This window comes from Pteropus medius, unplaced genomic scaffold, assembly GCF_902729225.1.
Source record: "Pteropus medius unplaced genomic scaffold, Ma_sr-lr_union100, whole genome shotgun sequence".
Taxonomy (NCBI): domain Eukaryota; kingdom Metazoa; phylum Chordata; class Mammalia; order Chiroptera; family Pteropodidae; genus Pteropus; species Pteropus medius.
In genome coordinates, this window is record NW_024342471.1 from 6,917,074 (window position 1) to 6,978,021 (window position 60,948).

General features: G+C 45.4%; 2 protein-coding genes and 1 non-coding gene across 13 annotated transcripts in view; 1 reads left to right on the forward strand and 2 right to left on the reverse strand.

The window, feature by feature from the left end:
- Nucleotides 1-6,992, reverse strand: part of COMMD7 (COMM domain containing 7) — a 22,169-nt gene extending 15,177 nt beyond the window's left edge. The window contains exons 1-3 of one of the 2 annotated variants that reach the window (XM_039864062.1): nucleotides 6,833-6,992; nucleotides 955-1,008; nucleotides 753-855 (exon numbers count right to left, since the gene is read on the reverse strand). In XM_039864062.1, the coding sequence (XP_039719996.1) occupies nucleotides 753-855; nucleotides 955-1,008; nucleotides 6,833-6,916 (241 nt within the window). In that variant the 5' untranslated portion in view covers nucleotides 6,917-6,992. The remainder of the gene's footprint in view (nucleotides 1-752; nucleotides 856-954; nucleotides 1,009-6,832) is intronic. The other variant, XM_039864063.1, reaches the window with a different exon arrangement.
- A 15,538-nt stretch (nucleotides 6,993-22,530) lies between these two features.
- DNMT3B (DNA methyltransferase 3 beta) lies at nucleotides 22,531-60,592 on the forward strand. Of its 10 annotated transcripts, none has more exons than XM_039864068.1 (23): nucleotides 22,535-22,871; nucleotides 24,683-24,755; nucleotides 36,000-36,162; nucleotides 37,107-37,168; nucleotides 38,721-38,828; nucleotides 39,755-39,880; nucleotides 40,573-40,782; nucleotides 41,763-41,921; nucleotides 43,910-44,017; nucleotides 44,952-45,096; nucleotides 46,839-46,967; nucleotides 47,128-47,172; nucleotides 48,380-48,459; nucleotides 48,795-48,907; nucleotides 49,441-49,624; nucleotides 50,265-50,349; nucleotides 51,366-51,511; nucleotides 51,878-51,968; nucleotides 52,295-52,443; nucleotides 53,299-53,384; nucleotides 56,096-56,165; nucleotides 56,929-57,047; nucleotides 59,007-60,592. In XM_039864068.1, exons 3-23 carry the CDS (start codon nucleotides 36,006-36,008, stop codon nucleotides 59,146-59,148), a joined length of 2,514 nt encoding a protein of 837 aa, XP_039720002.1. In that variant the 5' UTR covers nucleotides 22,535-22,871; nucleotides 24,683-24,755; nucleotides 36,000-36,005; the 3' UTR covers nucleotides 59,149-60,592. The 10 variants fall into 10 exon arrangements, with proteins under 10 accessions (XP_039720005.1, XP_039720002.1, XP_039720000.1 ...); XM_039864066.1 differs by lacking the exon at nucleotides 24,683-24,755 and adding an exon at nucleotides 28,148-29,192; XM_039864067.1 differs by lacking the exons at nucleotides 22,535-22,871; nucleotides 24,683-24,755 and adding exons at nucleotides 28,148-29,192; nucleotides 29,615-29,738.
- On the reverse strand, nucleotides 51,662-51,780 carry LOC120604235 (5S ribosomal RNA). Its single transcript, XR_005653271.1, has one exon. It is a non-coding gene; the product is annotated as a 5S ribosomal RNA (ribosomal RNA).
- Nucleotides 60,593-60,948: the final 356 nt, after the last annotated feature.

The window sequence follows — 60,948 nt, forward strand, 5'->3', positions numbered from 1 at the left end:
ACTGGGACTCACAATGAGGTCCATCTAACTCAGAACTGTGAATTCTTGACCGCCAGGATGTTCCCCAGAAAAAATGGACAATAGCTCCTTAGACCAATCACCAGCTGCAGCGTAATTTGACTGTTTCTGATTTTTCTCTATCATAAACAGTGCTGTGATGGACAGCTAAACCTTTGTGATCACCTACCCCCCGGCTAGAAACTTCCTGACTACTCTAGGCACTCTGCTTCTGGAACGTCTGTGGCAAAAGACCTACCTATCTTTTTAATTTTCAATCCATTCCCATATTTTTCTAAAATACAATGAAAATTAATTCCTAGAAATAAGAAATGAAAAAACACAGATAAAATACCAGCCCCAAATGGTTAAAAAAAGTTTATGTTATATATATTTTACCACATTAAAAAAAAATACAAGCCCCAATTAAAAAATGATTAGATTCAAGAGACTTTGTCAAATTGCTACAAAAATTTCTAAACGCTTACTCTCAATTTCTGTGCTTATTGCGTAGAGGACCAGATAGCAGTTTGGGGACTGAAGCCAGGATGCAGGCTGTACTTTGAACTGTACCTCTATTATACCACACCAGGGTTATCTGTTTACCTGGTTCCCTACCTAGACTGAGACCCGCCCATGTCTGGTTCACTACTGAATGCTCTGGCTCAGTGCCCAAAGCACGCTTGTCGACTCTGTGGACTGAAGGAATGTTCAAGTAATGTCTCTGACCTCAGCTGCTGAGAGAGGCTACTCACCATTTGGAACCAGAAGGAGGCTTTTTACGATGCTTCTGAGGGGGCCAAGGCTGATCTGATTGGTGGTGGCAAATTCAGAGAGCTGAGCCAGGAACCTTTCTACCTGCAGAGAGAGAACAGCACAAACCAGGCCTTCACTTTCTAAGCATCTCAGGACTACAGACCCACACTCAGGAACTCTACTTATCATAAAATACTTTACCTCTTTTGGCTCAGTTAGGAAGTGAAAAAGCACTTCTGTCAGGGCTGAGAACTGCTGTGAATAGAACACAGAACATCAGTAAAATCGTATTCCTGGTCAGTGTTCCCACATCCCATCCAACTATAGACCCTTAAGAGAGGAAAAAAAAAAAAACAAAACACCAGTGTTGATACTTGTTTCGATCATCTTAAAGTTAAAAATAGTCACAATACCCACCACCAGTGTCAATATATCTATGTCACTATATTGTCTGAAAAACTTGTATATTTTATTTGGATGCTTGGGAGATACACATGTGCACACATACATCTCAAGAGTCCAAATATACACGAGGAAATACATACACGGCCTGAAAGGGAAATTCACTGGAACACTGGAATATTAATAGCAGTTACTTCTTTTGTTTATACTTCCACGTATCATTCAAACATAAGCCAATCCAAATATGTAATTTCTCCCACCCCCACACGTAAATGGTAACATACCATATAAACTTTTTCTCTACCTAGCTTTTTAAAAGCAGCTACTTTTGTGTGGTGAGATTTTGGGTGATTTTTAATTTCTTCTGTTTTGTCTGTCCATATTTTGTTTTTTTTCACCCATAATAAACATGTGTGTATATACTTTATTGTTTTATTACAATATTTAATATATAATAAAATGGTAATGTTTAACACTTTATTATATATTGTCTTAGAACAGCCTCTTATTCTTTTGTACATGTAAATCTTCTCTTTATTGGTATTGTAAAGGACTGGATGTTTGTGTCCCCCAAAATTCCAGTGTTGAATTTATTACTGTATTTGGAGACAGAGCCTATGAGGAGGTAACAAGGGTTAAATGAGGTCAAAGGTGGGACCCTAATCCCAAATGGCTGATGCTCTTGGAAGAGGAAGAGACAACAGAGCTCTCTCTGTGTGAGACACATGTCGTGTGAGGATGCATGAGAAAGCAGCTATCTGCAAGCCAGGAAGAGAGGTCTCACCAGGAACTAAATCTGTTGGCACCTTGATCTTGGATTTACCAGCCTCCAGAACTGTGAGAAATAAATTTCTGTTGTTAAAGCCACCTAATCTATGGTGTTTTGTTATGGTGGCCCAAGCAGATTGAGACATTACTTTCCCTTGTTTCCTCCCAATGGACAGTGTGGGGCACAGTGGGGAAAGTTAAGACGCAAGAGTTTAAAAGACCTAGATGTGAATCGGTGTTTTTTGCTACTGACAACTCAAGTGACCTTGGAGAAGTCATTTAGCCTCTCTGTGTCTTAGTCCCCATAGGGAAAACAAAAGTAATAATACATAGCATCCAGAATATACTAAAGGTAGCATACGCAAAGCCTCTAGGCTAGAGGCAAATGTTAGCAATTATCATGGCCATAATTAGTCACTATACCATTTGATCCACCTTCCTGAAGCAATACATTAAAAAAAGATTACATGCAGATACTTTAGCTCAAAGTCTCCAAAGTTGTACATGTGACATGATTGCCAAATGCACCTGCCCCTTTTGCTATGTCCCACTAAACTCCACACAAACTCCTGGCACGGCTCTGTATTATTTTATTCAAAAATGTATTGTTTTAAAATTAGTCTTCGAACATATAAAAAATATGTGCAAGGTTTTGAAAAGATCCAACTAGCATAAAAGATTATAAAATGTCTCTTTTCCCCTGCCCCTACCTCAGTCCTACTCCCCAGTTATTGCTAACACCTCTCTTGCTTTCCCATTATTTTATACTGAACCCACTCTCTGCACCTTGCCTTTTTAAACTCAAGTGAGCAGATATAAGTCTACCCAGCTCTTTTCACAACTGCATGACATTCTATTATATAGTTAGCATAATTTAGCTTCCTGGAGATGGCCATTAGTGTGTGTGTGTGTTTTGTTGGTGTTGCTATAAACAATCCTGCAATGAATATCTTCCCATATATTTCTTTGTGACATATGTCTATAAGATAAATTCTTAAAATGCATCCTAGGTCAAAAGATATATGCATTTTGAATTCTGAAAAAATGTTGACAAACTGACTTATAAAGAAGTTGTACAGATTTACACTCCTACCAGCCAATGGCATAGAAGTGTCTGCTTTCTCAAAACTTTAATATTCCCAGAAAACATTTTAACCAAGGCTGATCCAGGGGTGGCCTTTCTGCAGTATTTATGATAGCGGGTATTAACCTTACCTAACTGTTGATTCTATAGAGTAAAAACAAGAACATTCAGGACTGGCTTGAGAATGTATCTTCAAACTATTTGTTAGTTTTTCATTAATAATAACATTATTATTATTATTATTATTATATTATTTTGCTGGAAATCGGTGGAACTGTCAAATCTTTGGCCAACTGCATTTCCTATGCCACCCAGCACCTTCTAAAAAATAGGACGGCTGAGGAGCTTTCCAACTGCTTTTCCATTTCCAGGCCCCAGCCTAACATTCAGCCTAACAGTCCTTGTGAGGTCTCATCCCCCACCTCGCCTCTTTAGAGGGGCCCGAAGCTAATCTGGTCCTTAGGCTGCTACACACCCACATCCCTATCTCCACTCCAAACCCTCCTACTCCTTCAAAGCCCAGGCCAAGATACCAGACACTCCCAACAAAAAAGGGACCTACCCAGATTCTTCTGAAGCTCCCTTTTGGAACCTCACCTGGGGGCACTTAGAATTTTCAATCTTGATAAGGAACAGGAACAGGAACAAGTTTTAGCAGAGAAGGTTCCTTGTATGGCTTTGTATGGTCACAGCAACTTAATTATTATAAGGAAACAGTTTCAATTGAATAAATCTTCCCTGAACACTTTCTCCCATTCTTTGCCTTTGTACCAGCACAGATGTCTCCCCCTGGAAAGCTCACCAGCCTCTATTTGAAAAATCAAAATCTTAACTATTCTTACCAGTAAACATGAAAAGATGCTCAAGGTCACATTCTAGAGAAATGCAAATCAGTAAAACAAGGAGATACCAGGTTTTTTTGGTTGTTTTTTCATTTATCGGATCTTTAAAAATAAAAGTCTGATGACAGGAGTGCTGGTGGAAGTAGAAAAAAACAGAAATGCTCACTGCTGATGAGAGGATAGACTAGGGCAACATTTCTGGAGGGCAATTTAGCAATCTGCATCTAATTTTTAAATGATCATATCCCTTGACCTAGTAATTTCACTGCAAGTATACCCTTCAGACATGTTCAAAAAAATAAACTCAGACACATTTACACAAAGCAGTTAGCTGACAGCATTGTTCACAAAAACAAAAAAAACTGAAAGCAATATAAGTGTCTATTAATAGGAGACTGGTTAAATAAATTATGGTAGATCCATTTCAAGGAATGTCATGCAATCCCTTTTATGTACAAAAATTTTTTTATGAGATATCTAAGTATGATGGCAGATACAGACTTTTTTTCCTATAGATACACAAGAAACTATTAAAATGATTTCTGGGGACAAGAGAAAAGAGTTTTAATTTTATACCTTTGAATATTGTTTGAATTGTCTAACGTGTGTATGTTGCTTTCATTTATAGCTAAGTGTAGGCCATGTTTTTCTTTACATTTTTCTGAATTTCTTCTCATAATCATTCTAAAAGTGATTATTTTATAAATCCACCCATTTCCAAGGTTCCACATGACCTAGGACATCAGAGAGCACATTCAGATACACTTAGTACTGTATTTCATATCCATTTTCTGACCTGCCCTAGTGAGTCACAACTTCCCCAGCACAACAGGCCATGTCCATTAGTCTTTGTAAACATCACTGGGTTCGGTGGCTAGTTGGTGTATAGTTGGCATTCAGATAAATATCCACTGAATGAGCAATAAATGGTGATGCCTATGTTAATACAATGATTCTTTTTTTCTCATTGGGGCCTAGGCCTCAGATCTCAAAATAAATTCAGCTAATAGTGGGTACCAAGAGAAGTTTGATCACACAGCAATAGGGGAGAAAATAGCCCAAAGGATTCTGGTAAGTTGCTTACCAGGAAAAAGCTTTCTGTATTAAAAACAAAGGTAGAGGTTTAGACTATGTTTCAAGTTAGAAAATGAGTCAAGCTCTGACCTTAAAGGAAGTGGTTTATATTTTCTATGACTTCCAAGTTGGAGGTAACCTTAAGGATTAACCTACAATCCAGTAGTTTAAAGCTTTTTTTTTTTAATTATAGTAAGCACACAATATTATATTAGTTTTGGTGTATGTTTAAAGATTTTTACAGTAGTCTTCCTTATTCCCTAAATGGAAGTCTTCCAGAAAATGCTGACACAAACAAGTAAAAACTAAGCTACCTGGTTCGGAAGATCATCTACAAAGCTCCGTTCTAGTGTGTTTAATTCCGCAGGATATGAATGAAGTCAGACATCCGGTCTTGAATTCCTGGCTCCACTAATTCTGGGCTGTCTGACTTTAAACAGGTCTACTTATTTCTCTCAATCATTTTTCTTACCTGTAAAATGGGAATAAATAACGCCTAACATTTAGCGGTTATACATAAAGCACTTAAAATAGTGCCTGACACATGGTACATGCTCAATAAATGATAGTTATTTTTATTTAACCACTCTGTAATTCAGTATCCTCACCTGCAAAATGAGGATAACAATACCGACCTTGTAGGGTGGTCACAAGGGCTCAAAGAGTTAACACACATAAAAGCACTTAGAACTGTGCTGTCCAGTATAGTGGCCACTAGCTAGCTACTTGTAACCACTGAGCACTTGAAAAGGGCTAATTTGAGATATGCTATAAATGTAAAATACATACCAGAATCAGAACTTAGTACCAAAAGTAAAATATCCCAATGATATTTTTATATGAATTATAAATTGAAATAATATTTTGACATAGTGGATTAAAGAAAAAATATTAACTTCTTTTGTTTTGATTTTTAAATGTGGCTGCTAGGAAAATGTAAAGTTAGACATGTGATTTGCAATTTATTTCTACTGGACACAGCAGCCTGAAAACCTGACTGGCATTATAAGTACTGTCACCATTACTTTATGAGAAAACAGTTAAGTTGTGGGAGATCTGAGATGAAAGAAAAAGCCACACTCTCTTGGGAAGTTACAATCAGCAACAGAAATGCACCTTTGCAGTGGTGCTGAGAAGTGTCACTTTAAGCTATTTATTTTGGCTGTCTTGGTGGCATGAAAGAGACATCCCAACCAGCGCAGGAGCAGGAAGCCTCCAAGGTTGACTGGCTAGCACCAGTGGCCTGCGAAGGAACAAACCGGCTTTGCCAGCTTCACTACCAACAAGGCCGGGCCTTACACAGTGTAGGGAATATATGGTTTCTTTCTTTGGGGACTATCAGGTATCTATTTCCCTTAACTGGGAAGCGGTTTATGTATAATCGCAAAATCAAGGCCGGGCCCTGCACAGTGTAGGGAATATATGGTTTCTTTCTTTGGGGACTACCAGGTATTTCCCTTAACTGGGAAGGCGAGAAGAGAATGTCATCACCAGCGTCCTCTTTGAACCCCCAAACTCAGGCTTCCAATGCCCTTTTACTTCAGTTCCCCAAACTCACTTGAGGGTCATCAAGACGCCCCTCAGTTTCTCTTCTGGGACCCCTCAAACTCTGCTCGTTCCCAGAAGTCCCCCAGTCCCACCTCTGGGTCCACCAAACGCCTCTAAGACCCCTCAGCTTGCCCTTAGGCCTCCCGACACCCCTTGCCTCCCCAAACTCATTTCAGACCCCAATTCCTCTCAGCTCCTCCCAGAATCCTCCTAAAGCCATAACGCACCCCGAATGTTGTTCGGTCTGGTCTCTCCGGGCGGCCCTCGGCCTTACTCCCAGGCTCCGCCTCAGCCCTCCCGGCACCACCTCGGGCCCTGCCCCGCAGTCCCCGAGTACCCAGCACCTGACCACCGGGCCCACCTGCGCGCCCAGCTGGTTCAGCTGCTGCATGTCGCCACCCACAGCCTCGGGCACCGGGTCCTGCATGCAGTGCAGGCGGCCCATGGCGTCCTCCTGGCTCCTCGGGCCCCGCAGCTCCCACTGCCTCCCCGAGCTTCCTCCTCAGCCGCCGTCCGCCTCCCCGCGCTTCCGCAGCCGCACTTTCGCCACGGGCCGGCCTCGGCCGCCTCCGCCGCGGCGCTCCTCCCCCGGCCGGCCCGAGTGCGGGGCGGGGCGCCCTCGCCGAGCCGCGGACGCGCGCGGACTGTGGGCGTGGGGGCGGGGCGCCCTCATGGACACACCGGGGTCCCCCGCCGCAGGGCGGGGCGAGCTGGGGGAGCCGAGGACGCACGCGGCCTCTGCGCCCAGTGGAGGTCCCTAGGGAGCCCAGCAAACTCTGGATTCCCGATAGGTTCTCCCTCTGGGTGACTCCGGGGCGCAGCTTGGCCTTTCGGAGCTTCAGTTTCACTATCTTTAAAATGATCCCCGGGGTGGCTAATCTTAAAACGTTTAGAACATAGCCTGGCACACAGTAAGTCCTCAGTCAATGGCTAGCTGCTACCATTATCACCGTTATTACGCATTCAGCACGTATTTATTGCATGCCTACTAGATACCAGGCCTTGGGGATAGAGAAATGAACAACCAAGGCGAGTGTCCCTGGGAGGGCTTACATCACAGCAGAGTAGTAGGTCTCAAACTTGGGCTTACATCAGCACCTCTCCGGGGGCTAGCTTCAAAGCCATTGCTGGACCCCACCCACAGAGTATCATTAGAAAGGCTTGGGGTGGGGCCTGATAATTTGCATTTCCAACAACTTCTCAGGGACCACGCTTTGCGAACCTCTGGAGTGGAGGAAACCGACCCAAGGAAATGCAAGGACTGTGATAATGCCAGGGAAGGCAGTGGTCAGGAGGGTGAGGGGAAATGATTGGGACAGTGATAGTCACTGCAGTCCCTGAAACACTTTAACCTATATGCTCTCTTCCAAAGGACCCCTTGAATTCTCCAGGTTATTACCCTGATTGATGCCCATTGGACAGAAGAGAAATCAGAAGCATGCTCCCTGCAATCTGACCCCCAAGCCCAAGGGGGCTTCACTTACCCCTGTGCCAGACTGAGGGTATGAAGGGGGTGCCTCAAAACCTGGGGTGGGGGAGTGTGGGGAGGGCTGGCTGGCTTTCTCCACCCGGCTTTTTTCTCTACCCTTACCTAAAAATCCCTTGTGGAAGGCTATGGATAAAATGTCTTATACCCAGAGGCCAAGCTCCTCCCCTTTAGTCATTATTTCATTCATGCATTTATTAAACGGATAATATTGAGTGCCTACTGTAGGGCAAATGCCATGACAGACATTGGGACACCATCATGATAAAACCAGATACATTGCCTGTCCTGGTGGTAGTGAGTGTAGTCAGGAAGGCAGACACGCATGTTAAATTCACGTGTGTGTGAAATTAACCGATGCCAAGAAGTACAAAGTGCTTTGAGAATGTGTACAGGGCACTTGTCCCAGTCCAAGGTACCTGGAAGGGAGTAAACCTTCTGGTTACTGACAGAGACTGAACTCAGACCCTCTGACTCACGGTCCAGGAATTTTTATTTTAAAATATTTTTAATCTTTTTAAAAAGATCCCTGTTAGGGAATTATATTTATTCATATCTTTAAGTGTTAAGTCAAATTTGTTGAGGTATAATTTATATACAATGAAATGTGCCCATATCAAGTGTTTCTTTAAATTATTTTAACTGTTTTTTAACATCCTTGAGGAAACCACTGGACTTCCTTTATTTCTGCTCCTACAGTGACGGATGCTGAGGCACTTAATAAATATTTGTGGAATTTAATTAGCCTATGTGACAGAAATAAGAGAAAAGGAAAGAAATACACTTGAAAGTACAGCTTAACACTGCAGTGAGACAGTAATTGTATCGTCTTCTAGTCTTTTCCACATGACAGGTCATTGGGGTTTCTGTGATTTGTTGTGTTTTTACATATTCAGGGCTATCCCAAGATATTAAACTCTGATCCTCAAAGTGGGGTCCTCGGACCAGGAGCAAGGACATTACCTGGGAGCTTATTACAAATGTGGACTCTCAGGCCTACCCTAGACCTGCTGATTCTGCATTTTTAACAAGAGCTCCAGGTGATTCCTGGACACATTCGAGTTTGAAATACAAATAATAACCATTTTTAAATACCTGCCATGTATTGGGCTTTATTTTAAGCACCCAAATACACACTGTGTATAATGTTTATGCTTTGCATTGCCTTCCTATTGTTGCTCATATTATTTCTATTTTAAAGTTTATCGTATTGCATTATTGCTGTCTTTTACATATTTGTCTCCCCCATTTACTAATTATGTTGTCTTGTGCAAATTATTAACCTTTCTGTGTCTTCATTTCTTTTTTCAATTGTAAAAATAGAGACAATAGTAGAACCTACTTGAAAAGATGAAATGAGATAATGCTTGTAAAACACTTAGCACAGCGACTGGCCCATGGTAAGTGCTCAATAAACTCTTATTATTATTCCAAATTTTCAATCTTATAAACAGAACATGGCAAAAAGCATCCCTGTACATAATTCTTTTTTCAGATGTGATTATTTCTTTGGGAAAAAAATCCTAGACTGGTCAAGAGATATGTTTAGAGTTCCTAGGTTCAAAATATCACAAAGATGGACAAACTTTTGAGGTGGAGAGAAGCTGGACCATGGCTGACCTCTGAGAACAACCAGAAATAAGCATTTAGCCTGGATAGGAACCAGGCAGATCGTACTTGCTCTCCAATGACCCACATCCCCAAGGAGAATTCCAAGTCCTCTAAAAGAAGTCCTCAAAATCTCAGACAACGCCATTCTTGGCTTCAATTATAAGTACTACAAAAACAGCATCATAAAATGCAGCAAAATATTCTACTGAACGAGAATATAATAATGCCCATCTCTAATCCCCCGGTGTTTTATGTAGGCCTTACAAATGTTCAGTTTTACTAAGAACTTGACAATTATCAAAGACAATGGACAAAAATTGTCTTTCCGACGTTCTTCACAATCCACTCGGATGAAGGAAGGAGCAGTGATTACTGTTAATGTGATAAGTTTGTAGCAGGAAATGCAGACTTGGGGCCAGGCCTCCCTTCTAGAGAACCCCCGCCCCCAGCAGCTCCCATTTCAGCTCTAATGAGGGACCTGGCTCCCTTCATTCACTTTAAAATGTCCCTGTGGAAAGCAAAGGAGGCCCTCCTCCCCCCAACCCCTGCAAGTGAAAGGAGTTCATTAAGTCCTTTCTCAGGCATGAGGGTTCCCGCTGGGAATTTCACCAAGGGGCCAGGTTCTCCCTAGGAGAAAGGTTGACCCTTCATGCTCTGAAATGCCAAAGAACATTTTTTTAAAAATTAAACTTTTTATTTTGAGATAGTTGTAGATTCACGTACAATTATATACAGAGAGAACCGTGTACTCTTTCCTCTGTTTCTCTCGATGTGCAGATCCCATCTTGCGAAGCTATAGTACAGTCTCACAACCAAGAGATTGACATCGAAGCAGTCTAGATACAGAAGGAAACTCAAGGTCCTCTTTTGCCAAAAACTGGAAAAAAAATTCTATGGACATTTTCATGTTTCTATTTATTATCCTAACCATACCTTCAATGTTCGCTCCTTTAGTATAAAAGCATATAACAAAAATCTAAAATTACGGTTGGCCCAAATTCTTCAAAACACCTATATTATGAAAGTCGTCAACAAAAGAAGGCTGGGGAAATTTCTCCAGATTAAAATAAACTAAAAAAAAAAAAAAAAAAATTAACTAAATGCAATGTGTGATCCTGGATGGAGGTAAACAGTTGCTATAAAAGATTTTGGCGCAACAATGTGAATATACTTTATTGAACTGTACACTTAGAAATGATTATTAATATGGTAAATTTTATGTTACATGTTTTTTTTTACCACAATTTAAAAAAAGACATTAACGGAACAATTGATGAAATCTGAACATGACTATTGATGAGACAAGAATATTGTATCAATGTTTAATTCCTGAATTTGATAATTGTACTTGGTTATGTAAGAGAATGTCTTTGTTATTAAGAAATACGTGCTGAAAGTATTTAAGGTAGAGAGGGAGAAAGTGGTTCAAGAAAAGAATGGGGAGTATTGCAAATATGGCACATGTTAACAAGTTGGTGACTCTGGGTAAAGAGTATACAAGTATCCTTTATCTTATTCTTGCAACTCTTTTGTAAATTTGGATTTTTTTGTAAAACTTTTAAAGAGGTTTAAAGAAAAAGTTAAATGATCTTTGTTCCCATCCTGTCATAAGGGAAATGATTTTCTATTTTAACTAATATAACTTTGAGTACTCGCTCTGGGAAAGGTGCTGGCCATTTACATGCATTTTCTCCCTTAATCCTCTCAGTAATCCCACCAGGAGGTCTTAATTCTTATCCTTGTTTTTTTGTAGGAAGGGAGATGGGGCTTGGAAAGGCGCTACCCAAGGTCCTTGGTGGTTAGGAGCAGGACTGAATGCACCTCCCAAATGTGCTCTCAGGATCACTCTGGAATGGCCTATTAGACCTCTTTTCTTTCTCCATGTTGTTGTTGTTGATTATTATTATTATTATTATTTTTTGAACCATAGACTCATACATACACTGTTTACACTATTTACAGCATCTTGCCTTTTCACTTAGCAGTCTGTCTTGGAGCTTTCTCCCTTTTGGCGCTTACAGACTTGCCAGTTCTTTTAACAGGGCCATAGTGTTACATTGTATGTATGAGTCCTATCCAATTTAACCAGGCTCCTATTGATGCACACTTAGGGTTTTCACTATTACAAACAAGGCTAGAGAGAACTTTCCTACATATACAGATTATCTTATGAATGAAGAATGGGTCTTAGAATGGAGTTGTTAGGTCACTACCTTTTATTTGGGAGTTGCGAAATTGCCCGGGAGGATTTGAAGTCAGCCTTGCGGTACTTTTGTCCATTCATGCAACTTGTCTTTATTGAACACCTACTATGGCATCGTGCTGGGTACTGGGAAAAAACAGTGAACCAGATAAAAACTCCCCTGTTGGGAGGCTGTTAAAGGCAGAGGAAATGAGACACGTAAAGTAGATTAAAAAAAAAAAAAAAAAGTAAATCGGTACCAGAAAGGTTGCAAACTCACCAACATATGGAGGAGCGGTGAGATTACTGATTAGTTTTCAAACTGGCTCTGAGCAACCTGGAAGCTGGGGCGGGGAGGAGTCAATTCCATTTTTAGTGTTTTATCCTTATACATGTAAGTTAATATAAACAATCCTCTGTTGTTGGATTTCTAGGACAGTTCTAATTCTCTGATTTTTATATAGGATACAATGATAAACTTGCTTGTGTTTAAAAACATCCTTCCAAGCCTCAAGATTTTTCCTTGAGACAAATTTGAGAAATGAAATTCCTGGAGTAAAGTTTAAGGCTATTTAAGATCCTTGACCTAAACTCCAATGGACACTTAAACTGTCTCCTCTAGAAATTTGCTTTTTAAAGGGCCCTTTGGTAGTTCTTAGTTTTGAGGGTGGGGGTGATGATGCCTCCACCTTTTGGGAATCTCACTCCTTATTTCAAATTCAAGGTAGGGCTCCTTTGCCTAAGAAAATGAGGGCTTGGATCTCTATTGTCTGCTTTGTTTTTCTCTTCAGGATAATTATAAAGTGAAAGCCTGGTCTGGTCCTGATTATTAGGACTGCAATGCAAATCGCTGCTGGGTGCTGCGAACACAACCAGGGGTGTAACCTTGGAGGAGTTACCTGGAGAACTTTTTCTTCTAGGCCATTTTTATTATCTGAAAGATGGAGGAAACCATTCATTCAGGTAGCAGATATTTATTGAGTGCCTACTGTGTTCCCAAGCTCCTAGCTAGGTGCTGAGAACACAGCAGGGAAAAGACAGACTACTGTTCCTTCTGCATGCTGCTCACAATCTGATGGGGGAGACACACTATATTTGAAGTCCCTCAAAGACATTACAAAGGGATAAATGCTAGGAAGGAGAGTGGAGGTGGGGGGAGGGGTTGTAAGTAGGTTCAATGGGGTAAACCCCTGGGGGTTGAGGAGAAGCCAGGTGTGAATAGACAAATGGAAGTTAAGCAGGCCGAGTTGTCAGGCCCTCGGACAAAAGAACGTAACTATAAAGAGCAAAGCCCCTCACGTCGCTCTGCCTCCTCTTATTACTCCCCAGGTCCCTACTCATCCACGGTTTTGCTTTCTCCACTTTCAGTTACTTATGGTCAGCTGTGGTCTGAAAATGCAAAATTCCAGAAATAAACAATTTATAAGTTTTAAACTACGTGCCATTCTGTAGTGTGTGATGAAATCTCTCACCATTCCACTCCATCCTGCCAAGGGCGTGAATCATCCCTTTGTCCAACATCTCCACGCTGTAGACCCTACCCGTCCATTACTCACCGAGCAGCTGTCTGGGACTGTTGTGGTATCATGGTGCTTGTGTACAAATAACCCTTATTTTACTTAATAATGGCCTCAAAGCACAAGAATAGTGACGCTGGCAATTCAGAAATGCCAAAGAGAAGCTTTAAAGTGCTTCCTTTAAAAGTGGAAAGGTGAAAAAATAAAAATAAAAAAAGTGAAAAGGTGAAAGTTCTTGACTTAATAAGGAAAGAAAAAAAGTTGTCTGCTGGGGTTGCTAAGATCTAAGGTAAGAACAAATCTTCTCTCCATGAATTGTGAAGAAGGAAAAAGGAATTTGTGTTAGTTTTGCTATTGTACCTCAAACTGCAAAAATTATGGCCACAGTTCATGATAAGTGCTTAGTTAAGCTGGAAAAGGCATTAAATTTGTGGGTGGGAGACATGAAGAGAAAACGTATTTCTATCAATGGCAACGTGTTGCTCCGAAAGCATTAAGCTTATACAAGGACTTCAGCAAGGAATTCCCTGGAAAGAGTGACACCAAGCCATTTACTGCAAGTAAAGGATGGTTACACAGATTCAGGAGTAGGTCTGACATTTTATCATCTCACATCATCTCAAAAAAAAAGATGAGTACAGAACAATAAGATATTTAGAGAGAGAGAGAGAGACTACATTCACATAATTTTTATTACCATATATTGTTATAATTGTTCTACTTTATTCTTAATTATTGTGGTTAATTTCTTACTGTGCCTAATTTATAAATTAAACTTTATCATAAGTATGCATGTATAGGAAAAAAACATCATATATCTGGGGTTAAGTACTATTGGAAGTTTAAGGCATCCAATGGGGGTCTCGGAATGTATCCCCGGGAATAAGGAGGGGACTGCTTTCTTAATCACTTTCTTAAGCCCAGCCTGCAGGCAGGGTGATCAGCATGCTGTGTATATGGAGTTTCTGAAGCTTGGAGGGAGAGGGGCAGCCCAGAGGACATAAGGACAAGTCTGCATAAGGGGGCTCCATTGCCTCTGTGAGGAGGCAGAGTCCAGATCCGCAGCAAAGTAGAATCCTTCTTTCCCAGTCCCTTTGCAACAACAATAGTGGTTATTATTACTACCTATCAGGCATTGTGTCAAGCACTTCCCACATGGCTTCTTATTTAACCTTCAATAAACTTCTGAAGTAAATACTAGTAGGGCCAGGGAACTTGAGTGACCTGCCTAAGTAAGGTCACACAGGTGTCAGAAGCCAGTGCCCTAAGCCACAGGACCTCTTCATCATTGACATCTAGGCAGTACTCTATAACAAGCATTTTCATGTACCATGTAACTTTTCATATAACACAACGAGAAAGGGAGCCCTCTTTTGAAGGGAGGAATCTAAGTTTTAGAGAAGATAAGCACTATAAGTAAGTCCCCAACCCATGTTCCCTGATTCACCAACGAATATTTATTGAGCACCTTTTATGAGGTAGGCCTTATTCTAGGTACACAGTGAACAAAATATAGCAGTGGTCAAAACAGATTAATAAGCTGTACCTCATGGAGCTTACATTCTAGTCAGACAGACAATAATAAGTAAGTACAGAGCACATTGGATGAGGATAGTAGAAAGGAGATGGGGTGTGCTGGAGGAGAAAGAAAGAGGTTTGTTATTCTGATAGAGAAGTGAGGGATGGCATCTTTAATAAAGTGACATTTGAGCAAAGACCTGAAAGAAGGGAAGAGATAATGCATTCTTCAGGAAGAATTCCAGGCAGAGGGGAAAGTAATTGCAAGGGCCCTGAGATCAGAGTGTGCTTGGTGTGTTCAAGGAGAAGCAAAGGGGTTAGTGTGGTGGAAGCTGAGGATGGTAGGGGGGATTGGGTCAAGATCATGAGGGTCATTGTGGGCCATTGGAAGGACTTTGGCTTTTGCTCTGAGTGAAATGAGGACACATGGGAAGGCTTTGAACATCGATGGGGCATAGTCTGACTTAAGGATTGCAAAGACCCTGCTGGCTGTACTAGAAGAGGAGACCCTAGGGGACAAGGGTGGAAACCGGGAGCCCAGAAAGGAGGCTGGTGCGGTACTCTAGTAAAGTGAAGAAGGTGGTATCTGGCACCAGAGTGGTGGTAATGGAAGGGCGGGGGGATCTGATTTTGGAGGAAGAACTGTTAGCTCATGGCTCCGATGTGGAAGCATGAGAAAAAGGAGTCAAGAATAAAACTTAGGTTTTGGGCCCCATTCCACACTATACCAACTGCCTCATTTGACAGTGGAGGAAGCAGGTTACTGGGTGCCAGTATTTCCCTTGTCACCGTCGCCACCGCTGTCCCAGTTAACATTACTTCAGGGAGAACTCTAGGTTGAAGTCTGTGACATTGTGCATGAGGACACACGTGAAGACATGCATCATCCCTTTCAAACCTCACCAGACCCCATTTTAAAGATGGAGAAAGTGAAGCCCAGGACAGGTGAGGTTGCCAGCCCAGGTAACAAGTGATGAAAGCGAGACTTTTTCAAATAGCTTCCTAAAAATAGAAACCTATAGAGTATGGGTGAATTAAAGTAAATATTACCTCATTTCCTGATCATCATCAAATTTGGAGGGGCCATTGGGCATTCTCTGAAGAGTAAGGCATGCTATCTGTTTTTGAAGCTCAGGATGGAGAAAGCAATCAGTGGTTCAGGCTGCGCCCCAAGCCACAAAGATGGCACCGACTCTATTCTGTGGTGGGACCTCTTCTCACAAGAGCCATACTAAAGAGGTGTGTTTCAGGGCAATGGGTAGAAAGGCTGTGTTTCCTTAATCAAGTCTTCTACCTTTTCTAAATGATCTTTTTTTGGGCAATTCAGGAAAAGCAAATTTGGAGTAATATTATTATTACTACTAATAATAACAATAATAACTCAGGCACTCATTCATTTAATGTCTGGAGAAATAGGGATAAAATGTTACTGTAAACACAGAGCCTGTTGCAGAATGAAGGGAGGGCTTTCCTGCCTTCTACTACCTACCATTGTGCCAGACACTGGGCAAAAAGCTTTACTCCTGTCTGATCACCTTACTAACCTGCGTGCTGAAAACCCTCCAATGACTCCATTACTTATGGTCTGCATGACCTGGGCCCTGGCTCTTTCTCCAAATTCCATGTCCCTTCCCAGCTGGGTGCCCCAGTCACAGGGCCTTCCCTCAGGTCCTTGTATGGGCAGTGCACTTTGTGTCACAAGACCTTAGCAAGTGCTGTTCTCGCTGCCCAGAACACATTTCCCCTCACCCCTCAGCCTGTTTAACTGCTGTGTCCCCTTAGATCTCTGCTTGACCATCACTTTCTTGGGAAGTTTTCTCAGGCCCCATGATTTAATCAATCCTTCCTTTTACTATGCCCTGTTCTTCTCTTCTTAGCATTTAACACAATTGCAATCTTACAATTCTTCGTGAGATAAATTTAATTAATGTCTGTTTTCCTTATTTGATTATATGTTCCAGGAGGGCAGAACCAGGACTGAGTCCGTTTTTGTTCTTGGCTTTATCCCTAGACCTTACCACAGTGCCTGGCATTGAGTTAAATAAATGTAATAAAATCTACACCCCTCCTCCACCAACGCATCCTCTTTAGTGAGGGCAGCAAGGAAAGAACTTTCATGATGTTTTTGTAGAGGGAGGAGAGAGTGAGGTGCCAGCACAAGGAAGAAGGGTATACCATTCTCTATCTCAACCCATCCCCGCCCCAGGGACTTCTCTTTTTGGGGGTTGGGGGACTTCTTATTTTTTTTTGAGGATGGCAAGAAGGAAGAGATGGGAGCTGCCGGGAGCAAAGAAAGCCTCAGGACAGAGTTTCCCTGCCTCAGAAGATGGGGCAGAGCTTCTGCCCAAGCAAAGGAAAGTGAGTGGGGCTGTGCAATGAGCAAAGGGCTCTAGGATACAGGGAAACTTATGGTCCAAACTCCTGCCCTCCAGGGATTTGCTGTATGACCTCAGGCAAGCTACTGCTCTTTTCTGGGTCTTAGTTTCCTACTTATAGGGCCTCCTATTTAGTGATAATAATACTAGTAATAGCTTATATTTAATGAGAACTTACTAATAATAATAATAATAATAATAAGAAGAAGAAGAAGAAGAAGAAGAAGAAGAAGAAGAAGAAGAAGAAGAACTTACCAGGTATTATGCTAAGCCTTTTTATAGGGCAGAAAAACGGTTAAGAACACAGGTTGGTATTTAATCCCAGCTCTCAGCATACTTCCTGGCAGCATGACTTTTGACAATTACTCTGCATCTGTGGGCCTCAGTTTGCGCATGTGTAAAATGGAAATAACCTTCTTTCCTACATCACTAGGCTGCTATTAGTGTCAATGCATAATACCTGTAAATTGCTCAGCCCAGTACCTGGCACACTGTATTCTCTTGACAGCTACCACTAACATGCTTACTTAATAATAATTGATGAATAATACCTGGACAGACTCTGTGTACTTATCTAGACAGATATATTTAAAGCAAATATTTCAATGGCCCATTTTTGGGTTTAAAAAAGCAGAAAAAAATTCCTTCTATGGGTGTTCTGGGCCAGAAAGAAATCTGGGTGTTCCTGTTGAAAATGAAAGGTGAGGAACCCACTTTGCAAATGAACATGGCCTCTTTTGACACTGCAGTTAAGACTGAGTACTTTACAATGAGGTTCTTTCACATACTTGGGCTCTGTGAATCCTGCAGTCATTCCAGGAAGCAGGCATTACAATTATTATTATTCCAATTAGACGGGGAGATGACTGAGACTCAAACTTCTTAGCATAGCATACTGAGTGGGGGATGGGATGGGGTTCAAGCTGGGAGTCTAGTCTCAGCTTTGCCACCAACCAGCTCTGGCTTCCCCTTGCAGAGAGCCTCATTTTCTTCGACTGTAAAGTGCGGCTCATGATACTAGATACTGCTTGTAGATCTAGAGGTGAATCGGGCTTGCCTTAGCAGTCAGGAGCCTAAGGGACAGGGTTATGTGAAGGTGGGAGCAGGGAGAGCACTCATCTCGGCACCTGCCAAGACCAGGAACAGCCAAGAGAGCACAGCCGCATGTATTCGTTATTAACAACAGATATTTTTAATTTAGCAAGCACTTTTATAGTGTTTTCCATGTGCCGGGCAGTGTTTAAATGCCTTATGTGTATTAATTCATATAATTCTCACGACAATCCTATAAAGTAGGTACTGTTATTACTTCCATTTTACAGATGAAGAAATTGAGGCACAGAGAGATGAAGTAGTTTACTCATAAAAATAACTACCATATATGAAGTACCTATTATGTATCAGGCACTGTGCTAAGCACTTTGCATGTGTTATTAAAAATCTGTAGCTGTTCTAAGAGCTGCAAAGATGACAATATAATTCGATACAAATGTAATATTTAACCACGACACAGGTGTAAGTCCATCAATGTATTGATTAGCATGACAACATCAAGGGTACATATATGTACAGGTAGTATTTCTTTTTAACATTAATTTTGGGGGGTACCCTTTTATTTGACATAATTTCTAATTTATGGAAGAGTTTTAAGACTAGTATAAGGAACTCATGAATGTCTTTTTAACTAGATTCTCATTTGTTTACATTTTGCCCCATTTGCTTTTCATTCTCTCTCTCTTATATATGTGGGTATTATTGTTTCTGAACCATTTTGGGCAAATTGGTGACACTGTGTCCCTTTACCCCTAAATACTTTAGTGTTTATTTCCTAAGAGCAAGGACATTCTCTTATCTATGGGTTTGGATGATGAAACAAATGACCTTTAATCACAGAATTTTTGTTTCTTTTGTAAACACTGATTACCATCATGATTTTAGTGATTATGATAACAATCAATTTTTAAGTAAACATTCTTGTACCTGTATGCAACCAGAGGAAGATTTGAAATCTACCTAGAAAGAAAAGTTCTCTTTCTAACTTTTCATGTTCTCCACTGCCTTTGTTGTGTTTTTTTTTGTGTGTGTAGTGACTTTTTTAAAAAAAAAAAAAACCACAGTAAGAAGCAAAATCTTGGGGGGTGTGAGAATAAAATCAAAATCTTTCTTTTTTTAATTTAAATTTATTTTTTAATTCCAGAAAAGCAAAATCTTTCATAAAAAATATTTCTTTGGGGTCTGGAGCCTTGTCTGCCCAACTGGTTAATCCAGCATCAATGTTTTCATTTAAATTCATTCAGTGGCCCCAGCAGCAATCCCATGAAGAATTCTCTCTCTATGGCTGGGGAAACTGAGGCTCAGAGAGACCAGATGATTTATCAGATTCATGGGATTTTAGAGGTGGGTTTCAAACCACAGAGTCCCCCTCTAAGACATCGGGTCGTCCTCTCTGAGAATGCATGCTGGGGTACGGGGTATGGTGTAGGAGAGGTATATGGCATTCCTACTACCCAGACAGTGAGAGGAGCACTGGACAGAGCCAGGGGACGTGTGTATCAACTCCACCCATGATATGACACCACATTCATACCCCCAAGGCAGACCTTCTGAGCTCCCCTCAAAATCCAATTCTGTAAGCCTTCCTCATTTAAGTCAATGTACCTCCCTTTGTCCAGGTGCTCAGGCTAAATCATCCTTGATGCCAGAGGTCATCCTTGATGCCACTCCTCCCTTTACCCCTTGGAGCCAATAGCACCACTTGGCTCGACCTGCACAATCTATCCCAAATCTAGTCACTTATCTCCATTTCCTCTGCTCCCACCACGGTCCAGGCTACCATGCTCAGTCTTTCAGATCAGGCACTAACCTCCTCCCCGTTCACCTCTCCACTTGGATCTGTTTTAAACATCTGAGTCAGATCATGGTCCAAATGATGACATCTCAAGTCCCCACCATGGCTTACTAGATCCTGCCCCCTACCCCGATCATTATTTCTCCCCTCCTTACTCCCTCTGCTCTGGCCATATTGGCCTCCTGGCAGTCTCTCCCACATGCCAAGCTGGATCCTGACCTGGGCCAGGCTGCATCGCTCCAGTCTCCACTTTTATCTTCTATCCAGGTTTGTCTATACCAGACATTCTCTTATTTGTTTATTTATATTTATTGTCTGACACTTCCCAACCAACTCAAAAGCTCTGGACCTTTTTGTCTGAATTCCTAGAGAGGTGCTTTGTCACATAGCAGGTGCTCAGTTAAGGCCAGGCTGACTTATTTTGCACAAGTTCCTCTCTTCTCTGGGTCTTAGTCACCTCATCTGAAATGGGTCTCCCAGTTCTCCTTGCTCTGACTCCTCTTGGGAGTGGCCGCGAGGCTCAAATGAGGTGCTGAATATGACCAATGAACTTTGCGAACTATGAAGGTTACAGAACTTCATAGTTCGCAAAGTTCATTGGTCATATTCAGAGACCAATCAGGCCATTTTTCTTTTACTCATTCTCCTGGCATTCACCATCTTTTCCAAATGACAGGGCTGAGATCATTTGCTCATTCAGACTCCTTATTTTCACCTCCTGGAGTTAGGTGGTCTACTGTCTCCAGAAATGTCTGCAATGTCCCAGAAAACTCAACCCTTTGGAATCTTAACTAGGCCTCCCAGGCATTCTTGGCGGTACACAGACATCCTTTGCAGGTCTTGGCTTATGGATCAGAAAACAGGCACAGGAGCCCTCCACACAGGCACACTAGCTCATGTATATTTTCTTTCCTCTAAAGACATACCCCAGATGGCAGGGACAAGCCACAGGCCCTCTTGAGAGATCCTTTTCTTCCTGTACCAACTGACTGGAACCTAATTTTGGATGTTTGTGCCAGAGGCTAAGGAGATCCTGCAGCCCATTCACATGAGGCTCTCATGGTTGCTGAGCCCATTTCACTTATCTCCTTAGCCTTTCTTCAGGTTCCAAGGTAGAACAAGATCCAAAGAGTTTAGAAACATTTTGCAGCTTCCAGAGAATTTGCCATTGACTTATTTGCAGATATCTGGCAAGGAATGAAGGGAGAAAGCTGTGGTTTTACTCAGAGGGCTGGAGCCCGTGAAGCAGGAAACCTGTGCTCATTCATTCATTCATTCATTCAACAAACTTGTATTGAACTCCTTCTGTAGGTATTGGATATTCAGCTTGGAACAAGACAGACAGGTTTAGTTCCTGCCTGCATGGAATAGAATTTATCATATGTGTGTATAACAAGAAAAAAAAAAAAAGAAAGATGTAAATAAGGAATTATGCAAAACTATTAAAATAGCTATAAGCGACACAAAGAGAATGAAATAGGATAAGAGTGATGGCCAAAGGAGACTGTTCAAATGGAGTGGTCAGGAAAAATCTCTCCTGAAGAGTGCAGTTTTTTTGGGGAGAGAATGGTAAGAAGTTGACCACGCAGAGATCTGGGCAGAGAATGTTCAGGAACATGCTTGATGTGTTTGAGGAACTACAAAGAGTCGAGATGATTAGAGTGACATGAGGGAGGGTAGGGGACAAGAGATGCCTGGAAAGGTAGGCAGGAGCCAGCTATAGAACCTCATACGCCATCATTTATTTCTTCTTTCATTCATTTAACACAAATTTATTGAGCATCTACTGTGTGCTAAGACACACTGAGACCCTGCCTTGACAGTCTGATGTGTGGAAACATACAATAAGCAGGTAAACAAATATATAAATACGAGGTACGATAAATATTAGGAAGTGGTTTTCCAATAGTTCAGTACCTGTTTAAGGGTAGAGGCAGTTGAGAGCTGCTAACAGTGTAAGGTTTCTTCTGTTGGCGATGCCGGTAGTCTCCAAGAACCCAGGCAGCCAGGGCACCTGACTGCCTTTCCCCTCAAGATGGCTGACAAAGGCTGAGCACGGTGGGAGGAAGAAAGGACTAGTCCGAGGGTCCAGAGCCGGCGGGCTGACTGGCGGTGGCACTGCAGCACCCAGGTGACTTTGCAGCTGGAGGTATGGGTGAAAGGGAGACTCAGCTGCTGTGTGACGCCAGTAGGGACACTTCCCTCTCTGGGCCCCCTCATCCAGACAGCTGTTTATGTGTTCCAGGTGGGGGTCGGGGAAAAGGGGCCCCAGGAGGATTGTAGGGTGTTAGGGGACGCCCGCGAGCTCCCCGTCAGGGCTCGGTATGCTGGTGGGTGATTTAACAAGGCTGGGGGTACTAGAGGCGGCGCCCGTGGAGGAGGGGCAGAGGGGAGGCTCCAGAGTGATTTCAAATTTCCCTCGTCCCCTCCCCGCGCTGCCCCCGCGCCCGGGGCCGGGCTCTGAGTGGCTGTGGCGGGGGCGCCCCCGGGCGGGGGCGGAGCGAATGCGGAGCCCAGGCTACAAGGGGACTCGGCACCGCCCCCTGCCCACCCTCTACCGCTGCCCCGTCCGGCCCGCGCGGATTCCTCGCAGCAGCTGTCCCCACTGTCCCGTGGCTGCAGCCCGCGTGGACGCTCCGAGCCACCCTTGACCGACGCCACCGGACCACTGGCAGGCCGACGAGCGGGCGGCCGCGCCCGGCCGGCAGCGCGGGGGTTAAGTGGCCCAAGTAAACGTAGCTCGGCGATCGGCTCCGGAGATTCGCGAGCGGAGCGCCCTGCACGGCCGCGCGCCGGCCTCCCGCCAGCCTGTTCGGACCCGCGGCTCTACCGCGGGGCCGAGCCCGAGCCAGGCTCTCGGCAGGTGAGAGCGCCTGGTGGTCCAGGGGAGGCTCGCGGGTCATAGGGCTTTGCGGTGGCGGGGGGTGGACTGGTGGGGGAGGGGGACAGCGGAGCAGTGCCGGGACTGCAAGGAGGGACCCTACCCTGTCCTGGGCACCTCCTGGGGAGGCGGCTCCCATCCGGCTGGAGACCAGGCACGCAAGGGGAGGAGAGGTCCTTTGACTCTACTTGGAGGAAGCGTGCAAGAAGGATAAAAGGGGTAGCGGGCATATGTCTAGGAGAAATATTAGTAAGAAGGCTACCCTTACTGTACTTCAAGAACCCAAGCAGGAGAGGTTCGTCCCCAGGGAGGAACACCGGGCGGCCTTCTCGGGGTCTAGAAACGATTGGAGTATAAGGGGAGCTCATGGAAAGGGGGTGTCCTTACCTGGCCTCAATTTGAGAGGGAGCCTCCTTGGGCAGGGAGGCGGAATGGAAGAGAGAGTTCTGCCAAGGAGGTGGGCATCCGGCGTCTGTCCCTTCTGATTTGGAGCTGGGGATTCAGCTGAGAGAACTGTTTTTTCCTCTCGGATAAAAAACTAGTGGGTGTGGGTGCGGGCGAGCAGGTGGGTCAGGGTGTGCGCGCGTGTCGGGGACGTGCGCCAGAGCGGCGGGCTCCTGGTGTCCTTCTTAGCTGAAGCACCACAACCTAGGCGCGAGGCGCAGTGGGGCTGCCGAGATGCCCTCGGGAGGGGCTGCCCTCTCCCAGTGCACACCTGGCTAGGAGGAGCCGGCTCGGGGGCGGCGCCTCCCTGCCCCGCCACTCTGCCTGCCCTGGGGGCTCACTTTCCATTTTTCCCCTCTTCCGGGGTGAGGCTGGTCCCACTTCCCAAACTCGCAAGTTGAGGCCTCAGAACTGTTAGCACCACCTCCTGCAAGACAAGCTTCCTTGCCCGTGTGATTGGCGAGGCAGGGTAGCTGTCGAGTCCCACTTCACCGGGAAAAAGTGGAAGCCGGGAAAGAAGACAGCGGGCGGACTTAGCAAGTTAGCAACAAGGACCTGCTCTTGGGCCCGGCTCTTCCTGCTGGAGTCACTCACCTGTGGCAGAGAAGGGCTGCAGGAGTTCTGGGCCCGGGCCCAGCCGCAGGCCTGTGCTTCCAGCCTGCCTCCTTCCTTTACCCCTGGGCTGAGAGACAGGCGGGCTGGACCATTGTGCTTCCCTACCCTCCCCCGCCCTCGCCCCCCCAGGCCTCTCCCCCTCCGGTCCCCCACCGAGTCTCCCTTTTCCATTCCGCCAAGCCCAGAGGAGTGCATGAATTAAATAGAATTAAAGACAGAGTATAAACTTTGAAACTCCTGATTTCTGGATGCCGTGGGTTTTGGCCAACTGGTAGCAATTGTTTTTGGGAGACAGATCCCTGCTGGAGCCCTCACTTAAAGGGCCCAGGAGGCTGACCTGCCTCTGTCCTCCAGGAGGCTGACCTGCCTCTGTCCTCCAGGAGGCCTGCTGTTGCTTGCATAAAGGCCATTGGACTCTCCAGGTGAAGACTTGATTTTTCCAGAGTTGAGCTATTTTATATTTTATCCCTATTTTATAGGGATGGCATACAGTAATCTCTCAATAAAAGTTTGCTGTTGTTGGCACCATTATCTGGCACTTGGACTAAGCAAGCTTCCCTCTTTAGGGGGATGAATGGGTTTTTGGCCTGTATTTAAATTTGTCCCTCTTAAGTCCATTACCTTCTGTGTCTTACTTATTACATCTGAGAAATGGGAACAATCTTAATGCCCCCAGATTGTGTAAGAATAAAACCAGTTTGTGCATGATTTAACCTCTAACCCTTGATCTTCAGGTATCTAGACGTGTGGTAGCCCCTATCACATGAAGCTCAAGTAAGGACTCATGGGATAGCGCTTGGCATAGAGGTGATGAATGTTGACATCTGTATTAACCAGTAGCCCCTCCTTTTAGGGTATAGCCATTAATGAGACTTAGGGATGAAGGGAAGTACCCCTGCCAGCCCCTCCTTTCCTGCCTTCCTCTACCAAGGTACAATTCCTCTCAGCTATGAAAATTTTTCCAAATCATTGTCCTGGATTTGGGAGTTGGCAGGAAGGAGTGCCTTTGTTCCTTTTTGAAAGGAGCCATGATTTTCTTTTATGGGTTGGGCCATTTTTACTACCCACCCTCAACCTTGGGGCCTACCTTGCATCCTAATTTCAGAGCTAGGCAGCATACCTTTCCCCTTTGGGGTGGAGAGGGCTGAGACAAAGGGGCCAGGGCTGGAGCTGGGGCTGGCTGCATTCTGCTTGAAGCCATAAGCATAACCCCCACCCCTTGCAAATGTTGGAAGAAGTGGGGCAGGGGGAGGGAAGAGCATCTGGGAGCTGCAGGGGGCTAAGGGGAGGAGCCAGGAGGTAGGGTTGGGGGAGTCTGCTTCCCTTTCTTGACTTCCTCCAGCCACGTGGGGCCTGACCCAAAAGTGCCTGTTGCCCCTCATTATTGCAGCTCCAGGGACTTGCTTCCGATGGGGGCGGAGTTGGGCAAGTTCTCCTTCCCGGAAAACTTACCTTGGGATTGAGTCCTTTGTCTCAGACCAGCTCTCATGCCAGCTGTCCCGCCTCCAGGCTCAGACACCTTTGCCAATTTTATCTGAGATGGTCCTTGCTAAATCTGAAACTCCTGGGTCCTACCCGGTGGCAAGTGCCCCCTCCCCCCAGCCTTTGATAGGTACAGGACCTCAGCTCAGGCATGCCCTCGTGTTGAACGATTTTTAAGAAAATGAATTCAGGGTGATTTTCAGTTTCTTGGTAGATCGGCGTTGCTGGAGGAGTGCAGAATTCCTCATTTTGCAGACCACACTCTTTGTAAAGCGATGGGTGGACTTGTCTCTCTTGTGGGGGCTGTTGTTCACTGGGCCCCTTTAGCAGCTGATGGAACTGAGGTTCTGGGAGATCCAGTCATTTACTTGGCACCTTGGTGGTTAGTGCTTTTTAGAACACTTTCACATCTGCCATTATCTCAGGACAGAAGTTTGTCCCTCCCGCAGATAAAAAGCCCAGTGCAGGTGTAAGGATGTCTGGTCGTGACTCAAGTGGCCTGGTAAATGCTGAGGGAACCTGCCCATAAGGCTGCCACATCCTGTTCTTTAAAGCCATAGACAGAACCTCTACTCCTTTCTCGAGATTCTTGTTCCCATCTGTAAAATGGGTACAAGAACACACTTACTCAGTAGAGTTGCTAGGAGGACTAAATGTAATCCAGGGGCCTTTTAGCTAATCAAGACCTTAGTTGCTCATTCACAATAAGTTAGGTGGGTGCCCTAAATATTGTTAAAAGATTGTTATTTGTCAGGTCATGTTATTCATCTGAGGCAATAGACTAAAGGGGCTTGGGCTTTGAAATCAAATCTGGATCAATATTCCTACTCTCACCCATATATAAGCTAGTTACCTGAGCCTCAGTTGTTCTATCTGTAAGATAGGGATGCATCGTTGGCCAGGCCCAGAGGATGTTGAGGTTTAAATCAGTTGAGTTGCTACAGATTAAAAAACACAGTAGGATTCAATAAATGTTGTGTTAGTAGTAAACACTCAAATATTGGCAAATGGTTATAATTTACTTCCTGAGAGAAATCCCTGTTAGCATTCCTGAGTTTTCCAGGAAATAAACGAGGAATGAGGAGGACTGGACCCTCTGTTTTCTGTAGGGAATTGGAATATTAAAAAAATGACGTTTACCATTTGCGACAAACGAAAATCAAATTTCGTTTGTCCCCAACCATTTTGGCACCAGGGACCGGTGCTCCTATGAGAATCTAATGCCTGATGATCTGAGGTGAAACCGAGGCTGTGATGCTGGCACTGGGGAGCTGTGGCAAATGTAGATGAAGCTTCACTTGCCTGCTGCTCACCTCCTGCTGTGCAGCCCAGTTTCTAATAGGCCATGGACCGGTACCAGTCCATGGCCCTGGGGTTGGGAACCCCTGCTCTAGAAGACAGTGCAGTCACCTTGGGGTTGGCTTCACAAGCAGATGGAGGAAAGTTTGGGGAAGAGATTCTTTGGAATCTGCAACCACTGGCATCTGCTCTTGTTCTTTGACTAGCTTGCCTGACCAAGTTGCTTAAGTCAATTTACCCTCAGAGATTTTCATTCATTCATTGTGGTCTACGTGGCCTTTGCCCTCCCGCAAACCCCTGCTTGTCCGTCTATCTCCCTACCCCGCCTCACTTACCCACCCCTCTGCTTTTTTTAGTTTTGTGTCTCGGGGATCAAACTTAAATTTTCCAGAAAATGGTCTTTTACGGTCTTTGAAATTTGTGGGAGAACGGTTAGCATTGAAAAGATTATGAACAGGAAATTAGAAATGCACTTACAAAAATGACTGAGAGCTGGGTGGAAGAGAAATAACAGTCGTCAGTGAGAAAAAGTTCTTAACCAATAAACTTCCTTTTTCTGGGACAGGTTGATGCTGACCAGTGAAGGAGGGGGGTGTAGGGGCGTAAGGGTGTAGGGGTGTAGGGGTGTAGGGGGAGGAGGGCCCGCCTTGCCTGGGAGCTCCTATCCTAAGGTCAAGGGAATACATTTCCTTGGACCATCATCCTCCTATCCTAAGGTCAAGGGAATACATTTCCTTGGACCATCATCCCCCATGTGTTTTTTCTTGCTCTCATTCTATAACTCTTATTAATCAGATGTTGAGTCTCCTGGCCTGTTGGAATTTTCTTTGACCATCTGTCCTTAACGTTCTGTTTTCTAGGTGATATCCTCAACTTCCAATCCTGTATTTGAACTTTTTCCTTTTGTATTTTAAAGACTTCTTGTCCTACAAATTCCATTTGTAATGATGTCTTTGTCTTGTTTTTATTTCCCTGAGAATATTAATTCTAGTGTTTAGTGCTCCCTCCAATACTTATTTCTGAATATAGTTTTTTTCAGTTCTCATTTTTTTCACCGCTTTCATTTTTAATATTTACATTTCGAACTTTATCTTCATATTTGAGAGAGACCAAAATTGTCTGGGACTTGAAGGGTTTCTTTATAGGACAGTAACTTGAACTTGTCTTTGGGTCTTATAAAATCTGAAGGAAATTCTACATTATCAGATCTGTCTTATTCTCCAGAGCAGAGGATTATTCCAGTGCTTTGCCTGGGAGGTACAGGCCTGACTGGGAAGGTCTCAATCTGGCCATCAGTCCCTCCCCTCTGTCGGGTCTCCAGTGTTGTAGGCTGGGTGGAGGAGGTGGTTGCCTCTAGAACAGGCTAAGGAAGGGAACTGGGGGATACCTAACTATTTCTTTTCCATCCCTCCCTGCAGCCCCACCTTCTGAGGTTAATCGGGCCTCTTCCTAAGCAGCATTTGTTTCCAGTTGCATTTGCTTCCTGTTGCAAGTGGGCCACTACTGGGGCTGGACCTAGGCTCCTACTGGACTCCAGCTCCTGGAGAAGGGATGATACCTCTTGGTCGGTGTTTCCAGCAGCCAGCACAGTGCTGGGTCCTTGGCATTCTGGCTCCATGACTATGTGCTGTGACTTGACTAAAGCAGCAAAAATGGGCATTGCTCTGCCTGAGTGTCCTGTAGCTACAGCCTTGGAACCCACAGGAGATGTTGAGAGTGAACAGAAGGACCCCGGCTCAACCTGGGACACGGTGATAAATGAAGTATTAACTAGGCTGGATGCCTGAACGGGCAGGTGCTGTTGGCAGAGATTTTTCTGGGCTGTCCTGGGAAACATTGGATAATAGGGTTTGGAAAATTCTAAGCAAATGTGCATAGAGCTATGGGCAAAATCTTGTCCTCGTGAGCTCTTGGCAAAAGGGTATCTAGTGTAAAAGCAGTGTAAATTTTGGGGTGAACCACCCTTATTATCTTAGCTGTCTCCTAGCTTTCCTTTTTCCATACAGTGCTCTCCTAACCAGCTGGCTGCTCCACGAGGACAGGGAGCTGTCTGGCCTTTGTCTGCCTTTGATTCTCAGTACTGAGCTTGGTTCCTGAAGCACAGCAGAAACTCCTATCTGATGAATGCTTAAGAGTGGCCTTTCCCAGTGTCCTGATCTGTTCAAGGGTGTTATGGGTTGAGCCGTAAGCACAGTATAGAGTAACTGCTCAATTTTAAATATAATTGTCGCCATTACCTAAGGCCCCAAAGCTAGCAAGGAGTGGAATCTGGATTTAAATGCTGTTAAATTTCTTTTTGAGACCTTTGTCTCCACCTGGCTTGGACCCGCAGAACTGGCAGGATGCACAGATATGTTGGGTTAAGATGCTCTGGAGTACCTGCCAATGCCTGCTGCTTTGTCTGAAGCCTGCTGTACCACACTGTGTTGATTGAGATGGGCAGACCTGAAACTCTACCACCAGGTAACTGGCTAGTTTTTTAAAAAGTGGTTTATGTGAGATATGGGCTTTTAAGCCAATTTTAGTATGTAATTCCCTTTATTTTAACTTCACATAGTTATATTTTTTTTCTTGCGATGAGAACTTTTAAACTCTACTCTTAGCAACTTTGAAATGTTCAGTACAGTATTAACTGTGGTCACCAGACTATATGTTATCTCATCAGGACTTACTTATCTTAGAGCTGGAAGTTTGTACCTTTTGGCCACCTTTTCCCACTTCCCCCACCCCCACCTCTAATTTTTCCTTTGTATTGTGAAAATTTTATCTTTTTTTAAAAAATAAGTAACACACAAGGACTTATTTTCTGATTATGGTAGAGATTATCTATAACTCCTCCCATACTAAAACAACTTGAAATACTGTCTAAATTTATTTGGGTGCAGAGCACATAGAAATCTAGGGACCAGAAGAGGGATTAGAAAGAAAACACAAACTCGGGGATGTTGAAGACCTTTAAGGAGAGAATCGACGAAACTTTTTATAAGGTCGGCAGGCTTGCCCTAGCAGGTATGAGCATTTATTTGTAAAGCTACGATGATGGAAAGGGGTGGCATGGGATAAATGACAAAAGGAAAAGTGAGCCCAGAAACATCCTCTATATAGGATAACTTTATAAAAGAGTTGAGACAGTAGTTATTATAGGTATCTGGCTTTTCTTGTGGAGAAAAATGAGATTCTTACCTCATACCATATACAAAATAATACTAGGTTGACTAAACAAAGGAAGAAATGTTTCTTGGCCAGCAGTATTTTAAAGTCTGCTTTCTGACTCTAAAAGTAACATGAACATATGATAGTTGGTTCCCCCAAAAGCTATCTTCCTGAGAGACCTGACTTTTTAGAGTCAGAGAAAGAATGCTGGAGGAACATGGCTTATTAATGCATATGCTAACAAATGAACAAATGGGATTATATTGTTATACAGACTTTCTTTTCATTTAACATGGCTTCATCTAATGATAGTTACCTCATTCTTGGCCTCTCAGTAGTAGTCTTCAGTTTAGCTGCATGTAATTTGGCCATTCTCTTCCCGATGGTTGTTTATTGCAGCTTTTGCTATGATACACGGGACAGCAGTGACCATCCTTGCACACAGGTCTTGATGGGAACTTCGGGTTAGGTCTATTCATAGCAGTAGAATCCTGTGTAACAGGATATGGACACTTTGGCATTTTAGATCATTCTGTCAGATTGCCATCTTAAAGGCTTAATTAATATCTCCACTGTGTTGGAATATAGATGGGTTGAGATTTAAGACATTGTAGCAATGAGTGCGGTACACCCCGCTGCGAGGCAGTAGCTTTTCAGAATATTGGTCTTTTTTCTTCCCTTACCTCCTTGGGAGAGCGCAGAGGGCTCTTTGGCTCTGGTTTAAAGGGCTCATTGCCATAGAAAACAGGAGTGGGCATGGCAGCTCCCAGAATCCTGCTCTTTATGTTCCTTTACCCATCATTCTGAGTTAATCTTGGCTTCTTTCTCCACTTGCATACCCTTTCAAGGGGTTCACAAATAAATTGTAGGGGAAGGGGGCTAGTTGCTTCCATTTTGTTTATATGGGGTAGAAAGTTTGACTCCAAACTCCAATTTACGTTGCCATATCTGTTCAGATCTTTCTGTATGTTCCTAGCTTTTTAAAAAATAAATTATCTAAAAGGTAATTTATAAATTTATCCCAGCCCATTGACAAACATCTAGGTGTTTATTAGTATTTTGCTATTATGAGCAATGCTGCAAGGAACATCCTCATAGCTAACTTTTTATACTCGTCCAACTTGAGTCCTACTGAGATCAATTTTTTTGACAATTCTGATAAATATGCCAAGCCCCGGCCTTTACTATGTGAAGACAGTGGTGCATGTAGCCATGACCTAGAGGCACTGAGCAATTCTCAAACGCCTTCTGAATCATTGGAGATGAAGGGATGCTTTGCTTTGTGTGAGGCGTAGCTGGGAAGTGTCTGGCAAGATGGCTCACGAGAATGTAATTTCTATGTCTCTGGGTTTTTGTCATCTACTTTGGGATCCTTAGCACCAACCACCCAGGGAATTAGGCGAAGTCACTTCATTTCACAGATGATAAAACTGGTGTTTGAGAAAAACACCGAGGGCCTTTGCTTTCCTGTTTTCCCGTAAATCTGATCTTTTCTGGAATTTGATAGAGATTCCTTATCAGGCAAGGGCAATGAACTGGGACCTTGTGCACAGCTACCAGATAGGAGGGCAGCTCGTTTCTGGCCCTCTTACCTTTGTACATACCATCTGGCTGCCAGGGCGCCTCCCTGCCTCTTTACTCACCTGGGTGAAGCGTCCCTCCCTGGGCTTAACTTTTATAACCGTATTTACCACATGTTCTTAATATGTATTTAAGATCTGTCTCCTGGATTAGGCCCAAATCTCCATTCACTTAGTTGCTGTGTGAGCCTGGATAGGAGGTCTGCTGATCCGCTTCCTCTGAGCTTCAGGTTACTCATCTGCAAAATGGGGGATTGTAAGAGTAGCTTGATTTTTGGTGAGTAGTAATTGTTCCATCTCAGCTGTTCTTTTTTGAATCTTGGACAATTGGGAACCGCTAAAAAAGACTTGAGCTATTCCAGGGGAGGAATCAGAAGTCTAGATTTCCTTTCCACAAAGCCGAAGAGAAGGCATTTTAAATGGGTGGGGGTAGGGGGTGGGTGGGGGATTTTTCAACCTTCCTTTTCATTTCACTGAATCTCTCAAGCCCTGAGGACTGATGGTGGGCAGGGATGCTCAAGTCCTCCCTCCCCCCCCGCCCCATCATTCCCTTCATCCCCTCTTCTCGCATTGTGAGTTTAATTAATGCAGTTAACTTTTACAAGGTGCTGTGAAGTAGCTCTGCTGCTGGTGCCAGCCTGGAGGAAATGAATGACATCACTTCTCAGTTTTATGGCTAGGTGCGGGGGGCAGTTCCTGGGCCTCCTCCCTAAGTCTAATTGGGTGCCACCCACCCTTCTGTCTGCCACATTGCATTTGGACACGTCTGACCTGGTTCAGTCCAGACATAAGCACCCTGCACTAATGAGGTAGGGCCTTGCAGGGAGAACCTTGGAGGGTGAACCCACCCCACACTGCTGCCCACCCCTAAGTCACGTGCTGGACCCCAGACTCTGGGAAAGGGTCAGAGTTCACCCCGCATCAGGAGGTTAGATCATTACCTCCTGTGAAGGTAAACACTCAACTGGTATCATGTCCCTTAGCCAAAAAACTCCTGTAGCCCCTGTGATGGAGGATGTGTTGTTATCACTTTAATTCTCATTGGCCTTGTCTCATGCAGAATGCATGCCCTGGACTGCCTGGGCATGAGTGTTGGTGCTGTCACTTTGTTGGGTGACTTAATTCATCTGAGCCTGTTGAGAGCAGATTGATAACAGGATCTGCCTCAGGATGTGGTGGGGGTTAAGAGATGTTTGTACTGCCTTTAGCTCATAGTAGGGACCCAGAATTGTTAACTACAACAGCGGAGTGGCAAGGCATAGTTCAGGAGCTAGTATGCCAGCCACTCTGGAAAAATCTCATAGGAAGGTGTCAGTTTATCTTTTAGTTGGAATGATCATACTATGTATAGCAGTTGGCTTGTGTTGAGGGCCACATTATCCTGGAAATGCCAATCTTGAATCACCAGGAGCCAAACTGAGATACATGGGATGATGAGGTGAGGGAGATTTGTATCTACCATTACACACCAAGCTCTGGTGCTAATTTCTTCCTGTTGCCAAGAGTATGTGGTTAAATTTGTGTGTTTTTGTTTAACTTCCCTGGACTCGCACTTCAGGTCACGTTGATCGACTATGTATTATGTTGTTTAACATATCTGTACCTCAGTTTGCCCATCTGTAAAATAGGGACAAGAGTATGTACCACATTTAAGGATTAAATGAGTGAATACAGATAAAGCATGGAAGTAAACGCTGGGAAAAAAAAAAAGACTGTATTATCAGGTGAGAAGGTTTGTGTATTTACTTGGGGGCGGCCAGATTGTTACTTTCGTTAAGCAGAGGCCTGTGGGAGAAGCCTTTCTGGCTTTCGAGATAAAGTATTTGAAGTCTGAGTAATAAGGAGGCATGTGGTAGGGAGATGGGAGGGCTTGCAGGCTATGAAAACAGCAGTGGTACGCACCTGGAAGCTGGCTTTGTAGAATGTGGACAGGGGAGAGGACCTGAGCTCGGCATCTTTCAATCACGGGTGCAGATTCTAGACACTGGTGTGTGTTCTGGCAGTAAAATAGCCAGGACAGTTAATGTCATTGCAAACCCAGAGTGATGAAAACTACAGAGAAGGAATTTTTAATGAAATAATATTAAATTATGCCACTGGAAGGAGTATTTTACCTGCCCTGCTCACCCCAGGACACCCAGGTGATACTTAAAGCTGATTGGTTTTCATCCCTGAATCTTCCTCCAGGGCCCATGAGTCTGGTTCTAGGGACAGGAGAGTTTTTCTGAATGTTGAGATCTGGCTTTGGGAAGGTGCTCAGCTCACATGTCTGTCAGGTGGGCTGACAGCACAAGTTGGCAGTACTGAGACCCTGCGGGGAGGCCTTAGGTAGTTGATCATTGTTGGTTCTGGGCTGCAGGTTCTACCTGGGCCTGTCTAGTGACTGACCCAGTTAAGGGCTGTCTGAGGGAATCCTGTGTCCCCCAGATGAGAGAGAAGTCATGCCCCTTGATTCAGCATCTGACCTACCAGCTCCTGGCTAGAAACCCTATCTACCCCTCTCGCCTCCCTAGAGCTCCCCATGGAACCCTCCTAGTGTCTTGCACACTGGCCCAGCCTCCTATCTCCTGCCAGGTTGCCCAGGTTACTTAGTTCACTGGTTTGGCCTGGGAAGAAATGCAGGAAATTAATTATTACTTTGAATTACACTCCAAGAGTTTTTCTGGGATTCCGGCTGCTTGGCCTTACAGGGATTGGCCACAGGTCAGCCAGACAGCCTGTTCTACTTCCAGGTCAGCCTTAGGAGTACAAGGGGCAGATCAGGCTGGGCCAGGCACTTCTTTCCCCAAGGGCTGGTGAGATTCCTTAATGTGTTGAGAAAAAAGAGACCAGGAACTGTGAATCTTCACGTATCTGGACTTCATGGAGTAAATACTATCTTGTGCTATGTATCAGTGTATACATTTATAACTGGAACAGTGTTTCTTTAACTTGCATATTAGTCACCCAGGGATCTTGGGAAACTGTCTATAGTGATTTAGTAGATATACGATGGTACCGAGATTCTTCAGTTCTAACCAGCTCCTAGGTGATTCCAAGCATGCTGGTCCTTGGGCCATAAGGAAATAGCAGACCTTTAGTTGCCCTACTCCCACACCTGGGGCTGGACTGTTGCAGAAGGTAGATCTGGGATCTCCTCACCACGTGACATTGGAAATCCACCTGGGGGCGCTGTAGGCCCCTTCAGACTGATTCCTACAGCGCCCTCTGGTGGGCATGGCACCAGCGTCACCACTGCAGCCCCATAGCCTAGATGATGCTTCTAGAAGGTACCCTGAGAGGCTAGCGTTGGGTCATCTGGCTCTGCGAGTCATCTGACCCTACGGGTCATCATGGATTAGAGTCACATCCATCGCTGTGGTAAGTCACCGAGGTGGAATGCAAGGGCCAGGAGTGCTTAGTGCCCATAGGCAGCCGTTTGCTGGGGAAGCTTTTCCTAAGCAGGGTTCCAGGCCATTAGAAACTTAAGAAATAGGAGTCTGCAGGCCTCACTCTGTACCTAGGCTCTAATTTTGCCTTGGCACCCCCTCTTAGATGGGATTTTTGGCCTTGACCACTAGTCATGTCTGTGTCAGTTTTCCTTTTCTATAAAATGGGCCCACAATGACATTTAGAGTAAATGAGAGGAAGGTGCAGGTTCTTGCAGTCAACGAATGTTGTAGGCAGTGGGCCAGGTTGAAGTTCACACAGCCCTTCCACCTATGGGTGAAGACCTGGCCTGAGCTACTGTTAGCTGAATAACCCAGTGATGATGCAGTTTATAGGAGGGGCAGCAGTGGGGAGACAAAGGCCCTGAGTGGGATGAGGTTGGAGCAGATGGGCAGCATGCCCCCTATTAACTGCCCCAGTCCTTTGCCTGTGCCTCCTCCATCCTTTCCCTTCTTGGGAACTTGGGACTCTGAGCCCTAGCTGGTGAGGGAGGAGGGGAGTGAGTGACAGGCCAGCAGACCAATGGGTCCCTGAGGTTGGGGTTGGGCGGGGCTTGTGCTGCCATGGAGAGGAGAGAAGCTGTTCTGTGGGGGGAGGAGGGGGGCGGTGGGAAAAGGACCTGGAGATTGAGGGGAAGGGAGAGAGCAAACAAAGGGGTCAGGAGGGAAAATAATGCACTGGCTTCCTGAGGCCCTGAGGAGGCTGGGCAGGGAGAGGGGGCCAGGGGCAGAGGGGACCAAGGCTGGCGGCAGGCAGGCCGGGGCAGGCGGTTCCTAAATGGCATTGTTTGAAGTGGCCGGCTAATTGCACAGAGCAGCCTGAGCCTCAGACCACAGCCCAGCCCCCTCCTCTGTCCTGGGTGCTGGCATCTGAGCCTTTGGGCCGCCTGGCCACATGGAACCAAGTCCTGAGCTTCTGAGTTTGGTGAGGGGCAGGCTATGGGGGGCAGTCTGGGCGGGGTCCTCGGGCAGGGGTATCATCCCAAGAATATGTCCCGAGGCTTCTCTTGGCTTGAGGACATAGAGCCATAGGTGGGAAGTTTGGGGATATGCTGCCTGCCTCAAGCCCTTGCTTCCCTGCTACCCCATTCATTCTGGCCCTCCTACAGGAAACAATGAAGGGAGACACCAGACAACTCAACAGAGAGGAGGACGCCAGCGGGAGGGAAGACTCCATCATCACCAATGGGGGCTGCAGCGACCAATCTTCCGACTCCAAGGACGCACCCTCACCCCCTATCCTGGAGGCTATCAGCACCCCGGAGATCAGAGGTGGCCGGGCCTGTGGGGAGGAGGGGTGTGGCAGTCGCTGGGGACCACAGCTGGGACATGAGCCTTCCTCCGAGCAGGCTGCAGGCAGGCTGTGGGGAGAGCATCTGGTCCCTGACAACCTCTGCCACCCCCCGCCAGGAAGGTGAGAGGTTATAGGCAGAGCAAAGTCCATTCCTCATCCCTGTCACAGGCCCTGACCCTCCCTCCTTTCCTCTCACCTCAGCTGGGACTCAGGTGATGATCCTTGTCCTCTTCCAGTCACAATGGGGGTGGTCATAGCATAGGCTGTGGGGTCTTTGACCCCATCTGCTCACAACCGGGACTGTGATTATGCAGAAAGAAACACTCAGGCTGGAGGGGTGGAGGCTTGCTTCCTTTCCCAGCCTCTCTTCCCAATTCCCAGGTCAGATCACCTGGGATCCTCCTCCTGAGATATACTGACACAGCTGGTTAAAAAGACCCTGTATTGTCCCATCCTGTTGCTGAGCACTCCTTCAACTGTGCTGTCCAATAGAACTTTCTTCGAGGGTTAGCGTTTGTTCTGTTTCTGCATCGTTCGCTACAAATAGCCGCTAGCCATATGTGAGCACTTGAAATGTGGCTGATGTGCCAGGCACTGGATTGTTCATTTAAGTATAGTTAGTGGCCACTGAATCGGGCAGCACAGTTCTGGAAGGAATCTGATGCCTTCTGTCACAAGAAGCATCAGTGTTGCTTTGGGTCCTAATATGTGCCTGGCCCTGCGTACAATTACCTTATGAGTACATTGAGGTGACAATAGTTACTGAGGGGCAAGGAGTTAACCCCTGAGGATGCCAATGGGCTTACTGAGATCTCAGGCTTTAGGCCAGAGAGGAGACCATCAGCAAAGGAAGACATGGCTACCACCCAACCTGGCGGCCGTCCTTACAAAGCACAGACTCTGCTTCTCCTTTCCTTCACAGGCCGCAGATCAAGCTCACGATTATCCAAGAGAGAGGTCTCCAGCCTGCTAAGTTATACTCAGGTATGGGTTCTACTTTCCCCTTTTCAGGGTTCAGGAGAATTCTCTTCAGCTTTCATTAAATGGGAACATGAGTCCCATCTGTACTGGTGCCCAATAAATACATGTTGAAGGACAAATTTGAATATTGCTAGGCACACAGAGGACTTTGAACAACCTCACTTAGGATGGCATTTGCTGCTGTTATATGCCAACTATTTTGAAATCATAGAAACTTATTTTACTAAATTAAGCACTTTTTACTAGATGCTTTTTGCACATTTTTTGAAATTATTTTCTCAATCTGGATGATCAATTAATTAAATTTCTAATGTAGCAAGCTGTCCTTTTATTCCTGGAGTGAGTCCAACTTGGTCATGGTATGTTTTGAATTCGATGTGCTTTTTAGCATCTATTCATGAATAAAATAGATGTGTGATTTTATTTCTTGTAATACTCTCTGGTTTTGATGCACATTGGAAAGAACTTGCTTAGCTTGTTTTAGGGATTTTTTTTCCCCGCAACCACCGTAATATCTTTTAATATGTGTTGCAATATTAAGGCTTCTGCTCGATCAGTTTTTTCCCCAAGTTACAGTTTTTCCATGTTTTTTTATTCCTGACATATTTATGCCTTCTTTTTTTCTTATTAACCATTCTAGAGTTTTGTCAGTTTGGTTGCTTTTTTCAAAGAACGAGTGTCACTCATTGGGGACAAAATCATGGATTAGAGTCACAGACAAGTGAAAGCTAGACCTCACAGTTTCTGTTCTGCTGGAGGGCAACCAACCAGTGGGCACCAGACGATGGGGACAGTGTGTGTGCTGGATCAGAGGCCCAGGACACCTATTCTGGTTAGATAGTTACCAGTAACAGTAATGAAATCTGAGCATTTCCTCTGTGCCCAGCCTTGGGTGATGCAAGCTTTGATTCTCTCTATATTCCTGTTATGTTCTAATGGAAGTACTATTGTTCCAGTTTTAAAGAGAGGAATAGACTCAAGGCCACACAGTTGGCAAGTGTGAAAAGTCAAGTTCTTAACACTCCAGCCAGACCTCGGGCCATTCACCGCTGCTCTAGTTTTTTGTGCTCAGTTTTTTTTTGGGTTTTGGTGTGGTGTGCTACATGGGATGCGCAATAAGGGGGTCTTTGTGACTTCACACAGAATTGGTGCCATTTCTTCCTGGTCATTGTATCAGGAAGCATCTCCTTTGACCCTACAGTTTCTCTCAGATGCTGTTAATTGTGAAAATTGAGCAGGTTTCCCTGCCAGGCATAGCCAAATCAGTCTAAGATGTAGATACAAAAGAAACCTTCATGTTGCATATTGCATTCATACCATTTCTTGGTTTTCTGATTCCACTGAGATTTTATCTTTCAATCATGTCTCGAATTCATGATCCCATGGGGCGAGGTATTGTAAAATCTTTTTGGAACAAAATAGGGTAGTTAAATATTTTTAGGTCTCTTGGACCAATATTAAGATTGTTTTCCATATGACTGGCTGTTCATTTCTAAACTATTTTGGTTATATGATTTTATGACATCCTGAAGCTCATAATGTTTCATTTATAAAGGACCTGACGGGCGATGGAGATGGTGAAGGGGAAGATGGAGATGGCTCTGACACTCCAGTGATGCCAAGACTCTTTCGTGAAACCAGGACTCGGTCAGAAAGCCCAGCTGTAAGTCCCCACCCCTAAGCCAAGGCACCTCCAACTACTCATAGGCCTGTATAAAAAAATCATTTTCCTGAGGGGAACTTTGAAGAGAGAGGTGAGCAGCTGTTTTGAAATTGGAAAAATGACAGCAAGGCTCATGAACTATCATTGTGAAAGTTTTCTTTCACATGGCAATTTTTAAACTCTTTTTTTTTTCTTTTAGAACAGTCTTAAAAGTGCTCCGGGGTGATAGAATTGGTAGATGGATGGCTCAGTGCCAGTTACCTATGGGAGTCACTTCTTTGGGTAGATTCTGTGACTTTGTTAGTGATCCGGAAATGGGAAGGCATTTATTTATTTATTGCTCATGGTCACCTAGTCTGCTGGAGAGCTGGCTAACACTTGTGACCATTGCAAGTGCAGTTTACAACCACGCTCTGCTAGGACATGATGTATACCATCTTCTTTTTTACAGATGAGAGAAGATTCCAGTAACGTACCCAAGGTTCAACATTAACTCTTACGTGTAGGATTTGAACACAGGTCTACAACATTAAAGCTCATGCCATTTAGAGAAAAAAGCCTAAAGGCTTTTCATCCATCTTGAGGATCCAGTACTTTGCTGAAGAATGCAACAATCGTTCTAATGCTTTTTGGAAAAAAAATGGTTTAGAGTAAACTTGGATTTTATTTTTCAGTTCAATTTGCAGGTGCCAGTTTCAGCTGTGACAGGCAGTGAGATCTGCTATGGATTGTCCGGCAGCCCTGCTGGCCACCCTGACCCCTTATTGCACAAACTGGGGAGTTTTTGGTGGGCAGTTACCAGTCCAGAGACCCCTTCCCCCACTTAATCACCTCATGCACTTTTATTGATCTGTCCTCGGGCCCCTGCCCGAGACCTCGTGCCTGCAGTCACCGAAGGCCTCGTGCTTATCCTCTCTTGCTTTCAGGTCCGAACCCGAAATAACAACAGTGCCTCCCGCCGGGAGAGGCACAGGCCCTCCCTACGTTCCACCCGAGGCCGGCAGGGCCGCAATCACGTGGACGAGTCCCCCGTGGAGTTCACAGTTACCAGGGTTGGTTCCCCAGATGGTCAGACCCCTGCATCCCCATCTCTAATTGGAAGATCTTCCTGTCACTGTACCACGGAAAGTGGCCAGTGTATAACCCTAACCTGCTTCTGTTCTTCACACTCTTCTCCTTTTCAGGGTCTTGCCTTTCCTTTCTCTCCTGGGTGCTGGGTAAGCTTCTCTTAAGCCTGATGACTTCTCTTCTGGCCTGATCCTGGATGGAACTGTGGCAGGAATGCAAGAATTACCTGTCAATTGAGTTCTTGCCCCTTGGAAATAAGATTGAAACCTCTCTGACTTCCAGAACTGTCTTGTCTTCCTAGTATCTCCATTGATTGTCTTGAGGCAGCCCCAGGGGTTACGGCAACTGTCCACTGCTGTGCAAGGTTGGGCGCGCAGTAAGCACTTAGGAAACCGGTGGTCCTCTCTGATCTTAGCTCTCTGAGCCTCTCGGCATCACTCATCATTATGCCTTTGTCCTCGACTGTCTCTGCTTTGATGCAGGTGGCTTTCTCCCACTGCTTAAGGCATACTTGGTCCCAGAAAGCCATCCTTGGTGGTCTCTTTTACTCCTTAGCTTACATCTTCTACTTTTTGCTTGCCTGGGAAGCAATGGTGGTAGGGGGGAGGGTGCCACTGGTCTCTGGTCATCCACCTGGTTTGCTGTGGCCTAAACTATTGTGTCCTTCTGTTCACAGTCCCTGAGGCGGCGGGCAACATCATCAGCAAGTACGCCATGGCCATCCCCTGGCAGCCCCTACCTCACTATCGACCTCACAGATGACAGCGTGATACCCCAGAGCAGCAGTACCCCTTACACCCACCTGGCCCAGGATAGCCAGCAGGAGAGCTTGGACTCCTCACAGGTGGATGCAGAGGGCAGAGACACAGACGGCACCGAGTATCAGGTACCACTAGGAAGGGTGTACTGTTCTCTAAACAGTACATGAAATTAGCTTAATAAATGAAAGGCTAAATAGGGAAAAGCAAACTTACCCAGAGGGGACTGTTAACTACAGTTTCTGTCACTTTAGAGTAATGTTTGAACTCATTCTCCAAGTATATTTTTCATTTGTAACATGATCCTTTACCCTAATTATCTCCCAGACATATAAGTCCAACACCTGATTTTCTGAACATTACAAATTTGTACCTAGAACTATATATACTTTTTATACATAATACATGATTCTGTTCATCATAATATACATACAATTGTGGGTTGGCTTTCACTTATTAGAAACTAGAGTTGCCTCAGCTTCGTGTCTGTAATGTATTCTATTGTATAATTAATCTAATGTTTTGTTCAGTTGAGCTTGTTTTCACTCAAGCATTGCTGCATATGTTTGTAGTACGTACACATATATATATTCTATGTGGTACTTCAGAGCAGATCATACTATAGATATATTTTACTAACTTGATTGTTTTCATGGGCAACTCATTTTATGGCAAGCTTATATGCAAGTGGCCTATATATTTTTTCCATTTTAATGGCTTTATAATAGCCCATCTGATGGTCTGTGATGGGAATATTCAAGTGACTGAATATTATTTCTTGTGAGTTTTTAGTTGACCTCTTTCATTCTTAGATGTTGGGTTAAATGTTATAGATCTAATGTAATAAACCCCATGTTCTTATCAAACAATTCATCCTACCCATCCACGGTCCCTTATTCTCACTTGTAGTTTTTAAACATAAAATGTTGGAGACAGATGGATCATTTCCCAAGGAGTTCTGCCGGGCACCTGCAGGAAGCCCTGAGAGGGACTCTGAGGCAGTTGCCACTGGGGGTGGTGGGGGGTGGGGGTCAGTGGGTGGGCAGGAGTTTTCCTCCACCTGGGTGGTCCGTCTCATTGGGATTCCTTCATGTGGTTTATTTTCCAGGATGGGAAAGAGTTTGGAATAGGCGACCTCGTGTGGGGAAAGATCAAGGGCTTTTCCTGGTGGCCTGCTATGGTGGTGTCTTGGAAGGCCACCTCCAAGCGCCAGGCTATGTCTGGCATGCGGTGGGTCCAGTGGTTTGGTGATGGCAAATTCTCTGAGGTGAGTCCATGGTAAGGCCAGGCTCTCATGGGCCCAAGGACTGGCAGCATTTTCTGTCCCGTCCTTTTGCAGTTACCTTTTAAGATAATGGCCTGAGACTTGCTTTCTCCAGATGGATGAGGCTGTGTGTGACTCTGTGTCTAGGAGAAAGGACAAAGACTTCCCTTGTTAACCCGCTTAAACAGATACATAGATTCTTTTGGGGCCCAGAGCTCAGTCTACTCTTACAGGAGACAAAGAGCTAAAAAGTCCTCTGGGTCCATGACTGCTTGGACTCTGTTGGTTTTATTTCTCTGGGGAAGAGCCACTAGTATGGATTTTGAGGGGTCAGGAGCAATAACCTGGGCTAGCACTCTCAAAAATGTTTAATGGAGAACTTGAAAGAAACAGGAAGGTGGACTCTGCCTCTGAGCCTCATTAGCTGTGGGGAGGTAGGGGGAGAGGTACCTCTGACTGGGCCTACAGATGGGTCTAGAGTCACCTGGTGAGTTATGAAAACATTCTTCGCAGAGTTGTTTATTTCATGGTTTCATTATTTCATATTAATCATTTTAAGTTCATCTTTCTTCATGAGAGTGTCAGGTAAGAGCAGTGTTAGACATGAATTAGGCTGTTTTGGTTCTTATCTCCTGTTTGAAGGCACATTCTGAGATACCAGGTTTTGATTAGAATGGTGCAGGTGATAACTTTTTCCTGTGATGGTCTCATTGAAATGTTCATCCAACCCTCAGCATGCACCGAGGTTAGGCGAGGACACACAGCAAGTTGGGTCAGGATGAAGGCAGAGGTGGGAATGAAGTACCATCGAGTACTTCCGTGGGATTTTGCCTCAAGTTGAGATTCTGATTTTCCCATAAATTGAGCTTCCTTAGGGCCATAAACACATTGAAGTTCCCTAGGGGCAGGAATAATGACTTGGTCTTTCTGTGTGCTGATGCCAGCATTGGCCAGCAGAGGGAGCAGAAGGACAAGCGTCCAGGCCTGTGCTCTTCCCTGAAGCACCTAATTGCATGGGATGTGAGCAATGACTTATGCGAAATGAAAAAACAAGGATTGTTTGTCATTGCTCTGGCCCAGTAAGACATCAGTGCACTTTGCAACACTAGGTCTGATGCTGATAAGATGCCTTGTGTGGCTGTCAGCATTATGGAGAGTACCGTAGTCTGGGGTCTGGTGCATAGCTCGCATGTTGCATTGGAGCAGTGTGGCTTTGGAAATGGCACCTGCACGACTGCTGAGCCCCAGTTTCCTCTTACAATGGTGGCTGCACCCCCTTGTGGGAGGTCAGTCTTAAAGGTGCAAAATGGAGTTTAGCATGAGTGTGAGCACCTGCTCTGGAGAATGAAGCATCATATGTGTCTTTCAGTTCTGATCAGCATCCTCGAATACCCAGTTTCATCTCTTCCCGCTGGCAGCCCAGTTAGTTAATGCATGGCTTGGAGACTTGGGGTGCGAGACTTGTAGAACATAGATCTTTAGCCGAGTGGAAGGCAGATATCAACAAATCACAATTACTAAAAAGTGCTTATTCTGTGCCAAGTACTGTTCTCTAAACAGTACATGAAATTAGCTTAATACATGAAAGGCTAAATAGTAAAGTGATCAACTATTTGTCACCTTCACGAAGGAGGGAAGAACATGTGCCAAATGCCTAATTTTTGGAGCATGCACAACGAATTGCAAGACAGCCATAAGGGGCCCACACTGGGGACCACTTGGGTCATTTGCTCTTAAAATATACACAAATACAGGTGCATCTAATTTTACCCATTCAGATCAGCAGTGTGACACCCTCACACTGGGGGTGTCATCCACCATGCTTCTAGCCATAGGGTTTATCAGGAGTCTGTACCATTTCTATTTTCTCCTTTTTTCTTTTCCCTTTTTTTTGAATCTGTGAAATTGATCCCCAGGAATAACCCTGTGAGAAATATAAGGCACCCCAGTCCAGGCTGTAAGTGGATGTTGATGATGTCTTTCTCTTTTAGGTCTCTGCAGATAAGCTGGTGGCTCTGGGGTTGTTTAGCCAGCACTTTAACCTGGCGACCTTCAATAAGCTGGTCTCTTACAGGAAGGCCATGTACCACGCTCTGGAGGTAACATGGTGGGTGGTGAGGGCCTGGCCCTGACAGCAGGGTTCAAGCAGGAGACATAACAGAAAGCCAGCTCAGGCCACAGTGTGGCCAAGGATGGCTCGGAGGGGACAGGGAGACCAGGCAGGAGATGATTGCAAACATGTAGGCCTGATGGGCCAGACTGGGGAGGGAAGGAGGAAGGGATTTGAGACTTCCCAGTGACTTCGAATACTTCCTCAGCTTCTACCTGGTGGTGGTTGGTACTGAGGACTGAATGAGGAAGGAGGAGCACTGCGAAGTGGAGGATGATTTTCACAGCAGCGAATAAGCTTTTCCAAAGCTGCCAAAGCCTCCTTCCTTTAAGTGGTGTGGTTCAGGGCCAAGACTGGGCAGCAGCTGAGGCCAGCTGCCTTCTCCTCTTGTCTGTGAGATCCATCAGGCTCTGTCCTTTCCTCTACCTTCACTCGGAACTGAAAAGATCAATGGCCTTTGTCCAGCACTTATGAGCCAGACTCTGTGCTTAATTAGATGTGTAAATCCTCATGGTGCTTCTGAAATAGGACTTAACACTTGACACCTTGCCATCTTCTTTAGGGAAATAAAACAAGAAATCTGGAGCTTTTTCAGAGGTCATACATCTCCTATATTTAAAAGTGGCAAGGCTAATTCTGATTCTCTGCCCTCTGAGAGGGAGCTGACCACTCAAGTTCTCTACAGGGAAGAGGTCATATCTGGTATCTGTATGGAAAGACTTCACTCTTCCCTCATGGCCTCCTGCCTGTCTCCCTGTGCAGGCCCCTCCTCCCTGTCACATACCACAGCTCAGGACAGCTGCCTGGCTATGAAAGGGCCCAGTGTGAAGGGGAATGCAGGCCCCAGCTGGGGGAATCCCTGGGTATGGCCTGGTGAGCACCTACCCCTCCTGTTGATCACAGACTCTCCTTTATCTCGCCAGAAAGCCAGGGTGCGGGCTGGCAAGACCTTCCCCAGCAGTCCCGGAGACTCATTGGAGGACCAGCTGAAGCCCATGTTGGAGTGGGCCCATGGGGGCTTCAAGCCCACCGGGATCGAGGGCCTCAAACCCAACAACAAGCAACCAGGTGGGAAAGGGTCCCTGTGGCAGCACCCACTGCCACTGCTGGTGGGAGCACCCTTGGGAGATGCAGCCACCACTGCTGCCCCATACCCCACCCCAGTTTTCCAGCAACCAGTTGGTTCTGGAGACCCACTCTTTCACCTTGTGAACCCCAGGACTGTGGGAAAACAAACAGCCCAGCCTTTTTTGACTTCTCTAGTCATTTTCCTACTATTGGTCAAGTACATATAATTTGGGATTGATTCTGTTCTGAAAACTTGAGTAAACAGGAGATCAAGACAGAATCTTAACTAGCATCCTTTTAAAAGGAAAAAAAAATAGTTAAGCTCTGCTCATCGGAGAAAACTTGGAAAGTGTTTTAAAACAAAAAATGCCAAAACCATAAGCCACCTCCATTCAGAAAGAGGCATCACCCCTCCTAATATTTTGACCAATACCACATTTCCTCCATTGTAAGATACGTGTAGTTTCACATTGAAACATTCTGTTTCTGGAAGTCCAGGATGCCTGAAATCCAGAATTTGTCTTGTAATTCGTACATTTAACATAGTGTTTTGTGTTTTGTTTTATTCCTCCTTCCCCCCCAAAAAGTGGTTAATAAGTCGAAGGTGCATCGTGCAGGCAGTGGGAACTTAGAATCAAGGAAATACGGTATTCCCTTCCCATCCTTTGGCTATGTATAATTCCCTCTGCACTTTCTTTCAGTTTCTTTGCATATACAGTGGTCACTAGAAAAGAAATCTCAACTTGAACTCTCATCCACCCCTTCACTCTCAACCCTCACAAGCCTTCCATCTAGGTTAACCTTGTTGGGTGTGCACATCTTTTCAAGTTTTTCCGTACACTAGTTGGATTCCTGCTTTCTCTTTATCGCTCAGTATTAAATCATATAAGCACTATCAAATGTCATTTTGTCACTAACGGGTCCTTATGATTTTTAATGGCTGCATAATTTTCTTTCCTGGGGGCAGAGTCAAATTTAACCAAGTCTTTTATAGAGTACACTATTGACTGACTAAAAATAAGTGGAATTTATAGAAATATAAACAATAGCCTAAATAATATAATTGTAAAATTTTCTAGTAGCTACATTGAGAAGAATAAAAGAAACAGATGCAAGTAATATTAACCATACATTTAATTTAATCCAGTATTTCCAACATTTAAGCAGTTCCAACAGTCAGTATAAAAATTAAGATATTTTACATTTCCTTTTAGTACTGTTTTTAAAATCTCATTTCACGTATCTTACAACATCTTAATTAGGACACTAAATTTTGATTGAAAATACTTGATCTATATTTTCACAAATGTCTAAGTTCCACATTTTCACATGACCAAGTTCCGAATGAACTGGTTCATTGGATCAATTAGCAGTTTTTAAATTTATATTAAATTAAATGTAAAACGCAGGACCTGAGTCACACAAGTCACATTTTAAGTGCTTGTGGCTACAAGTGGCTATTGGCTACTGTGTTGGGCATCGTAGACAGATGTTTCAGGGCTGCAGCTGTGGACTAGCCTTTGTTCTGGGTCTAAACACCTAAAGCTGTTTAACACCCTATAAACGTGTTAGACATGCGGGAGATTCTAAGTTATGTCTCATAGTGGGGCCATATGACCCTTAGTGTGGACCTATGTTGCAGCTGGCACCCAGGCATGGCAAGGTCCTGTCCCAGGCCCATGTTCTCCCTGTACCTCTATCCACCTACCAGCCAAGGGCTGCCATCTCTTTCCCTTTCACAGAGAGCAAAACTCGAAGACGTACAGCTGATGACTCGGCCACTTCCACCGACTACTGCCCTCCACCCAAGCGCCTCAAGACTAATTGCTATAACAATGGCAAAGACCGAGGAGAGGAGGACCAGAGTCGAGGTGATTGTAGGGGGGGAGGAGATTGTGGGACCATTATCACCTGTTACCAGCAGAGGGCAGGTAGTAAGGACCACTAGGCAAAGGGCTATGGCTTAATTGGGCTTAATTGATCAGTAAGAGGCTCCCTGACCCCATCTCACACCTTTTCTTTTTTTAACAGAGCAAATGGCTTTGGACGTCACCAACAACAAGAGTAATCTGGAAGGTAATGCTCTCTCCTTTGCTGTCCTTACTTCTTGCCCTGGCTAATTCCCCAGGTCTTTACTGTTTGTCCACCCTGTTGAGGTTTAACCCAGAGCTCTATGCCTGGACCTTGGAGGTGTAGATGTCATCATAGTTACATTCTGTAAAATGAGTTGCCTGATTTTTACAGAGACAGAGTCTACCCCTAATCTAAGTGAGCAGGGAAGGCGGGGTCGGGGGCAGAGTGGAAGCTAGGACCCTTTGGCTAGGAGAACCCAAAACCTGAAACCATGATCGATTGGCCTATGGCATCATGAGCCTTCTCAAACAGGAACTGGAACTGGCTTTGAGGTGAAAGGTAGACACACTTTGCCGCTGTCACTCGCACAAGCAAACTCTGGTCTGTTTACCCTGGCTGGGAATTCCCACTGGACTCTAAACTCTGCCCAGAACATGGCTAATGGGATTCAGAATGTGCGAGGAAGGATCGACTCTCCCTTGCTTCCTCAGCTTGGTTCTTTGGTCAACAAATATTTACTGAGTCATTACTCAGTGTTGAGTATAAAAACGACACAGTTCCTGACCCAGAGAACTCTGGGGAGAGCTTGGGTCTGGAGCAGCCTCTGATGATCCTGGGGACCTTGACCCATAATCCTCTCATCTCCCAAGACTCTTTCACCCATCTGCCTGCTTCCTGGCTGGGGATGGCATTTTAAAGGCTCTTCCCACCTGGTTAGTTGTGTGAATCAGTCCTGACCTGCTGATCTAAAGGGAGGTCAGGGTAGCCTAATAGTTAGAGACCTGGGTTCTGAAATTGTAGCCGTGGCTGTGTGTAGAGTGGTCATGGACAAGCCCTTTTATGATGTGACAACAAGCAAATTGGCATCACCATGAATCCCCCAAAGTCCTAGTCTTTAAAGGGTCTCAAATATTTTTGCACCAGGCCCTCTGAGTCTGTCCCTGGGCTGGAGGGGCCCTTGCTCAGCGTTGTGCCCCATGCCTTCCCACTGCCTGTCTTGTGGGACCTTCTACTTGGGGCCAATGTACTAGCCTTTCTCCACCTCTGGAATGGGGATGGCAACTAGGAAGCATTGTTGAAAAGAACAAAGCAAGAGGAGTCCTTGGTATATTGCTAGTATGGAGTACATGTTCAAGATTACACCCAGGGACTTTGGCAGCTGGTGTTGGGGCCGTAGATGCCACAAGCTATGTCCGTGTCTTTCTTACAGACAGCTGTTTGTCCTGTGGTAGGAAAAGCCCTGTGTCCTTCCACCCTCTCTTTGAGGGTGGGCTCTGCCAGACGTGTCGGGTAAGTCCTATCCCCAGCCTGGACTTTTTTGTCCTTTCCCTCCACGACTTCCCTGGTCTTTCTAGAGAAAAGTGTGTAGGCATTAGGGAAGATTAGATTCTAGTGAAGCCCTCCCCAGCCCCAATTGCCCCATCCTCCATTCTGAGAGCCGGTGCTGCCGCAGAGGAGGCCATCTGCAGTGGCATGCAGAACCCCGGCCAGTTGTCTCTGTAAAGGGCACCAAGCCACTGGTAACCTGTTCTGTGGCTGCGTCCTCTAGGGCCTCAGCCAGCGAGCAAGTGGGGCCCGGCGATCCCTGGTCTCCAATTTCACGGGCGTTTCTCTCTGGCCGCCAGGACCGGTTCCTTGAGCTGTTTTACATGTATGACGACGATGGCTATCAGTCCTACTGCACCGTGTGCTGTGAGGGCCGTGAGCTGCTACTCTGTAGCAACACAAGCTGCTGCCGGTGAGCACTGGGCCCTTGGCTGAGACCCAGTGGGGGCCCAAGCCTCCCAAGTTGTACCCGAGATTCCTACAGCCCAAAGGGATCTCAGGCACAGGACTTGCGCCAAATTTGACGTGGGGACAGAGCCCAGATTCAGTACTCTGCAGAGGTTGTGGTTCTCAGGTCCTTGCTGTAGAACAGGGATACGCTTAAGGCAGGAATGTCTGAGGGCCTTGAGGGCAGGGAGTGGGGTAGGGAAGACTTCCTGGAGGTTGGCTGCTTCTGGGGGTTGGAACGCTTTTTTCTGTGCAGGGCCTGGGGACTGAGGGTGCACAGGTATCTAAGGAAGAGGTTAGTGTAGCCCAAATCACACCCCAGGGCCTTCTGGTTCATAAGGAGGAGCGGCCGGGACTTCTGTGGTTCATAAAGAGGAGCAGCCGGGACTTTGAGGAGGTGTTAGGCAGTGTGTTGCCATCTCCCTGGAGAAGAAGGGCATGCTACCTTGGAGAGGCGCCTGGTGACTAAGGCATCTTTTCTCCTCGCTCCTGGTGCAGGTGCTTCTGCGTGGAGTGCCTGGAGGTGCTGGTGGGCACAGGCACAGCAGCAGATGCAAAGCTACAGGAACCCTGGAGCTGCTACATGTGCCTCCCACAGCGCTGTCACGGTGTCCTGCGGCGCCGGAAGGACTGGAACGTGCGCCTGCAGGCCTTCTTCACCAGCGACATGGGGCTCGAATATGTAAGCCACATGCTCCTTTGCCCAGCACCTCCCACCGCAGAGCGTCAGGGCTCTGAAACGCTCTGGAAGTCTGTTGGCAAGCGTTCATGGAAAGACCCATTATACAAACGGGTGACTAAGCACCTCAGGCTTGAGTGACCTGCTGACATGTCCCGTTTACAGTCCTCAGGCTTCTCCAGTGGTCTTTCTTCCCTTCCTTCTAGGCTTTTTCTTATGGATTTTCAAGGGCTTGCTGAAGAAGTGGTTATAGATCCAACCAAGTCTTCTGAGTTAATAGAATGGAAGAGGGAAGGAAAGCCTGTGACTGACTTTTAAATTTTAGTGGGAGTAGATTTTCCTAGGCTCCATTCTAGAGATCTGGGAGGAAGGTCCCAGGTCTTTCTTGTTTAGGGTGATGTGTCTCTTTGTGTGTGTGCATCTTTTTCAAAGTCTCATCTGTGTTCCATGTCTAAGTGTAGGATGGCCATTTATGTCAAAGCTGAGGTGATCCTAGGCTAAGAAATGGTAAAACGCAGGGTTTGACTGAGTCCATCAGAGGAAGGTCAGCCCACCCCTCCCCCAGAAGTTGAATCTTTCCCCTGAATCTTAACCTCCATGACTTCCATGACCTCCCTGATCTCTGTAACCTTTAACCTGGCAGGAAGCCCCCAAGTTATACCCTGCGATTCCCGCAGCCCGAAGGCGGCCCATTCGAGTCTTGTCCCTGTTTGATGGAATTGCCACAGGTGAGTTTGGAGGTCATCTCAGGATGCTCACCTGTTCCAGGTGTCTGTCCACAATGCCAAGCAAGACCCCTGGAATTACCTCTTTGTCACCTGTTCTGAGAAAACCACTGGCTTCTTGTTTCTCTCAAACTTCCTGGCCCTCTTTTGGTCCTTTTGAAAGGCACGTATATTTCAGCTGTTGCATTGCATTCTTTTTTATGTGCAGGTATCTTGGAAAATTATTTTTTATTTCATAAGCATAAAATATATTGGAGATTATAGACAACTCCTCCTACTAATGTCTCCATTCTTCCCTCCTGTTCCCCAAGGTTTCTTTATGTATAAAAATAAGTGTAGCCAACGTGTGTGTCACTCTTGGGAGCTTTGCCTGATGAAACTCATTTAATCCTCAGAATTGCCCTGCAGTGTGTTATTAGGAATATCTTTATTTTACTGGAGTAGGAAGCAGTGTAAATGAGCTGCTGTGCACTTAGTGTCATTTGTACTTATGTTTGTATACCAGTGTCCATCTGCCTAAAACATTGGAAGCTTTTAATGACCCCCAGGTCATGGCTAGCTGTTTGTTTTCTCCACTCTGTTGAGTCCTAAAGTCCTATTCGTGCTGGCACAGGTAACCTACGGTGGGATGGAGCCTTGGCCATTGCCCCCAGAACTTGAGGTTATTTTCTAAACATGGTTTTGGTGAAGATCCCTGTTTGTGTGTCTGTGTTTGACTCTGCTGAGGTGGTAGATGCTGGGGCATTGGCTGTGGAACTATCAGTTTTAATAGATCCCACTAGTGGGCTATACAAGTTGATATAAACATATCTTGTTCACAAAACTCCACACTGGAGATCCTAGCTTGACCAGTGTGCAGTTTTTGTGCTATGTGCAGAGGTTCACTTGAGAGCTGCCATGTCCTTGCTGGGTCTGGTCCGAGTTCAGGACATAGAATCACTAGAGGGTAGAGGGGCTTGGGCAGGATGACCCTCGATGCATTTTTTATCTCTCTGACCCTTCCCCCGCCCCCCATACAGGGTACTTGGTTCTCAAAGAATTGGGCATCAAAGTGGAGAAGTATGTCGCTTCCGAAGTGTGTGAAGAGTCCATCGCGGTTGGAACTGTTAAGCACGAGGGCAATATCAAATATGTGAATGACGTCAGGAACATCACAAAGAAAAATGTGAGGGCGGCCTGCACCCCTGGGGGCTTGGCACCTCCCCCCACTCCCTAAGCCCCACACATCCTCACAGCCGTGTTGTTTCCCATGCCCAGGACTGTGGGAGAAGAGAACCTGGGATCACATCAGGCAGATTTTCTTTCTTTTTTTTTACGCTTATAGCACCTGGTCTTCCTAGGTGGTCTCCCATCCAAGTACTAACCAGGCCCAACCCTGCTTAGCTTCCGAGATCAGATGAGATCAGGCATGTTTAGGGTGGCATGGCCATAGACCCAGGCAGGTTTTCTTGACAGTTACCTGGAACGCAGGCTGTCAGTCCCTCCATCTTCACAGCTGTCCCTACCCTGAGAGTGACTTTTTCTCTCACAGATTGAAGAATGGGGCCCCTTTGACTTGGTGATTGGTGGAAGCCCATGCAATGATCTCTCAAATGTGAATCCTGCCAGGAAAGGCCTGTATGGTGAGCATCCATCCCTTCTATTCTGGTGATTCCAAGAGAGGCCGTATGTCATCTGAGTGCCGGTCTAGGAGGAGTGGCCTGAGAAGGAGCTGTTTGCTTTCGGTCAGCTAGCCTTACCTGTTGGCTCTGTCCATTGTGAATCCTCAGTCCCCAGAGATACTTAAAAATATCGTACTGCTTGATGTCCGGGTCCTTAGTCTAGACCACTACCGACAGGGACTGTAGAGCATCAGCCTTAGGTGATCACTGGAAGCCCATTGGTTTCAATATGGTGGGGTGGGCTGAAGGGTTTGACCCCGGCCATCCATCTTCTTTTGTGGACTCAGAGGGCACAGGCCGGCTCTTCTTCGAGTTCTACCACCTGCTGAATTACTCACGCCCCAAGGAGGGTGACGACCGGCCCTTCTTCTGGATGTTTGAGAATGTGGTAGCCATGAAGGTCGGTGACAAGAGGGACATCTCTCGGTTCTTGGAGGTAAGGGGACTTAGGGTTCTGATTGTCAAGACAACATGGGTGGGGAAGGCCCCACTGGCAGTGGGGGTTGGTGGGTGTTTCCAACACTGGGAGTGATTTCCGGGTTCTTCACAGACGAGGCTAGATCTGAGAGTAATGGAGTCAAGTGGGTTGGTTCTCTTTCGTGCATGAAAAATATTTGATCTCTAACCTCACCACAAACCTACTGAAGTCAGAGATGATGAGACACCATCATCTACTTTTAGAGGCCTCATGAGATTTGACTAAGCAAGCTTTTTTTTACTCTAGAGAGTTTTTTCTCCTTGTTATGAGAACTGCTTTAGGGACCACAGACATGTTAATTATCTACTGCTTAATATGCATCAAGCATTGTAGTAAATACTTTTTATACACTTAACCCATTTAATTTTCCCCAAAACTTTATAGCTTAAGTTCTGCTAGAGGGGTTATATAGAACTGGCTGGTTAGTTCCCTCAATGTTTGTGAACCTGGCAGATGGGTGACACAGGGCATATCTTGCCAACATTTCATTTTCACACCAGAGCTCAACTTGCCAGATTTTGGTTTCAAGTTTCTTTTATTGCCTGTACAGAGCACATTTCATAATAATCTGGTGTGCCCCAGGGTATACCTTCTTAGAACCTATAGGTCCAATCTGATCTCTTTCCCCACCATTAATAATGGGGGCACTAGCTTTGTCCTCTAGCCAAATTGGTCTGTCCCCTGGCTGGCAGTAATCATGCCTCCTCCACAGCCAGGAAGTAGCCCTGTCACCTGCCCGGGTCAAGCCCCACTCTGACTGCCATCTGAATTCTTTCATGGGCTCCCAGCAGCTGTCCTTCTCTCTCCCTGCAGTGTAATCCAGTGATGATTGATGCCATCAAAGTGTCTGCTGCTCACAGGGCCCGATACTTCTGGGGTAACCTGCCTGGGATGAACAGGTAACAAGGGGCTCCAAGAGGGACAGGTAATGGCCAAGTGAAATTCAGCTAAAGGTGTGAGCCCTGATCCTCAACTCTTGTGAGACAGAGCCATGCTCAAGTCTTCTTGAAGGGGCTAGCTCTGCTGAGAAATGGCCCCACCCTGTGCTTCAGTCCAACCCCTGGTGCTATGGCTTGACACCTATTAGGACATACAGCAACTACCTGGGGTCTCTGGCCAGGATTCCTCAGTCTACTCCAACTTGTTCCTGCTCTGCCCATGGGCCTGGTTCTTACAGGGCCATGTACTGGAGCAGACAGGGTACTGTCTCCCAGCCAGGAATGCTGATGCTCTATACTCCATGTCTTCTCCCAGTTGCCTGTCCCACTGGGAAACAGAAAGAGATTGTTAGATTCACCTTTCTCTCTACCCCTGAGATGAAGTGATGCCTGAACAGTCCTGGTGATCAACCAGTTGGCAGAGCTGAGATGACAATTGGTAGCCCAAAGCCTATCTCCCTTGGATTTTCTTAACCAAGAGATTTTTTCCCCAACTTTTCACTAGTCCGTTGCTGTTGAAAACCACAAAGCAAGTTGCCGAAGATGAATTATCTTCTATATGTGGTTTCAGGGTTTTGTGGTATGCTACTTAAGATTCAAAATGTGATGGTAATGGGACATCCCAGATTTGCAAATGAGTTAAGCTTTAAAGAGCTATCTTTTAGAAGGAATTGTTGGAAGCATAGTAGCTCTTTGGCATTTAACAAAATGTGGGCAGGTGAGAAGGGTGCTGGAGTAACTTGGAGGATTTCTTTTGGGTATCGTGCATATTTATTTGGCTTTATCAGTCAGTCAGGTGGTACAATGTCCATGTCTGGAGTGAAATGGGCTCGTTGACTCGATACTCAAGCTCTCTGTGGCAGGCACTGTAGTATGTGCTGCCAGTTTAGTTGGGAACATATCAGATGTCCATCTTAGCTCTCATGGAGTTGACATGCCAAGCGGGGAACCAGTAGAGGAGGCAGTAAATGACCTCATGGTCATGGCTAGAGTGGGCCATTGGAAGAGTTAATAGGGAGGGGAGAGGAAGGCTTCTTATTACAGCAGGGCCTTGAATAAAGGGGCGGAGCCTTATAGTTATTTGAGAGAAGAGCATTCCAGGCAAAAGGAAGAGAATAAAGGAGGGTGACAAGGGTGTCTGGGCGTTCCCTGACCATTTCAGAAAACAGTGTTCCTTGCTTGTGGAGTGGCTGAAAGAATGGCAGAGAACTAAGAAAGAAGTATGAGCCAAATTATGTGGGTCCTGCAGGTCATGGTACCACTTAGATTTACTTTGACACAGGAATTCACAGGAGGTTTTAAGCTGATGAGTTGTCATATATTCATGGTAGTTTCTGGTAGAATAGACGATATCGAGATGAGGGCAAAAATGGGGAGAAATTCAGGTGGTCATTCAGAGAAGGAGGGCTAGCTGCTTATTGTGGTGCCCCAGGAGGTTCCGTTCCCTACATACAATGCATCCTAGTGGCTTGTAACTCCACGGTCTTGTGGAACCTAGCGAGAGGGGTCAGATTCTAGATAATGTGAGGGGATTAGGATTTATAGGATTTGCTGATGCATTGGATAGGTGGTATTAGATGACAAATGAGTCAGCAAAGATGCCACAGAGTTTTTTGCCTGAGTTGTGACAAGAACAGAGCTGGCTCTGCAGAGTTCTAGAATGATGACTCAAACAACAACCAGGGGTCACAGAACCAAGTCTAGCCTGTAGGCGAAAAACCTTTGTTTAGATGTCAGTCCTAGAATCAACATAAGGTGAAGGCTGTTCTGTGTACTTTCCCCCAGGTCCCTCAGCTCCCGTGGTTTCATGGAAGAGCTGGGATTGGGGATAGGGTGGCACTGGGAAACTTAGAAGGTGAAATCAAGAGTCCTGTGGAATCTAGGAGTACGTTTTGCGTGTTTCAATGGCCCCCTTTTTCGTTCTTATGTTTGGTTTCTTTGTGACCTTGAAGGTCCTTACACAGGAACTGCTGAGGTGTTGATCAGCTCTGTGCATTCAGAGCTCTTGCTGGTTTCTGCTCTGGAATTGCTCAAACATTTTGGTTCTAAGGTTCTATTCCCCTTCTGGGCACCTGTTTGCTTCTCTCTGCATTTGCAGGTTTCGATGATGAAAATTACAATGATAATTAGAGTTTTGTGAGCCACCTTCTGTCCTTCCCACTAGCACCCACTTTTAGTCCTTTAGAGAGGCTCCATCCCCAGCCGTAAGCTACCGAATCATGGGTTTGATGTGCTCATTGTAGCAGGTAGACCCACAAAAATCTAATCCAAGCTCCTGAGACACGAAGCCCCAGGGAGATCATATGATTTGCTCAAGGTCACATCACTGAGCCAGTTAGCAGTGGGACTGGGACTGGAGGGTCTCCTGACTTCTCTTCCAGTGCGCTTCCCTTATTCCGTGTTCTCCTCAGTGGGAGCCTGTCTTTAACTAATGTTAAAATTTGGGAAGGGGGAGCATTCATTACTGGACATTGGGCTGCCCCCTGAAGGGGCTAGTCTGTCCCTGGCTTTGGCACACTGGTTCATGCCAGTAACATTTTTATCATGTATTTGTAGCAAGTCCTTTGCAAGAGCACATTTTGCAGCCTTAGGCCCTCACTCCCACCTTGGGAGGTGCCTAGCCAAGGCCTCTTGACACATGGTAGAAAGTAATGGGTTTTGGCTGTTCCCAGGCCCGTGATAGCATCAAAGAATGATAAACTCGAGCTGCAGGACTGCTTGGAGTTCAATAGGACAGCAAAGGTAAGATGTGCTCACAAACGGTCTGCGGGAAAAGCACTTGGTGACGTCCAAAGCTGAGACTTGACCTTGGTGTCCAGTTTGTTCCTGTCCCTTCCCCCACGTGACTCCCTGGTGCTGGGCCTCTTTTCCCACATTATTGTTCTGTCCAGTCAGGTACAGAGTAGGAGAAGTTCTTGATAAACAAATAATCACTATGAGACAAGGCAGCTAGACTTTCCAATTGTGAACGTACCCACCATAGAGAAAAACATAATTTCAGTTGGTCCTCCCAGTAAGAGATGAGTAATTAATTCTTTGGTAGGAAAAAGAAAATCTGCTGACAAGTTATAGATAGTTACATTAAGATTTCCATACATCAACTTAATTCTTAATGTTTATATTGAGCTAAACACCATCAAAATCCTGGTTTGGTTGACCATTCTTCATAATCTGGATGGATTTTTACATTTTGCTTCATATTGCTTGATCAGTAACTCTGGTGTTCTCTTGGCACCCATGTGTTCTCATTCATTGTCACTTTTTTGTTTATCTCTTGTTCTCTCTGAGGCTGGTCTTTCTTGTTCATTAACTCCTTGGTGTTTATGGGAAGCACAAAATGTTCTTATCCTTCTGACTCTCCTTATTCCCTCTCAGAGCCCAGCCCCGCCACCTGCCCTCCTCCGCCTGCCCTCCCTCCTCCACCTTCCCCAGGTGCTTCTGAGCCTTGACTCTACCCAGAACCCTTCATTCTGTGCTCACTCCATGATGTCATTTTGTTCTCCAGTTAAAGAAAGTACAGACAATAACCACCAAGTCGAACTCGATCAGACAGGGGAAAAACCAACTTTTCCCTGTTGTCATGAATGGCAAAGAAGATGTTTTGTGGTGCACTGAGCTAGAAAGGTGAGCGAGGCTGCATGTGGAGAGGGAAACAATACAGACAGAAAGGGGAACATGTGGTTCAGGCCAGCAGTGCAAGTGGGCTTGCTTGCCCTCGTTCTACATGGACCCACAGACCTTCTATGTTAGTGGGGCTGGGGATAATGCCTTTTCAGAGTTAGTCCGTATTGCCTGGCAGAAATGGCGGAAGGGTGGTGGTGATAAGGAATCTGAAACATGAGGTTATTAGACAGCACCAACTGTCTGTGTTGGCTGCACTGCCCTGGTATCTGCCTGCCCCAACTTGCTGAGACACTAGGATGTAAGAGGAACCAGCTAAAGAAAACCCCATCGACATGCCATTGCTCTTTCTCGGAAGGTTCCTTCTGCCAAGTTGCTCTTCTATAGCTGATTCATACTTAAGCACAATCTGCCTCCTCCCTCTTTCATTTGTTTGGCTAAGTTGGTAGCCTGTCTATTTTGATTCAAAGAACCAGCTCTTCCATTTCAATTCTCCTATTCTGGTTTCAATTTTTTTCTCATTCCCTTTGTTTTTCATGTTTATTTTGTCGATAATTTTTATTAGAAATGTAAGAAGGGCTGTGAATATCCCACTTTACATTTTTGGCTGTGTCTTGAAGGATTTGATAAAAAAGTATCTTTATTCCAGATATTTCAGTTTTACAACCAGTTTTATTCTTTACTAAACAATAGCTTTCTTAGTATAAAAGTAGGTTCTGGTTAGTAGAAGGAAACTGATGGGTAACCTTGCCCATCTGTGCTGTGGATTATTCTGTCAGGTTTGAACTGCATGGGTTACTTCTACGTGTTTTTTTTTTTTTCCAATAAATATATTGGCAAAATTTCCAGAGATTTGCGACAATTTGAAAAAACTCACGGATGAACCGTGTAGCTTAGAAATATCAAAAAAATTTTGAAAAAGTTATGTATTCCATAAATGAATAAAACAAAATAAGATACCAGTCTTATTTTATCATTATTACCATAAAATATACACAAATTAAAGGTTCAGGTAAGCCTTCTGGTCAAGAGTAATCTATTAGTAATTATGTTTTGGGGAGTCAAGAGTTATATTTGGATTTTCGGCTACATGGGGGCTCGGTGCCCATAACCCCCTGCGTTGTTCATGGGTTGACTGTATTTTGAGACACAAGCCTAACACACTGGGCTGGACCGGCGATATGAGGGTTGGTGCAGATAGCTGTTATTATGTAGACAAGTTAAGACAGAGGCCAGAGGTGTTGCATCTTTGGCATATTTTCTAACACCCATTCAGTCATTGACCCATTGATATAATTTTTAGTGGTAGTTGGTAAACCTGGGTAAGAATGAGGTCTGGTGTATCTGTAGCCTCTTACCAGGCCTCTATGCCTGGTAAAATCCTACAGAGGAGGCATGGTATATTTGGTTGCCATCTGACATTAAGTCTAGCTTGACCCTTGGTCCAGCAACCGAGTTTGCAGAATTCAGAATACTTCAGTGTCCTCACAGTAAATTAGCTGAGCATCTGATGATTGAGAATAAGGTTCGTTTTTGAGAGTCCTTATTCCTTATTAAGGAAATTGCCTAATTTCTTTCATCTTGTGGTTTGAAGACAGATACACATCTGTCCTCTGACTATCTCCTTGGGATTCATTTATTCGTTCATTCATTCGAGAATGGTCCACTGAGCACCAACTATGTGCCCAAGCACATTGCTAGTGCTGGGGATGCACATAACAGGGGACCTCATGGAGGAGCCATACCCTCATGACTGTCATTTGTGTTCTGAAGAACTGGTTGACCTGACCTTGGGGGTCAAGAGAGGGCTCATGTGAAGGCTCAGTGGGCCTGATGGAAGGGATAGGGCAAAGTGCACAGAGAGCGATGTCGCATTGCCCATGGTGAGGAACTCCCAGAGGCACTAAGCTCGCTGGAGGTGGCACTTCTGACTCCCTGTCTTTTTACTCTGGTGCCCCCCAGGATCTTCGGCTTTCCCGTACACTACACGGATGTGTCCAACATGGGCCGTGGTGCCCGCCAGAAGCTGCTCGGGAGGTCCTGGAGTGTGCCTGTCATCCGACACCTCTTCGCCCCCCTGAAGGACTACTTTGCCTGTGAATAGTCCCCCAGGCGGCTTGGGCACTGGGGTGTGGAGGACAGAGCTGGGACCCAGGAGGTACATCCCAGGCTCTGTCCTTCCTCAGCTCAGCTGTGTGGGGTCACACCATGTACCTCGGTGGGAGCAGAGCCGCCTGACCCCCTCCTGGCAGGGGGAGCCCGAGGTGCCACCTCCTTGTGCACAATTCAGCCTGGCTGCTCGGAGCAGCCAAATATGGTGCTCATTTTATCTTCTCCTAAAACTTTAAAACTTGAAGTAGATAGTAAAGATGGCTTTTTTTTTTCCCCTCCTGGGTTTACCGCTCAGAGAAACAATGGCTAAGATACCAAAACCACAGTGCCGACAGCTCTCCAATTACTCAGGTTAATGCTGAAAAATCACCCGAGACAGTTATCGCAAGACTTTAATTTTTTTAAACATCTGCAGCTCCTTGTTTCCAGGAGTGTGCAGTGGTAGACATGTAGCTAAGGGACATTTTGAGGGCCCAAGGATAATTTTTTCTAGGGCTAGCAAAAGAGGGACTATCTATATCTTGAATTTTACCAGGCACATTCCCCTGGCCTCAGTACGAAGGGCTGGGATGCAGGGCTGGGATGCGCTGTCGGCCCATTCAGAGTATTTTCCACACCGATGATGATTTCAGCAGGGATGACATCATCATCACATTCAGGGCTTTCTTTTCCTACAAACCCAAGGGCAGGGCCACCCTTAGCTAAATCTCTCCCAGTGACTGCAATAGAACCCTCCGGGGAAGCTCAGGAAGGGGGTGGGCTGGGTTATAAGCAGCCATATATTATGGAGGTAGATATGGCTTCTTGCTGTCTCCCTCTTCCCCATGTGAGGGAAATGAAGGGGGACACTTAGAAAGACACCCCCCTCCCCCAAACATACCCGTCAGACTTCATAGGCACAGATCCCCAGATTAAAAGTATGACACCCTAATTCCTCATCCTTTCTCTAAACTTGGAAGCAGTGACAGCCAGGGGCAGAAGCACATTCCTCGCACTTTCCCCTCATCTAAGAGATTGCAGGGGGAAAACTGCAATAAAAGCTCGACCCTCCAGAGATTTTAAAGTCCTTTTTTATTCCATGATAAATCGTTAGGAATATCGGGAGGTCGGACAAGCTGCATTTCAGAAATGCTGTCGTAATGGTTTTTAACACCTTTTACTCTTCTTACTGGTGCTATTTTGTAGAATAAGAAACAATGTCGACAGGTTTTATGGGAGTTTTTTTATACACTTTTTTTTTTTAAATCTCAGACTTCTATTTTTATGTTTTATCGTTTTCATAAATTTTTTTTTTTTTTTGGTAACCGGAGCCACGTAACAAGTATGGGGAAAAATTGTGCCTTGTTTCAACAGTTTTGCTAATTTTTAGGCTGAAAGATGACAGATGCCTAGAGTTTACCTTATTATGTTGAATTAAAATCAGTATTTCTCTATAACGGTCTGGTGTCCCTTTTGTTTTTTTGCAGGTCAGATTGGGGGTGGCTTGGGAGGGCCTGGCTAAAGTAGAAAGGTGGGCAGTTGAAGTAGGTCATTCAGTCATTCGGCAAGCACAGTGAAGGAATACCATGGTGACTCCCAAACACACAAGGTTAGTGCCCTGGTCTCCAAACTCCAGTGTATCCACATTCCCCTGGAGGCTTGTTAAAAGTGGAGGTTTCTGGGCCCCAACTTGAGTTTCTGATTCATTGAGTGTGGAATGGAGACAATTTCATGCTGCTGGTCCAGGGATCACACTGGGCTAGTGAATTGGTTTCTAAACCTTGGCTTTCAAAGCAAATAACTGGAGTGTTTG

Bases quoted from the DNA above. Each gene is read 5' to 3' on its own strand.
- DNMT3B (XM_039864068.1), top strand. From the start codon at position 36,006: ATGAAGGGAGACACCAGACAACTCAACAGAGAGGAGGACGCCAGCGGG. The intron at 50,350-51,365 runs GTGAGTTTGGAG...CCCCCCATACAG, and splicing joins GTTTGATGGAATTGCCACAG to GGTACTTGGTTCTCAAAGAA. The intron at 51,512-51,877 runs GTGAGGGCGGCC...TTTCTCTCACAG, and splicing joins GGAACATCACAAAGAAAAAT to ATTGAAGAATGGGGCCCCTT.